A 72,089-nucleotide genomic window follows, 5' to 3' on the forward strand; every position below is an offset into this window, starting at 1 on the left:
ATGCTCTTAATCTTCTCGAGGATTGGTTACTACCCCAAAAGTCTGACGCAGCTTGGAAAGGAAAAGTTAGGACTTATTTACGTTTGGCCAGACTGTGCATGGATGAGAATTACTTCCAATTCCGTGGACAGTTCTACAAGCAGACCAAAGGTGCCCCCATGGGAAATCCCCTATCCCCATTTTTATGCGAGCTTTTCATGGCAAATTTAGCAACCAAGCTTAAGGAGCAAGGTTTACTTCCGGAGAAATGGTGGAGGTACGTGGACGATATTTTCAGTGTGATCAAACGGGAAGCTTTATCTAAGGTTCTAGAGGTCATCAACAATGTACATAAGGATATCAGGTTCACTCACGAGGAAGAAAAGGAGGGAAAACTTCCATTTTTGGATCTATTAGTTAAGAGGGAAGACAGTTCGTCGTTCGAATTCGAGATTTACAGGAAACCTACTAATACCATGCGTGTCATCCCCTATTCGTCGAACCACTCCTTCCAACATAAGATGGCAGCTTTTCACCACATGGTTCACCGAATGCAGACTCTACCTCTAAGCGATGACGGGAAGAATAAGGAACTCACTCACATATTCGAAACAGCGAAAATCAACGGATATAAGGAGAGGACAATTCAGGCCATCATTGACAAAAAGGAGAGGCTGCGATATCGAGGATCCCTAACAACTCTTACCCCTATTTCAGAATCTTTGAAGCGAGTATCAGTCCCCTTCGATCAACACATCACTAATAATTTACGTTCTAGGTTCAGAAATTTCGGGATCGATTTAGTATTTTCTAGCAGAAGCAATCAGTTGAAGACTTCATTAGGCTCTACAAAGGATCCGGTCAACACCCTAAACAAGGCTGGCGTTTACAAAATCAGTTGCTCCCATTGTGATAAGGTCTACGTTGGTCAAACAAAACGGTCTTTGGAGGTTAGATTCAGGGAACATATGGCGGAGGTGGGAAAGGCGCAGAGGACAGTGAATAGAGGTTTGGAATACGATTTCAGGTCGAAAGTTGCTGAACATGTCTTTGAGGAGGGCCACCCTGTAACTACAGAGGATATTCAAATTTTGCGAAATGTAACTTCACCTTGGAAATTGGACGTTGCTGAGAGTCTAGAGATATACAAACAGGTACCTAACACGCTGTTGAATAAGGATCAAGGCAATGGAAGTTCGTGGCTTTTCAAATTATTACCCCCTAAGCACTCTCGTATGGCGTGCGCCTCATAATGTACCTGTGATACATGAACTTTGTTTACCTATCCTGTGCTGGTGGGAAATGTACCTATTCGGTGGTGGAGGGAATTTTTTACCTATTCTATGGTGGAGGTTAATATAGATATAAGTTTTTGCATGCTTGGAAAAAAAAAAAAAAAAAAAACTACCTAGATTAAGCTACCTATTATTTTTACCTATGATGTATGAGACGTGTAGAATGCGATGGATCTCTTCAGTCGAGTCAAGTACAAGACACTGAAGACGACCTTACAGTTGAGGTCGAAATACGTATCTGTCAAAGGATGCAAATTCTTAGTGGAATTCAAAGGAACCGTACTTAACCCGATTTTCTTTTATTTAAAATTTATGTTTTTTTCTAACCGAAAAACGTCTGATCAATTTCGACCCGAAGATCATATTGACCCCGGTTTACGGTACTAGACAAAGCTTAAACAACAATTTGGGAGCTGTTTGTAGTCTTAAAAATGGCTAAATTTCACCGCGTGAAGAAATTTAGCTCAAACTTATTGTAAAACTGTCGATTTGGTAATTTTTTTAAGAAATAATCAAATTTTGGGTTGACATGAGCTGAACTACACAGTTTATATTATGGGTTAAGCCCTAACCCACTCTAAAATCTACTTTTCGGCTTTTTGTCGAAGTCAAAAGGGGTGTACACTAAAAATAATTCGCATCTAGTTTGTAAATGCCGCGAACATAGATTTTTGCAATCAAGCTTTGCACATAAATTTCACTGGCATTGCACCAGATTTCTAGCTCATCTTTGTTTCTACATGCAACGTACATAAATAATAAAGGTCCGTACATTTTGGTGTCGGGCCGCCACCAAACCGGACTTCGCACAATCAAGTCGCGACGCGACCCAACTCGCGACGTTTTTTTAATCATGTCAAAAGTAGTGCGTATCCTTCCCGTTGTTGTCAGCAACACAGCGCAGTAGATGCGAAACAGTTGCGACACCTGTGGACCAAGAAAATGGCAATTTCTGATTGAATGTCGGTCTTGATTCCAACCGGATAGACAATATTATGCCTCTCGAGAAAAATCAAAATATCGCGATAATCTGCCTTCGGAGTTTTCTCTTTCTGGCAGCAAAATGGCAAGACATTTCTGGAACTCGATTTGAATAGGTCGTATGTGCTTTTGTCGATATAATATTCCATCAGTTGGATTCGCTTGTTATAGCGGAAACTGTTGAAATTTAACAAAATCAATGCATACAACCGATTCCTTACAAAACAGGCTTTCCGTTTTATCATTAAAAGCCACCGAAATATCATCCATATTTCTACTATTACTAAAATAAACTAATAGGACAGATCGGTGAAGTACTAGATTTGTAGTAATGAGCTGAATTTTAGTATGGTGAGAAGGTCAATAGGAGGCAATCAGTGAAGTACTAGATTGAAAGTAGTGAGCTGGATTTTTGTATGGTGAGATGTTCAATTCTCTATTTCTGCAAAGAAATGGTTCAAACAGCGTGGGTATTATGATTTCTTGACTAATTTGATGCTGTTTGAGCAAAAGTTTGGGTAACTGTGTTGTTGAAGTTGCATGAAATAAATAATACAACAACAAAGTTACCCAAACTTTTGCTCAAACAGCATCAAATTAGCCAAGAAATCATATAACCCACGCTGTTTGCACCAATTCATTGCAAAAATAGAGAATTGAACATCTCACCATACAAAAATCCAGCTCATTACTTTCAATCTAGTACTTCACTGATTGCCTCCTATTCTCCATTTCTGCAGTGAAATGGTGCAAAAAGCGTGGGTATTATGATTCCTTGCCTAATTTGATGCTGTTTGAGCAAAACTTAGGGCAACTGTGTTGTTGTTTTCTCCATTTCTTGCAACATAAACAACATAGTCATCCAAAGTTTTGCTCAAACAGCATCAAATTAGGCAAGGAATCATAATACCCACGCTTTTTGCACCATTTCATTGCAGAAACGGAGAATTGATCTTCTCACCATACTAAAATTCAGCTCATTACTACAAATCTAGTACTACACCGAACGTGCCCCATTCGCAGCTTGAAAGGTGAACCAAATCTCTGCAAATGCAATAGGAAGCAATCAATGAAGTACTAGATTGAAAGTAGTGAGCTGGATTTTTGTATGGTGAGATGATCAATTCTCCGTTTCTGCAAAGAAATGCTGCAAACAGCGTGGGTTATATGATTTCTTGCCTAATTTGATGCTGTTTGAGCAAAACTTTGGGTAACTGTGTTGTTGAAGTTGCAAGAAATAAATAATACAACAACACAGTTACCCAAACTTTTGCTCAAACAGCATCAAATTAGGCAAGAAATCATATAACCCATGCTGTTTGCAGCATTTCTTTGCAGAAACGGAGAATTGATCATCTCACCATACAAAAATCCAGCTCACTACTTTCAATCTAGTACTTCACTGATTGCTTCCTATTGTATAATTGTACACTATTGTTTAAGTAGAAATCGAATAAATAAATTGAATTGAAATATAAACTGATCGAATTTTATATCGATGAAAGCACATATTCAAATCGAGCTCCAGATTTCTGTCTAGTGGAGACGTGGGGTAAGATGAGCATTATAGGGCACTGCACTGTTTTGATTTTGTATGGGAATTTGACGTTTCGTGGCCTTGTTGTTTACAAAATTTCTGTAAGAGTGAAAGAGAAGGAGCTAATTTCATGCACTGCCCTATAGGCCTGCCTTGCCGCGTGCGGATTCCCTGAAGTGAAAGTTCACTCGCCATGGGGCCTGCTCGTCCATTTAGACGCGCTCTCTATGAGCCTGTGCATCCATCTACCCTTGCTGGAGATTTCCCTCCCATTCCCTCTGCCATTTCTACATAGTCGATGTTCTTGGGATCTTTCTCGTGCCTTTTATGCCGCGTCCCTCGAAGCACTCTTCGTCCTCTGTGGGCCACAAGTGCTATGGGCATCATGCCTGCTAGCACACATACCGTGTTCTTTGACCATTGAGTTCCTTAAATTTAATCTCACGGAACCTACTGCAAGCCTATCCACAAACAATAGGAGCATACGAGATGAAAGCGCGAAAAAATCAAATAAGTAACGTTTGCTCGATATGAATCTCTGAACAAGTGTCACCGATCGATAGAATCGAAAGCAAAGCCGAATAACATTTAGCAAATCAAAACCACGATCTGTTTGCCTGTCTAGGGCTAGTAGTCATCATCAAACTACTAGTACCTAGCCGTTCAAAATCAGGACGTTAGGCAAAGGGGTCGTCGTTCTATTCAATTTCTCTCGTCGCACACTTGCGATTCTATCCACCGTTTCTTTCATTTACGTTACTCCCTCTTTGAGTAATATCAAGTTCACCGAGAAAAGCCAATGAAATTCAATTATCATTTATGATTTATTGCCTAATTTGATGCTGTTTGAACAAAACGGGTAATTGTGTACGTAGACACTACAAACAGCAGCATGTATAATGGGGCACGTTCGGTGTAGTACTAGATTTGTAGTAATGAGCTGAATTTTTATATGGTGAGAAGGTCAGTTCTCCGTTTCTGCAAAGAAATGGTGCAAAAAGTGTGGGTATTATGATTCCTTGCCTAATTTGATGCTGTTTGAGCAAAACTTTGGATAACTATGTTGTTCATGTTGCAAGAAATGGAGAAAACAACAATACTGTTGCCCAAAGTTTTGCTCAAACAGCATCAATTTAGGCAAGGAATCATAATACCCACGCTTTTTGCACCATTTCATTGCAGAAACGGAGAATTGACCTTCTCACCATACTAAAATTCAGCTCATTACTACAAATCTAGTACTTCACCGATCTGTCCTATTCAGTGTAAAGATTCAAGATTTCGATTGAACTCTTTATTTTTTCTCATAAGTGATACACTTTTGATAAGGGTGCAAAGCAATATGGCGTAAATATTCGTATTAAATGCAAGATAGATTGACTTTCGAGGACGAAACCTTGATATTCTTTAGTAGGCATGAGGCAGCATGATGCTTCCGTTAACCGTCTTCGTCAGCTCGCCGATTGTCTCCGTCCAATCCATCTCGGCAATCTTTGGAATGACCGCCGTAATCAGCGCGGTCACTTTGGTAACATTCTTCTTGAAGGTGGCCATTACATCGGCCACGTTTACGTTTTCCCCGCAATCTCTCCAGCAGTCGTAATCGGTTGCCATGGCAATAGCCGCATAGCAGAGACCAGCTTCCTTTGCCAGAACCACTTCCGGGACCAGAGTCATATTGACCAAGTCGGCACCCCACTGGCGGAATAGGTTGCTCTCGGCTTTGCTTGAAAAGCGTGGGCCCTCGATGGTCACAACGGTTCCCTTGTCGTGAACACCAGCCAGACCCAGTTCCTTGGCGGTTTCGATCAGTACGTCACGTGTTCGAGTGCAGAATGCCGGTTCCATCGGGACGTGACATACTCCCACCAGCATGTCGTTCCCATCGTAGAACGTTTGGGCTCGCTTCGTCGTGCGATCGATGAAGTTATCCGGAATAACCAGATCCCCTGGGTGGATTCTCTCCTGAAGGGATCCTGTGGCAGTCGAAACGATCACGTGGGTACATCCGACCGTTTTTAGAGCCCAGATGTTCGCACGATAATTGACATTCGATGGCATAATAGAATGATTCCTCCCATGGCGGGCCAAAAGGACGCAGTCCACTCCGGCGATTTTCCCCTCAATAAGCACATCGGACGGGTTGCCGAAATGAGTGCTCACCACCTTCTCCGAACGGGACTCCAAAATTTGACTGTCGTCCAGGCCGGAACCTCCGATGATGCCAATCTAAAAAAAATCCGTTTTGCTGCGATTATATTTATTCTATTGGATAACCATTTATTTCTAACCTTAATAGCTGGACGCATTGTGTCGACTGCACTCTAACGAATGATTAAATAAAGATTCTTGAAGGAATGTTCTGTTTTATTGATAACTAGGTATTTCTACTCAAATCGCCGCACTTTTATCAACAAAACACTATCTGAATTTGACTGCTTTCGGCTGCTCTACCAGTCACAGAGTCAGTCACGTCGAAATGGGATGGATGATTATTCTTGATTAATCCACTTTTTCTCGCTCGGCTCGGTGAATAAATCATCCAAATTTTGGATGATATGAGTGAACAACATTTCTACATGTAATTTAACATGAAAAATAAACTTATCTACCTTCATATAAATATGAGAAAAAAATACCTAGTAATTTTGAGCCTACACGCTAACCCCCAGCTACCCAGATTGATGTCAAAGCGACCCAGATCGAGCAAAACTGCAGTTACTCTAAAGTGGGTAAAGGTACCTTTACTCAAATCTGGGTTACCGGTATTGGTTGCAAAATCTGGGTAAAGGATACCCTGATTTAGACGTTTCTCATCAGGGTATTCTGTACCCATTTTCACATAAATGAGTAAGCATGCACAATGTCATCCCCCCTCAATTTTATTATTCGGCCGGAAAAGAAAATCTTAATAAAATAAAACTCAATGGCGATTTATTAGTGTCTTCAGTTTTCTATCACTAATATAAAGGAATTTATCGCAGAATGGCTTGTTCGACGATGGAGATGATTCATATTTGAATTGGGTAGCCTGCATACATCTTTGTGTGGATTTTCACGCCAAGCTGGCCAGATCCTAAATGTATGAGAAAACAGAATTAGCGAATAAATCAATTATTGGCTGGAGAAAAAACATACCTGTGACTATTGCAGAAGGTGTTCAATTCGTTTATCCAGCATCGGGCGACTTCCTCCCGCGACTACTCCTAACCTTGCCATTTTTTTCCACTCGGCAAGCGGCGCAGAATGCCTGAAAAAGTTTAGGATAGGTGAGAGCATGATTGAATGGACAAAATGAATTACTTACCACCAGTCAGCAGGTTGCTGTTTCCGCCATCCAAAGTTCCTTCGTGACCGCTCATTTTTCGGTTTGGACTCCGCCGCGAACCATGCGAAAAAAATTGTCCCAAGTCCCATTTACCCAGATTTTGACGTCTACTAACAACAAGAAAAAATGGGTATCGAGATTTCCGCGAAGACCCCTCTACCCACAATCAGAGTAAACCTTACTCTTCTGGTGTGAGATCCGTTACCCAGATTTTGACAGCTGCGAATAACATAAAAATCCGGGTAGAATTGACCCAATCGATGGGTAGTTTCAGGTTAGCGTGTAGAAATTTAAATTTGTAGCAAGGAGTGTGTATAATCAATATTAATTATTGCAAGTTTTCAATATTTGACCCTTAAAATCCGATAAGATACATAATGATTCGTGATTTTCGTCACGATGAGCAATGAGCAAGGCATTTCCATCTCACCGAGAATGTCTCACTTTGTTCTACCATCAGAATCGAGCAGTTCTCGCGATTAGTATAGGGCACTGCATTGTTTTGATTTTGTATGGGATTTTGACGTTTCTTGGCCTTGTTGTTTACAAAATTTCAATAAGAGACTTCCTGCAGAGCCCTATATCATACAGGTGTATCTGCAATGAGCCATTTTACGAGACGTTTCGGATCAGCTGATCGCTCATTAACGTTGAACAATTCGTCATTGAAATTATCGTCATCATCAAACATTTGAAAGCAGTTTTTTCGTTCAAAACAAAAGTCTTTGCTATGAAAATATATTCACTGTACTCCGCATGCGGAATAGAATGCAGTGAATATATTTTCATGGTCGATGTTTTGATTCACAGCGAGAAAACTGCTTTTCATTTTCCTAAAAATGATGACGGATGCTTGAGCCTTAAATGAGCGAATGAAAATTTGACAGGAGGTTGCGCCCAAGCCCGTGAGTGTTAATATCAATGAGCCATTTTACGAAGTGTCAACAATGTTGATGATGATATTGATTTTCACGGGTTATTGGACGCTACCTCCTGTCAAAATTCATTCATAAAATCGGCTCGTAAAATGGACTATATCAACACTGTTGTCGTATCATAAAATAGATTATTAGCCTGTGTATGCTGGCAAAATTCTTTTGATCTTCACTGAAAGGCGGCTTGCAGTAATGACAAGCATAACAATGTTTTTAAATTTACCATCATGGCAAAACATGATCATCGACCCACCAACGCTTCTTCTTCTTGTGTGCGTTTTGTTTCTTCTCACATCAACCTGTTCGATAGCCGAGTGGTAGCGTGCGAGCCTGGTGACAGCGGCGTCATGGTCGCGATTTTTTCCGCAAGTTCGCAGATTGTGAACAATCCCCGGAACCCACTTTACGTAATTTATGTTTAGTCCCTTGCTGTCAGAGCTGTCAGATCGGTGTAACACGCTAAATATAATTTACACAAAAGGCAATTTACACGGAAAAAAATACACGGTAATGAATATTTATCGCAGGCCACTGGCATCAATGAAATCTGGAGCTCGATTTGAATAGGTCGTATGTGCTTTTGTCGATTAAAAATTCGATCAGTTGGATTCGCTTATTATAGCGAAAACCGTTGAAATTGAGCAAAGTCGATACATACAGCAGAATCCTCACAAAACAGGCTTCCTGTTCCATCATTAAAAGTTTGCAAAATGTCTGCCATATTTCTACAATGACTAAAATAAACAGATCGAATTTTATATCGACAAAAGCACATACGACCTATTCAAATCGAGCTCCAGAAATATATCGTAGCCAACATCTAACTGCCTTATACTTATATTCGTGCAAATTGAAATGAGCGTGTAATCAACAAACGCAGCTTTTGTTTGATGTTGTGAGCCACACACGAAATCACATTCACAATGCGTGTTTGTTGGGTTGCTTTATTCAACTAATCGCATGCTCCTCTTACCGTACATTAATATTAAAGCGAGTTTGAAGTGATTTGTGACCATAACAGGTGGAAAAAATGATTCCAAAAACTGATCAACAAACCAAAATAAACGTTAAACAAAAAATTGTTGATGTTTTCGCATTTGACAGTGGGCGCTATTTATTAGCGCCCAGGACATCCTGTCTACCATGATTCCAATGCATTGATATAGGCCGTGTCAGGGGCCTGATTTATCGGGTACCGAACTGGACACCAAAAATTTAATGGTTTTATTTGGTACATCGAAATCTTGAAATTAGTCTATGCTGGTGATGTCAAGGTTCTTGGTTCGAATCTGGTTGCCAACAGAAACTTTTTTTAATTGAAAATCGAGTCCATGGTATTGTGCATCCCAGCTTAATCACTCAGATGCTGATGATCTCAACCAGCCGTCGTTTATCGCGAAAAGATTGCGCCCCGTTTGATTTGTATACGGCGGCTGATTATCCATGACAGCTCCCACCCGGCGGCTGCAAAAACAGTTTTAGCCAAGGTGCACACCGTGTGTAAATCATACGTGCGCGGTCTGGCGCGATCTGATGCTGCGCGTTTCGAACGCAACTTGTTGAGAATCTAAGATAAGCGCGACAATAAAATTGAAAACATAATTCTGTTGAATTGAAACGAAAATCAGTCTGCACAAATTTAGTGGCGTTAAGTATTTAATTTAAATTGACCCTCAGAATAGTAATTTTCACCGCAGCCGTCGTTCAGTGTATTCGCTTCTCTACCTAAATCAGTGGGGTGACACGGCTGTCAAACTCGGTACATCGCCGCTCCACCCAACATCATTTTTGGTACGGCGCGTTTTGGTACCCACTTTCTGGTCGGTTTGCCCTACCTTGCTCCAGATTTTCGGGTGTGTGTCTCGTGTGTTGCTAGTGCTTATTTCAGAAATTACACATTTTAAACGAAATCGTTGTTTTTGATGATTGTTTCTCTTTCTTTATCACTTTGCACGCAATCAAAACAAAACATTGGACGCCATGTTGAATTGAATGCTGGGTAGATGATTCTGGCCCTTCGTCATCCCCCTGCTTAATTCATGGAAAAAATGCGCTGGAAACATCGACGCTGCTTCGCTGCCTCATATAATATCGTGCAAAGTGATAAAGAAAGAGAAACAATCATCAAAAACAACGATTTCGTTTAAAATGTGTAATTTCTGAAATAAGCACTAGCAACACACGAGACACACACCCGAAAATCAGGAGCAAGGTAGCACAGACAAACAGACGTAACACCTTGAACGATTTTCATGGAAATCCATCGCCCAGTTCACACTACCATCACCTGGTGGAAAAGTTGCACGAATCACTGTGTTGTGCCATATCGTCAACAGAAGGCGCTAGTGTGAAACGTCAAACGCATAGAAAAACGATGCGCGCGCCTCTGGTTGTGAAAGCCACAACTACGAAAATTTAAAATGATCGTTAAAAGCGGGGTCGATGGAAATTTCGCAAGTGTTACGTCTGTTTGTCTGTGAAGGTAGGGTAAACCGACCAGAAAGTGGGTACCAAAACGCGCCGTACCAAAAATGATGTTGGGTGGAGCGGCGATGTATTGTGGGTTTAGCACTAAATTGATTTCCGAAAAAAGTTCACTGACTTCCACTGCCTTTCCTGTGCGTTAAAGATAACGTCGGAAGTATAGTGCGCTGTACAGTAAATTCTATACAGCGCACTACTTCCGACGTAATGTTTAACGTATAGGAAAGGCAGCGGAAGTCAATGAAGTCACGTCGAAATGGGATGGATGATTATTCTTGATTAATCCACTTTTTCTCGCTCGGCTCGGTGAATAAATCATCCAAATTTTGGATGATATGAGTGAACAACATTTCTACATGTAATTTAACATGAAAAATAAACTTATCTACCTTCATATAAATATGAGAAAAAAATACCTAGTAATTTTGAGCCTACACGCTAACCCCCAGCTACCCAGATTGATGTCAAAGCGACCCAGATCGAGCAAAACTGCAGTTACTCTAAAGTGGGTAAAGGTACCTTTACTCAAATCTGGGTTACCGGTATTGGTTGCAAAATCTGGGTAAAGGATACCCTGATTTAGACGTTTCTCATCAGGGTATTCTGTACCCATTTTCACATAAATGAGTAAGCATGCACAATGTCATCCCCCCTCAATTTTATTATTCGGCCGGAAAAGAAAATCTTAATAAAATAAAACTCAATGGCGATTTATTAGTGTCTTCAGTTTTCTATCACTAATATAAAGGAATTTATCGCAGAATGGCTTGTTCGACGATGGAGATGATTCATATTTGAATTGGGTAGCCTGCATACATCTTTGTGTGGATTTTCACGCCAAGCTGGCCAGATCCTAAATGTATGAGAAAACAGAATTAGCGAATAAATCAATTATTGGCTGGAGAAAAAACATACCTGTGACTATTGCAGAAGGTGTTCAATTCGTTTATCCAGCATCGGGCGACTTCCTCCCGCGACTACTCCTAACCTTGCCATTTTTTTCCACTCGGCAAGCGGCGCAGAATGCCTGAAAAAGTTTAGGATAGGTGAGAGCATGATTGAATGGACAAAATGAATTACTTACCACCAGTCAGCAGGTTGCTGTTTCCGCCATCCAAAGTTCCTTCGTGACCGCTCATTTTTCGGTTTGGACTCCGCCGCGAACCATGCGAAAAAAATTGTCCCAAGTCCCATTTACCCAGATTTTGACGTCTACTAACAACAAGAAAAAATGGGTATCGAGATTTCCGCGAAGACCCCTCTACCCACAATCAGAGTAAACCTTACTCTTCTGGTGTGAGATCCGTTACCCAGATTTTGACAGCTGCGAATAACATAAAAATCCGGGTAGAATTGACCCAATCGATGGGTAGTTTCAGGTTAGCGTGTAGAAATTTAAATTTGTAGCAAGGAGTGTGTATAATCAATATTAATTATTGCAAGTTTTCAATATTTGACCCTTAAAATCCGATAAGATACATAATGATTCGTGATTTTCGTCACGATGAGCAATGAGCAAGGCATTTCCATCTCACCGAGAATGTCTCACTTTGTTCTACCATCAGAATCGAGCAGTTCTCGCGATTAGTATAGGGCACTGCATTGTTTTGATTTTGTATGGGATTTTGACGTTTCTTGGCCTTGTTGTTTACAAAATTTCAATAAGAGACTTCCTGCAGAGCCCTATATCATACAGGTGTATCTGCAATGAGCCATTTTACGAGACGTTTCGGATCAGCTGATCGCTCATTAACGTTGAACAATTCGTCATTGAAATTATCGTCATCATCAAACATTTGAAAGCAGTTTTTTCGTTCAAAACAAAAGTCTTTGCTATGAAAATATATTCACTGTACTCCGCATGCGGAATAGAATGCAGTGAATATATTTTCATGGTCGATGTTTTGATTCACAGCGAGAAAACTGCTTTTCATTTTCCTAAAAATGATGACGGATGCTTGAGCCTTAAATGAGCGAATGAAAATTTGACAGGAGGTTGCGCCCAAGCCCGTGAGTGTTAATATCAATGAGCCATTTTACGAAGTGTCAACAATGTTGATGATGATATTGATTTTCACGGGTTATTGGACGCTACCTCCTGTCAAAATTCATTCATAAAATCGGCTCGTAAAATGGACTATATCAACACTGTTGTCGTATCATAAAATAGATTATTAGCCTGTGTATGCTGGCAAAATTCTTTTGATCTTCACTGAAAGGCGGCTTGCAGTAATGACAAGCATAACAATGTTTTTAAATTTACCATCATGGCAAAACATGATCATCGACCCACCAACGCTTCTTCTTCTTGTGTGCGTTTTGTTTCTTCTCACATCAACCTGTTCGATAGCCGAGTGGTAGCGTGCGAGCCTGGTGACAGCGGCGTCATGGTCGCGATTTTTTCCGCAAGTTCGCAGATTGTGAACAATCCCCGGAACCCACTTTACGTAATTTATGTTTAGTCCCTTGCTGTCAGAGCTGTCAGATCGGTGTAACACGCTAAATATAATTTACACAAAAGGCAATTTACACGGAAAAAAATACACGGTAATGAATATTTATCGCAGGCCACTGGCATCAATGAAATCTGGAGCTCGATTTGAATAGGTCGTATGTGCTTTTGTCGATTAAAAATTCGATCAGTTGGATTCGCTTATTATAGCGAAAACCGTTGAAATTGAGCAAAGTCGATACATACAGCAGAATCCTCACAAAACAGGCTTCCTGTTCCATCATTAAAAGTTTGCAAAATGTCTGCCATATTTCTACAATGACTAAAATAAACAGATCGAATTTTATATCGACAAAAGCACATACGACCTATTCAAATCGAGCTCCAGAAATATATCGTAGCCAACATCTAACTGCCTTATACTTATATTCGTGCAAATTGAAATGAGCGTGTAATCAACAAACGCAGCTTTTGTTTGATGTTGTGAGCCACACACGAAATCACATTCACAATGCGTGTTTGTTGGGTTGCTTTATTCAACTAATCGCATGCTCCTCTTACCGTACATTAATATTAAAGCGAGTTTGAAGTGATTTGTGACCATAACAGGTGGAAAAAATGATTCCAAAAACTGATCAACAAACCAAAATAAACGTTAAACAAAAAATTGTTGATGTTTTCGCATTTGACAGTGGGCGCTATTTATTAGCGCCCAGGACATCCTGTCTACCATGATTCCAATGCATTGATATAGGCCGTGTCAGGGGCCTGATTTATCGGGTACCGAACTGGACACCAAAAATTTAATGGTTTTATTTGGTACATCGAAATCTTGAAATTAGTCTATGCTGGTGATGTCAAGGTTCTTGGTTCGAATCTGGTTGCCAACAGAAACTTTTTTTAATTGAAAATCGAGTCCATGGTATTGTGCATCCCAGCTTAATCACTCAGATGCTGATGATCTCAACCAGCCGTCGTTTATCGCGAAAAGATTGCGCCCCGTTTGATTTGTATACGGCGGCTGATTATCCATGACAGCTCCCACCCGGCGGCTGCAAAAACAGTTTTAGCCAAGGTGCACACCGTGTGTAAATCATACGTGCGCGGTCTGGCGCGATCTGATGCTGCGCGTTTCGAACGCAACTTGTTGAGAATCTAAGATAAGCGCGACAATAAAATTGAAAACATAATTCTGTTGAATTGAAACGAAAATCAGTCTGCACAAATTTAGTGGCGTTAAGTATTTAATTTAAATTGACCCTCAGAATAGTAATTTTCACCGCAGCCGTCGTTCAGTGTATTCGCTTCTCTACCTAAATCAGTGGGGTGACACGGCTGTCAAACTCGGTACATCGCCGCTCCACCCAACATCATTTTTGGTACGGCGCGTTTTGGTACCCACTTTCTGGTCGGTTTGCCCTACCTTGCTCCAGATTTTCGGGTGTGTGTCTCGTGTGTTGCTAGTGCTTATTTCAGAAATTACACATTTTAAACGAAATCGTTGTTTTTGATGATTGTTTCTCTTTCTTTATCACTTTGCACGCAATCAAAACAAAACATTGGACGCCATGTTGAATTGAATGCTGGGTAGATGATTCTGGCCCTTCGTCATCCCCCTGCTTAATTCATGGAAAAAATGCGCTGGAAACATCGACGCTGCTTCGCTGCCTCATATAATATCGTGCAAAGTGATAAAGAAAGAGAAACAATCATCAAAAACAACGATTTCGTTTAAAATGTGTAATTTCTGAAATAAGCACTAGCAACACACGAGACACACACCCGAAAATCAGGAGCAAGGTAGCACAGACAAACAGACGTAACACCTTGAACGATTTTCATGGAAATCCATCGCCCAGTTCACACTACCATCACCTGGTGGAAAAGTTGCACGAATCACTGTGTTGTGCCATATCGTCAACAGAAGGCGCTAGTGTGAAACGTCAAACGCATAGAAAAACGATGCGCGCGCCTCTGGTTGTGAAAGCCACAACTACGAAAATTTAAAATGATCGTTAAAAGCGGGGTCGATGGAAATTTCGCAAGTGTTACGTCTGTTTGTCTGTGAAGGTAGGGTAAACCGACCAGAAAGTGGGTACCAAAACGCGCCGTACCAAAAATGATGTTGGGTGGAGCGGCGATGTATTGTGGGTTTAGCACTAAATTGATTTCCGAAAAAAGTTCACTGACTTCCACTGCCTTTCCTGTGCGTTAAAGATAACGTCGGAAGTATAGTGCGCTGTACAGTAAATTCTATACAGCGCACTACTTCCGACGTAATGTTTAACGTATAGGAAAGGCAGCGGAAGTCAATGAAGTCACGTCGAAATGGGATGGATGATTATTCTTGATTAATCCACTTTTTCTCGCTCGGCTCGGTGAATAAATCATCCAAATTTTGGATGATATGAGTGAACAACATTTCTACATGTAATTTAACATGAAAAATAAACTTATCTACCTTCATATAAATATGAGAAAAAAATACCTAGTAATTTTGAGCCTACACGCTAACCCCCAGCTACCCAGATTGATGTCAAAGCGACCCAGATCGAGCAAAACTGCAGTTACTCTAAAGTGGGTAAAGGTACCTTTACTCAAATCTGGGTTACCGGTATTGGTTGCAAAATCTGGGTAAAGGATACCCTGATTTAGACGTTTCTCATCAGGGTATTCTGTACCCATTTTCACATAAATGAGTAAGCATGCACAATGTCATCCCCCCTCAATTTTATTATTCGGCCGGAAAAGAAAATCTTAATAAAATAAAACTCAATGGCGATTTATTAGTGTCTTCAGTTTTCTATCACTAATATAAAGGAATTTATCGCAGAATGGCTTGTTCGACGATGGAGATGATTCATATTTGAATTGGGTAGCCTGCATACATCTTTGTGTGGATTTTCACGCCAAGCTGGCCAGATCCTAAATGTATGAGAAAACAGAATTAGCGAATAAATCAATTATTGGCTGGAGAAAAAACATACCTGTGACTATTGCAGAAGGTGTTCAATTCGTTTATCCAGCATCGGGCGACTTCCTCCCGCGACTACTCCTAACCTTGCCATTTTTTTCCACTCGGCAAGCGGCGCAGAATGCCTGAAAAAGTTTAGGATAGGTGAGAGCATGATTGAATGGACAAAATGAATTACTTACCACCAGTCAGCAGGTTGCTGTTTCCGCCATCCAAAGTTCCTTCGTGACCGCTCATTTTTCGGTTTGGACTCCGCCGCGAACCATGCGAAAAAAATTGTCCCAAGTCCCATTTACCCAGATTTTGACGTCTACTAACAACAAGAAAAAATGGGTATCGAGATTTCCGCGAAGACCCCTCTACCCACAATCAGAGTAAACCTTACTCTTCTGGTGTGAGATCCGTTACCCAGATTTTGACAGCTGCGAATAACATAAAAATCCGGGTAGAATTGACCCAATCGATGGGTAGTTTCAGGTTAGCGTGTAGAAATTTAAATTTGTAGCAAGGAGTGTGTATAATCAATATTAATTATTGCAAGTTTTCAATATTTGACCCTTAAAATCCGATAAGATACATAATGATTCGTGATTTTCGTCACGATGAGCAATGAGCAAGGCATTTCCATCTCACCGAGAATGTCTCACTTTGTTCTACCATCAGAATCGAGCAGTTCTCGCGATTAGTATAGGGCACTGCATTGTTTTGATTTTGTATGGGATTTTGACGTTTCTTGGCCTTGTTGTTTACAAAATTTCAATAAGAGACTTCCTGCAGAGCCCTATATCATACAGGTGTATCTGCAATGAGCCATTTTACGAGACGTTTCGGATCAGCTGATCGCTCATTAACGTTGAACAATTCGTCATTGAAATTATCGTCATCATCAAACATTTGAAAGCAGTTTTTTCGTTCAAAACAAAAGTCTTTGCTATGAAAATATATTCACTGTACTCCGCATGCGGAATAGAATGCAGTGAATATATTTTCATGGTCGATGTTTTGATTCACAGCGAGAAAACTGCTTTTCATTTTCCTAAAAATGATGACGGATGCTTGAGCCTTAAATGAGCGAATGAAAATTTGACAGGAGGTTGCGCCCAAGCCCGTGAGTGTTAATATCAATGAGCCATTTTACGAAGTGTCAACAATGTTGATGATGATATTGATTTTCACGGGTTATTGGACGCTACCTCCTGTCAAAATTCATTCATAAAATCGGCTCGTAAAATGGACTATATCAACACTGTTGTCGTATCATAAAATAGATTATTAGCCTGTGTATGCTGGCAAAATTCTTTTGATCTTCACTGAAAGGCGGCTTGCAGTAATGACAAGCATAACAATGTTTTTAAATTTACCATCATGGCAAAACATGATCATCGACCCACCAACGCTTCTTCTTCTTGTGTGCGTTTTGTTTCTTCTCACATCAACCTGTTCGATAGCCGAGTGGTAGCGTGCGAGCCTGGTGACAGCGGCGTCATGGTCGCGATTTTTTCCGCAAGTTCGCAGATTGTGAACAATCCCCGGAACCCACTTTACGTAATTTATGTTTAGTCCCTTGCTGTCAGAGCTGTCAGATCGGTGTAACACGCTAAATATAATTTACACAAAAGGCAATTTACACGGAAAAAAATACACGGTAATGAATATTTATCGCAGGCCACTGGCATCAATGAAATCTGGAGCTCGATTTGAATAGGTCGTATGTGCTTTTGTCGATTAAAAATTCGATCAGTTGGATTCGCTTATTATAGCGAAAACCGTTGAAATTGAGCAAAGTCGATACATACAGCAGAATCCTCACAAAACAGGCTTCCTGTTCCATCATTAAAAGTTTGCAAAATGTCTGCCATATTTCTACAATGACTAAAATAAACAGATCGAATTTTATATCGACAAAAGCACATACGACCTATTCAAATCGAGCTCCAGAAATATATCGTAGCCAACATCTAACTGCCTTATACTTATATTCGTGCAAATTGAAATGAGCGTGTAATCAACAAACGCAGCTTTTGTTTGATGTTGTGAGCCACACACGAAATCACATTCACAATGCGTGTTTGTTGGGTTGCTTTATTCAACTAATCGCATGCTCCTCTTACCGTACATTAATATTAAAGCGAGTTTGAAGTGATTTGTGACCATAACAGGTGGAAAAAATGATTCCAAAAACTGATCAACAAACCAAAATAAACGTTAAACAAAAAATTGTTGATGTTTTCGCATTTGACAGTGGGCGCTATTTATTAGCGCCCAGGACATCCTGTCTACCATGATTCCAATGCATTGATATAGGCCGTGTCAGGGGCCTGATTTATCGGGTACCGAACTGGACACCAAAAATTTAATGGTTTTATTTGGTACATCGAAATCTTGAAATTAGTCTATGCTGGTGATGTCAAGGTTCTTGGTTCGAATCTGGTTGCCAACAGAAACTTTTTTTAATTGAAAATCGAGTCCATGGTATTGTGCATCCCAGCTTAATCACTCAGATGCTGATGATCTCAACCAGCCGTCGTTTATCGCGAAAAGATTGCGCCCCGTTTGATTTGTATACGGCGGCTGATTATCCATGACAGCTCCCACCCGGCGGCTGCAAAAACAGTTTTAGCCAAGGTGCACACCGTGTGTAAATCATACGTGCGCGGTCTGGCGCGATCTGATGCTGCGCGTTTCGAACGCAACTTGTTGAGAATCTAAGATAAGCGCGACAATAAAATTGAAAACATAATTCTGTTGAATTGAAACGAAAATCAGTCTGCACAAATTTAGTGGCGTTAAGTATTTAATTTAAATTGACCCTCAGAATAGTAATTTTCACCGCAGCCGTCGTTCAGTGTATTCGCTTCTCTACCTAAATCAGTGGGGTGACACGGCTGTCAAACTCGGTACATCGCCGCTCCACCCAACATCATTTTTGGTACGGCGCGTTTTGGTACCCACTTTCTGGTCGGTTTGCCCTACCTTGCTCCAGATTTTCGGGTGTGTGTCTCGTGTGTTGCTAGTGCTTATTTCAGAAATTACACATTTTAAACGAAATCGTTGTTTTTGATGATTGTTTCTCTTTCTTTATCACTTTGCACGCAATCAAAACAAAACATTGGACGCCATGTTGAATTGAATGCTGGGTAGATGATTCTGGCCCTTCGTCATCCCCCTGCTTAATTCATGGAAAAAATGCGCTGGAAACATCGACGCTGCTTCGCTGCCTCATATAATATCGTGCAAAGTGATAAAGAAAGAGAAACAATCATCAAAAACAACGATTTCGTTTAAAATGTGTAATTTCTGAAATAAGCACTAGCAACACACGAGACACACACCCGAAAATCAGGAGCAAGGTAGCACAGACAAACAGACGTAACACCTTGAACGATTTTCATGGAAATCCATCGCCCAGTTCACACTACCATCACCTGGTGGAAAAGTTGCACGAATCACTGTGTTGTGCCATATCGTCAACAGAAGGCGCTAGTGTGAAACGTCAAACGCATAGAAAAACGATGCGCGCGCCTCTGGTTGTGAAAGCCACAACTACGAAAATTTAAAATGATCGTTAAAAGCGGGGTCGATGGAAATTTCGCAAGTGTTACGTCTGTTTGTCTGTGAAGGTAGGGTAAACCGACCAGAAAGTGGGTACCAAAACGCGCCGTACCAAAAATGATGTTGGGTGGAGCGGCGATGTATTGTGGGTTTAGCACTAAATTGATTTCCGAAAAAAGTTCACTGACTTCCACTGCCTTTCCTGTGCGTTAAAGATAACGTCGGAAGTATAGTGCGCTGTACAGTAAATTCTATACAGCGCACTACTTCCGACGTAATGTTTAACGTATAGGAAAGGCAGCGGAAGTCAATGAAGTTTTTTCGGAAACCAATTTAGTGCTAACGCCACAATACCGAGTTTTACAGCCGTGTCACCCCACTGGAATTAAGCAATCAAAACAAAACATTGGACGCCATGTTGAATTGAATGCTGGGTAGATGATTCTGGCTCTTCGTCATCCCCCTGACCTAAATAAATATTTCTGGAGCTCGATTTGAAAAAAGACACGGACACGTTTAATGCTTCCAGTGAGCTATTTGCTCTTTGAAGGAAGCACGACACTAGACAACGGACTAGCATGCAACGCCCAGTGGCACAGCCGAAAACTTTTCCTGACAGCTGCGGCGGGAATCGAACCCGCGCTCCTTAGCACGATGCGACTAAAGGCTTTGTGACCTTAGCCGCACGACCACGAAGCCACAAAGGTCGTATGTGCTTTTGTCGATTAAAATTTCGATCAGTTGGATTCGCTTATTATAGCAAAAACCGTTGAAATTGAACAAAGTTGATACATACAGCAGAATCATCACAAAACAGGCTTTCCGTTCCATCATTAAAAGTCTTCAAAATATATATCTTCCATATTGCTACAACAACTTAAATAAACTGATCGAATTTTATATCGAAAAATGTACATACGACCTATTCAAATCGAGCTCCAGATTTTCTCTGCATCGAGCGAATCAAACTGCTCGATTTAAGAATTTTGTAATGCGCCGATGTCGGCTCAGGGATCTACTCGCAGAAAGCTGTCAAATCGATGCGTCTCCGACGGACGACTCCGTTCAATGTTCTAAATTTCACCAGGTTAGGCCCATCGGGCAAAGTGGTGTTTGTGATATGAAAATTTTGAAGTAGTAGTCGTGTCATGTCAACTTCGGCAAGCCGAAATCGCACGAAGTTGCCGAAGGTGACGTCACGTTCCAGAAGCTGCGAACAAATTTTCTGGCGAACGTGACGTCGCGATCAGCTGATCGGTTTGTTTACATATTTTTATCGACAAATACAGGCAAACATATACGTTCACCCGGACCTGTAAATAATTGACATCGGACTCCGTTCCATCGGTTTCATCGCACCATCATCTGGTAGACAGAGACAGGTCTCCCCCGTACGTAAACAGAAAGTTCACCAAAAACGTAAAGATCTTTTTGTTGTAAAAATAAACTAACTTAATTAATGATAAACTTAATTGTTTAGATATAAGTGAAATCAATTGCCTCTCGTAGTCAATGTGATAATATAGAGTCAATAAGTTTGCAATCCAAAATAGTGTGATTCTCTAGTGTTCTAAATTTAGGAATTCAAAATGATCGATCCGAATTTCATCGAAATAAATGAAATCAAAGGATTTGTTACATTTTTGCAAAGCGTAAGTATTTTATACGATAAAGCAACAGTGCATTCGCTGCATCAAACCAGTTTCACCAAAACTAAAGCAACACGATTGCAGAAACAAACCTACAAGCAAGGTCAAGGGAAAAGTTTAATGAGCCTCCCTCCCTATGTTTTGCAAGCAAAATGTTCCGATGCGGCATTCTCGCTACAGGGAAAGCGAGAAAAGCTGAATCGTTAATCTATATTTTGTTCTCCCGTGTGTTCACACAATTCCCAGATTGACTGGTATGATCCCTGGCTGATCGGGTTGATCGCGTTCCATGTCTGCATTACATCGACCGCACTGCTGACCCGGAATTGTGGCAACTTTCAAGTCTTCCTGTTTTTTGTGTTATGTGAGTGATTTTTTCGTACAAGTAGAATATTTTTTTTTTTACAAACAACTTACTTTTGCCTCCATTTTCAGTATTGATGGTGTACTTCTCCGAAAGTATAAATGAATACGCTGCCGTGAATTGGAGAATTTTCTCAAAGCAACAATATTTCGACGACAAAGGCCTATTTGTATCGATAGTATTTTCCGTGCCGATATTGCTGAACTGCATGCTTATGGTGGTAAGTTTGTTGAACCTTTTTTAAGTAGTTTCACCAGGGTTAAATTTATCAGATCTAATGTGTAATACACGGGATAACATATTTTGACTAAGTGCAAACATCTGTTTTGAGTGGGTTATTGATGGGCCTAGTTCGTGATGAATTAAAGGCGACCAGGATGGCAGATGCGAAAACATCTTAACGCAGTTAAATATTGGGCATTTCCCACCCCACTAGACCCAGCAGTTAGTTTAAGTGCGGGATCGTGAATAAATCTACGCTTTCGCATCGAATCGTGTCGGTGCTCTACATGTCGGTCCTTTTCTTATCTCGATATCCCCATCTCCATTTCCTAAATTTTGATTTAACGCTGTTGAGGGTGTTAGGTTCCTGAGTGCAAACTTTTTAAAGGGTGATAGAGGACCATAAATGGCGAAAAAAATTGTTCTAAGCATATGGTCAAATCTCAACCGTTACGTACAGTGTCGGACAAAACAATAAGACCACCATCCATTTTTCATACAAAATGGTCAAGTTTGACGATGTGATACTAGGTTTCTAGTGAACCGATTTGGCTGAAATTTTGACAGCCGCAATGAAGTTACGTGAATTTAGATTTGTATTTAATTGATTAAGTTCTGTTCACTACATCAAAAGTTATGGATATACGAAACGACAAAATAATAGGACCACTTTCAGATTGTCATTACCAAAGGATGTATGAGAGTAAGGGTAGTCTATAGATAGTAGAGTAAACATAGATCCGCGGACATCGCTGAGTGAAATGGTTCAAGCACAGAGAACAGACATTTAAGCTCGAACAAAAATACGTCAAAATCGTGTGTAAAGGATTTAAGTGTACCTCAACGCCACCAACGGAGACTGCCCCACATAAAAAGTCGATTTGACACCACGATGGCAGTGTTCATCGTTAAAATACACTAGCCCACAAAGCGACACGAGCGCTAAACGGCCAAAAACGGCGAGCACTGGAAACAAATTTGACAACACAACAATGTAAGTGATGGGACGCTAGCGCCGCATAACGGGGGCATAACCACATACTCTGAAATGACCGTTACAAAGTTTTACACAAGGCAGAAAGCGAAGATAGACGTCTGTTCTCTGTGGTTCAAGCGTGTGAATAGTATTTTTCAAGAGTGCGACGGATGAATATGACGTCATGCGCTCCATTGGTGTTGTTGGAATCATGACGTCATGCTCGTTTGGATACAGGTTTTGACAGTTCGTTTGGATACAACGGATTCATCATCACGGATCTATGTTTACTCTACTATCTATAGGGTAGTCGGGATAATTTGGCCAATGGGGCAATTTGATCACTGTGGTGATAGGTCTGTAACCAATCTATGGTAAAGCTCTGTAAGCATACGAAGAAGAATAATAAAAGTAGCTAATTAGTGAAGCGGTCTCGTGTTTGATCTAGCGTGCTTTCCCTATCACAAATTGGCGACAGGATTGGATTTTTTTTAACGTTTTTCGGTGATTATTTGTGCGTTAGTACCCAAGGAATAACTACGGTAAGTAATCACATCAATAAAAGTGATTATTGAAAAGAAAAGGCAAAATAAACATTCGGCATCAAACCGCAATGGGAGTGGAAAAAAGCTCACATCTCGATTCTTACCACGATTCATTTACAGGAGTGTGTGTGAGAGGTGGCCTGCGTCTAGAAAGCAGAGAGGAAAGCTCGATGAGAAAACCGCACCTCAGACCTCACCAGTGAGTTGCGCGTTGGTCTGTGTCTAGTAAACAGAAGAGTCCAAGTGATAAAGCTCTGTGTCTTGTAAACAGAAAGGTCCGCGTCACGATAGCGGTAGAAAAAAAACAAGTGGTGGATACGGACACGGCGTCCGTCTAGAATTGGCTCTGTGTCAAGAGAACAGAAAGAACGTATAGTTGAAGCGGAATTTTTCGAGTCATATACGCTGCGGCTGGTAAGCAAAAAAAAAAGAGATTTGTTTTGTTGGGTGAACTAATTTGAAGGAGGGTAATTTCAGATCGGTGAGACAGGCTCGTGAGTCGACAGAATACTCACCCACGAGAGAAATACTGCTGTTTGCGATGGACGAAAACCGGTTGCTTTCTAAGCTACCTCCGTTTTCAGTCGTGGGAGTCCCCTTGACGGACCGCAGGAATAAATGGATTACGTGGAAGCGAGGGTTTGAAATCTGTCTGCGTGCTGCCAAAATAGAAGATGGAACCGAAAAGAAAGATATGCTTCTGGCGTGCGGGTCGTTTGAGCTCCAAGAGATATTTTTCAGCATACCGGGAGCAGACGTGGCTGTGGATGCTGAGAACGAGATTGATCCCTACATGGTGGCAATGAAAAAGTTGGACGACTATTTCGCCCCCCAACGTCACGAAGCCCACGAACGTTTCCTGTTTTGGTCGATGAAACCGGAGCCGGAAGAAACATTGGAAAAGTTCCTTATGCGGGTACAGGCTCATGGAACAAAATGCAACTTTGGAAGAACGGCGTCGGAGAGCTCTGGTATTGCGATTGTTGACAAGATGCTCCAATTCGTACCAAATCAATTGCGTGCGAAATTGCTTCAGGAGAAAGATCTTACCCTGGAGGAGCTTGTTAAGCAAGTAAATGCGTATGAAACGTCACGAGTAGCCAGTGATCAGATGAGCGGAAGAGGTGTTCAGATGCAACCAAGTAGGCCAATGATGGACAACGTGCAGTTTGTAGCGGCATCCTGCAAATTCTGTGCCCGATCGCACGGGCATCAGCCTTGCCCAGCTCGTGATAAGACATGTGCGAAATGCGGCAAGCGGGGTCACTTTGCCGTGGCTTGCTATTCTTCCCCAGTGTACGCATCATCAAGCAGACAAATGCACAGCAATAAACCAAGCAGAAACCCTTCTCTAAAACGACCATATGAAGCAACAGTTCCCGCTGGTTCTGGTCCAGTGGCGAAAAAGAAAGCCATGCAATTCGCTCGGAAGATACACGCCATCGAGGGCGAGAACGAAGAGGAGAGTTTCGAACTTGTTGGGATGGTGACTTCCGGTAACGATTCAGATGAACTGATTTGGGCAAAAGTCGGCGGTGTGCTGATAGAAATGCAGATTGACTCGGGCGTCCAGTCTAACATCATTGACGACCGTACGTGGGAATCGATGACGAAGAACGGAGTCGGCATTATTGGAGATGTTCGGGAGTCGGATCGAAGGTATGAATTTAATTTTTATTTTGATTGGTTAGCAGATTTTCAGCCAGAAAAGGCTGATTAATCTCCAGTTTTGTAGGTATTGGAACTTGTAAATAAGTAGGTTAATTTTCTATATAGGTTCAAAGCTTATGCTCAAGCAGATTGCCTGAAAGTAATCGCTATGTTTGATGCAGAAATAATCATCCCGGACGGGGACAAACAACTAAAAGCAATCTCACGGTTTTATGTCGTGGAAAACGGACCACAGCCACTTCTAGGTAAGACAACAGCGAAGCAATTAGGTGTTTTGCTTGTCGGATTACCCAGCCAGCGAGAATCGGTTCATCACGTAGAAGCTTGCCGGGCATTCCCTTGCATCCGTGGAGTGAAAATTCGTATCCCCATAGATAAGTCGGTAGAACCCGTTGCCCAGCGTCTCCGACGGTTGCCTTTACCGATGTTGGACAAGGTAGACGAGAAGTTAAATGAATTGCTTTCCAAGGACATCATCGAAAAGGTGTCTGAACCAAGCCGCTGGGTGTCACCGATGGTCATAGTGGTCAAAGACAGTGGAGATATCCGGCTCTGTATTGACATGCGTCAGTTGAACAGGGCAATACTCCGTGAGACACACCCGTTGCCAACGATCGAGGACATACGATGGAGGTTGAATGGGGCAAAGTATTTCTCCCGACTCGATATTAAGGATGCCTTTCATCAACTCCAGCTCGACGATGAGAGTAAGCATCTGACGACTTTCATAACCCACCGCGGACTTTTTCGATACAAGCGTCTAGTCTTCGGCATTTCGTGTGCACCGGAGATGTTCCAGAAGATTCTCGAACAGATTCTGGCAGATTGTGAGGACACGGTGAACTTTATCGATGATATTATTGTCACAGGTAGGTCTGAAGCAGAACATGACGCGGCTCTTCAGAAAGTTCTCAAGAAACTCGGTGAATACGGGATTCTTCAATTTCAATTTTTCAATTTCAATTTATTTATTCGATTTCAACTTAAACAATAGTGTACACTTATACAATTACATTTGCAGAGATTTGGTTCTCCTTTCAAGCTGCGAATTATCAGTTCTAATTTAATAGGAATGCAATGTTTGTGAATAGTATTTGGGCAATGTAGGGAAAACTAACTAACAAAAAAACCCTAGATCTGAAAGTCTTAATCTAATATCACAGCGGCTATGTTAGAAGGTCTTCAATTAGAGGATTCAAGGACAACTGGCACGAATTAGAAAATTTACTAGTGCTTCTTCTGATGCACTCCTCAACAGTTTCCACTTTCGTGACATGGTGAAGTTGCTCCGTTGGGTACCATGGGTTCAAGTTATGTATCATCTTAAGGAGTTTGTTCTGCTTAACTTGAACGCGCCTACGATGAGACTTTGCACAGTCCCCCCATACTGGAGAACCGTAGAGCATAATCGGACGCAATATGCACTTGAAAACTAACATTTTGTTTCTCACGTGCAACTTGGATCGACGATTTATAAGCGAGTACAAGGACCGAGTCGCTCTGTCCACTTTGCTTATCGCGTTATTTATGTGTTTTCCGAAAGTAAGTTTGGAATCGAATAGCACTCCAAGATAATTGGCATCGTCCACCCAAGTAGATGGAATTCCATTGGTTGAAACCACTGATCTGGGCAGATTTCGTGCTGCTCTTTTCTTCGTGAAGAATATAGTTTGGGTCTTGGCGGGGTTGATTTTAATTCTCCACTTCCGCTGGAACTCCTCCAGACTGTTTTGGGCATGCTGAAGTTTCGTCACCACGATTGCAGGGTCCTTATCGGCTGCTAGGAAGGCCGTGTCATCCGCGAAGAAGGCATACACCACTCCGTCAACCTTAAGAATATCAGCCGTGAATATATTATACAAGGTAGGACTAAGAACCGAGCCTTGAGGAAGCCCAAAAGGAATGCGATAGGTGCTGGACTTCGAGCCATTGATTACAACTTCAAACGATCGAGCGGACAGGAACGATTGGATTATTTTTGTTATGTACATAGGGCAGTTTACTTGATTCAGTTTGAAGACTACAGCTTGCTGCCAGACTGAATCGTAGGCTTTCTCGACGTCTAACAGGACCATACCGGTAGACTTACCAGCAGAGAAATTACGCTTGATCTCCTGTTTGATGCGTACCAGTTGATGAATTGGCGAGTGTCCTTTCTTGAAACCAAATTGTTCGTGAGGGATGATGACTTCGGTTTCCAGATGACGGTTCAATCTGGACAGGATAACCCTCTCGAGAATCTTGCTGATACTGCTTAACAAGCTGATCGGACGGTAGTTTCCAGGACAGGTGATGTTCTTATTTGCTTTTGGGATAGCTATTACGGATGCGTGCTTCCATTTGGCTGGAAAGTATGACAGTTTCAGGCATGCGTTGAATATTTTAGTAAGGAAAACAATTCCCTTATTCGGAAGATGTTTCAGAAGCACATTTCTGATGCCATCAAGGCCCGGGGACTTTTTGGATTTCATTGCACTGATAATTGTTTTTACTTCTTTAGGTTTAACGAATGCAGTAGGCTGAACTACGCAATCCGCTTCGGCTACCCTTAGAGCTGCTTCATTTACTGCTGTAGTCGTTGCGACATCGCCAGCGAGAGGATTGTTGTGTGCTGCAGCGAAGGACCTTGCAAAAGTTTCGGCTTTTTCCGTGGAAGTGACAATTAGCCTGCCATCCACCCTAAGAGGGGGACTCTGCTTCACTTTGTTGCGGAGATTTTTGCTAAGTCTCCAGAATTGATTGCACCCCTTATCCAGGTTTTTCAGCATATCACCAAAGTTTTTAAACCGGTGCTCGGAACACTTTTCCCGAATGGTGACATTGAGTTCAGACACTATTGTGCCTAACATAGGATCCCGTGTGCGCAGATACTGACGCCTTCGTAGGTTCCTCAGACGGATGAGCAGCTTGATGGATTCGGGAAATGCAGCTTTTTTATGGTCAACAGCAACCAATGGAACACAAACTTCTTCAGCACGTACCACGATGTCTTCAAAGAGAGAGATGGCTTCGTCAACTTTCTCGCGATCAGACAAATTGGTAACTAACGGAGAGTTGAGGTCGATGCGTTCGTTGATTGTTCTGACAAAGAGATTCCAGTTAGCACGGTTGTAACAGCGGAAGGTATGGCCTCTTGCTGTGGCAGGGACGGTGATGTTGATACTAAATGTAATCGGAAGATGGTCAGACGAGAGATCGGTGTGGACTTCCGGGACTGACATTTGGATCACGTTGTTTGACAGGGTAAGATCTAAGGTGGACGACCTTCCTCTTCCAGGTGGGTAGCGGGTCGGTGCATCAGGGTGGTGGATGTAGAAGTTTGACGACTCCTACTCCTGGACGAGAATTTTTCCCGCTTTGTTCGAGGTTGCACAGTTCCACATGGTGTGACGAGAATTGAAATCCCCCACAGTGAAGAATGGTACTGCAAAGCTGGTCAACGTTCGGATATCGCGTCGAAAATGTTGCAGATCAGCTCTTTTATTGGACCCAGGATAGTATGCTGCTACGATGTTGACTGGTGTTGAGGCGGATACAACGGAGATTCCGACAGCCTCAACAATCGATGTGGAGAGCTCGAGCTGGCTAAACGCGATGTTCCTCCTTACAAAGATAGCAACTCCACCACCACGGTCTGCGTCAGTGTGCTGGCGATCTAACCGAACTGTCGTGTAGTTTGGGCTATAAATAGAGTTGTGGCTGCGTAGCCATGTTTCAGTAACCACAGCGACATCGATGTCATGGGACTCGGCAAAGTGAAAGAACTCTTCCGCTTTGTTATTTAAGGAACGACTGTTCCAATTCATCAGCTTGAGGATGTTACGGTTGGACATTGTAGACATATTTCAAAACGAGTTCAGATAAAGCTGAAAATTGCGCGGCCTTAGATTGGCAAGTTGAAAGCTTTGCAAAAAGTTCCTGGGCGAGCGACAGAAACTCCTGCACAGAAAACAAATCGGGTTCACCAGGCTGGTCTGCTGTCCTTACAGGTTGACTCCTGGTAACGCTTGCATACGACTGGACTTGGTTAGTGATTGCTGACAGAACTTCAGCAGGCCGTTCATGACAATTGAGATACTTCCGCTGGGGCGACTGCTGCTGCGGTTGTTGCACGCGGCCTGTGGGGCGGGCTGCCGGTTGGCGATTCTTCCTTTCCTCCAGTTTCTTCAGATACTGCATACGGGTGGGACACCCTTTAAAGTTGGCAGTATGGTTTTGACTGCAGTTAGCACACTTTATCTTCTCTTTCGTCATCGGGTTGTTGTCAGCTTTCGCAGGGAGATTACAGTCAATCGTGCGATGGAGTTCACCACATTTTACGCATTTTGCTTGCAAATTGCAGTGCCGCATACCGTGCCCGTACTGTTGGCATCTGAAGCATTGTACCGCATCATTCTTCTTCCGAGTGTAGAAGCGCCAGAAAACGATAACGTTGAACAGCGATTTGGTTTTCTGGAGCGCTTGTAATTTAACGGCACCCTTCGGAAATTGCAGCAAGTACGCAGCATAATCACCGGATCTGGATGATGATAGTAGTTTGATATCTGTTGGGGCGATATCGTTGATACTCAGTTCCGCTTCCACGTCCTGGATGTCGTACTTTGGGAGGCCAGAGAGGACAAATTTATCTGGCGATTCATCGCTCGTGCCGTGGGTGTAGAAGTAAACATTGCTCGCACGTAACTTTTCCACAGCAGCAGAAAAGTGAGGTTTTGATTTGATGGTGATCTGTATGCTTCCTCTACCTACGCGGAGAAGGTAGTCTTGTTTGTTTACGGTTGCGGTGGACAGGAGTTGATTTATTTCGGATACCGATTTGTCGTAGACATAAATCGGAGGACAGCGAATCTTCCGAGGAACGTCGCGGTTCGTTTGACCATTCGCTGGACCGGCATGGTCGCCGGGGGCGTTTGTGTCATCCATGATTTCGGTCAGAGACTCGAAGGAGTTACGGGTAGGCACGTTGAACAACATTGGTTGGGTCGTTGTAGATGTCTTCATGGTGGACGAATTTGTGGGGAGGGACGATTGCGATAAGGAATCGACCGGATGATCGAGATTACCGGAGATTTTCCGGTTCCGCTGCGGATCTTCAGGCACTACTAGTGAGCTCCCTAGCATATCATCAATTTGTTGTGATGAGGTTAGGCGCACTTTGGATTTTTCGTAATTTTTGCGGATCAAGATATTGGCTTTTCCGGACGGCCCAGCCTCCGAGGCCGAGCCGACCTCTGACTTCGCGAGGGATGTTTTTCCCAGTTTGAACGTATGAACCACAGTTTTCTGAAATTCAGATTACTATAGCGCTGCAGTTTGAGATACGTGTTTACTGTCTGGACACTGACAGCTAACTGATACGGGATTCTTCTGAATCAAGCGAAGTGTGCTTTCAAGCCCGACGAAATTGAATTTATTGGCCAGCGGTTTAACCAAAGTGGGATGATACCTTCTAAAACGAAAATTGAAGCAATTCAAACGTTTCGTCCACCCATAAGCTGTGAAGAAGTTCGTAGTTTCCTAGGACTCGTAAACTACGTGGGATCCTTTATTCCGAACTTAGCGACGATTTCCTTTCCGCTCCGTGAACTAATCAAGAGTAACTCGACCTTCATCTGGGAACGGGATCAGGAACTTGCATTCAACGAACTCATTCGGCTGGTTGGCAATATTGAGACACTTGCTCACTTCGATCCCCGACTTAAAACCAGGGTAGTGGCGGACGCGTCACCAGTGGGATTAGGGGCGGTGCTGCTTCAATTTCATGAAGGTCATCCCAAAGTCGTCGCTTATGCTAGCAAAAGCCTAACTAGTACGGAATGTAGATACGCGCAAACGGAAAAGGAATCCTTGGCTTTAGTTTGGGCTGTGGAGCGATTCCAGATTTATCTTTTCGGGATACGGTTTGAGCTTGAAACCGATCACAAACCCCTCGAATCGATCTTCACTCCGACTTCGTCTCCTTGTTTGCGTATTGAGCGCTGGGTCCTGCGGCTTCAAGCATTCAGCTATGACATCATCTATCGTAAGGGAAAGTTTAATATTGCAGACCCTCTATCGCGTCTGTCTCGTCCTGCAGAGATCGAAGAGTTCGATCCGGATTCCGATGTGTACATAAGAAATGTCGTGGAACATACAGCCGTCGACGTTCATGAAGTTGAGGTTGCTTCTTCGCACGATCCTGAAATACAAGCATTGAGGGAATGTTTAGAAAAGGGAATTTGGAACTACGCTAATGACCTGTTGAAACCTTATCAGGCGTTTCGATTGGAATTCGGCACAGTTGGAGATATGGTTGTTCGGGGTAGTAAGCTCGTTATACCTCGAAGCCTTAGGCAGAGACTGCTTGAACTGGGTCATGAAGGGCATCCCGGGCGAACAAAAATGCAACAACGTCTAAGAAGTACATGCTGGTGGCCAGGAATGGATGATTCAATTGTCCGGATGATCGATAAGTGCTCGGGATGTAGGTTGGTTAGCCAGCCGGACCGACCAGAACCCATGATGAGAAGAGCTCTTCCGGAGAAGCCGTGGGTGGACGTTGCGATCGACTTCCTTGGGCCACTTCCGTCGGGAGAATACTTGTTGGTGATTATCGACTATTTTAGTCGATATAAGGAGGTTGAGATCCTTCGGAAAATCACGGCAAGTGAGACAGCTGAGCGACTGGAAAAAATATTTGTGAGGCTTGGATATCCGAGAACCATTACTCTCGACAACGGTAGACAGTTTGTGAGTACATATTTCGACCAGTACTGCAAGCAACGTAGAATAATACTGAATAAGACGACCCCATACTGGCCACAAGAAAACGGCCTCGTGGAGCGCCAAAACCGGTCACTAGTAAAAAGGCTTAAAATTAGCCAAGCTTTAAATAGTGATTGGAAGGCCGATTTGAACACGTATCTTTCTATGTACTACGCTACGCCTCACAGCACAACGGGCAAAACCCCAAGCGAGCTGATGTTCGGCCGGACTATCCGGACTAAAATACCATCGCTTCAAGACGTCAGCACCGATGCTACACAGTGTTCTACGGACTACAATGATAGAGACCCACAGATGAAGGAGAAGGGAAGGATAACTGAGGACCAACAGCGGAAAGCGAAGCCTTCGGACATTGTTACGGGAGACAAGGTTCTGATGAAAAATGTCATTCCCGGTAACAAGCTTACCCCTACATTCAACCCCACTGTTATGACAGTTGTTGATAAACATGGGCCACGTGTAACGGTCCTGGATCAGGAATCCGGAAGGTCCTTTGACAGGAATTCAAGCCACTTGAAAAAGATAAATGATAGCAGAAACGGAACATCATCCAACGAGGCTACATCGGATATGCTGCAACAGGAAGACACGGGGCTTCAGGATCCGATTAATGAGCAGGACGGAAAACGGGTTGCTAGTCCGGAGCCCATAGTCGAGGCAGAGATAACAGGACGCAGCCGACCACAACGTGTAATCAAACGACCAAGCCGATTCATGCAGTGATTGATTGATGGAATATTTTGATTAACATTAAGTACTTGATGAATATATCCTTTTGTAATCTTTGAATACTATTATCTAAAACAGGGGGAGATGTGGTGATAGGTCTGTAACCAATCTATGGTAAAGCTCTGTAAGCATACGAAGAAGAATAATAAATGTAGCTAATTAGTGAAGCGGTCTCGTGTTTGATCTAGCGTGCTTTCCCTATCACAATCACCACTGGAAAATCGCCTGAAATCTAGTACCGTCGTGCGGGGCTACTTTTGAAACACGGGGCTACTTTGGACACTTTTGAATATGGATTTTTTGAATTTGAAATATGGTTCAAATCTGTTTGATGTCTTTGGGACTATTATGACGCAATATTTTCCCCTTCATTTGGTTGAAATTGTTTTTCAAACAAACTCTTTATTGCTTGTCAGGAGGCGAAAAAACATCGAATGAATCATAAAAATATACATAACGTATCAGAACATTTGCTCTGTTTGCATTGTTTCTGCAGTTCATAAATTTCAAAGGGTTGCTCAATTCGTGCAAGAAGTATCGACGTAGCATGTACAATCGAATATTTGTATGGATACACATTATAAATGACCGTTTCACCCAAATAAAGGATTGATGGCCCCCAGACAGCCTTTAAGTCTATATTAAAATATCACGCTGCTCATAATACCAAAGGTAGCACAGAACCACCTAAAAACGCATATATTTATTGAAATCATGTATGATATAGTATACAACAGTATTGGTACAAAGTAGTATTCTAAATAAACCCGGAATTTTAACTGCAGCTTTGTTTTAATTATGAATGTCCAAAGTAGCCCCCCTCTGGTTCTATATTATATGTCTCCGATTGATGTATGGACAACTTTTTTGTTTATTGATGGATTTAGTTCAAATTTTGCATGCATCCTACATACATACTCACAATTATTATGTGTAAAAATTGTGGAAATACATTCACTACTCTGGGAGTTATAATGTCATAAAGTTGAAAACCCGTTAAAAAGTGTATAAAGAAGCCCCGCACGACGGTAATTTTTGGAAATTCACCTAGGAGCTCTAATACTGGCCTGATATTGGAGCGATTGAAACATTAGAACGAAGCAATTTAGTCTTATAGTAAATTAGAAAAATAAAATTTAAAATTGTTGGCCAATTACCCCGACGAGGGTTGAACAAAAACACCTCATAAGACTTCTCTTGTTGAAATACCTTAGATAACTTTCAAATTAGTTTGTTTTATGTATACTTCAAGTTGATAATATATGATTCAATATCAAGCGAAGCATATTAAGTTTGTATTGTATTAGACGATATAAATTCTTCATTTAAAATAGGGTGCTCATATTGTGCATCCCAGCTTAATCACTCAGATGCTGATGATCTCAACCAGCCGTCGTTTATCGCGAAAAGATTGCGCCCCGTTTGATTTGTATACGGCGGCTGATTATCCATGACAGCTCCCACCCGGCGGCTGCAAAAACAGTTTTAGCCAAGGTGCACACCGTGTGTAAATCATACGTGCGCGGTCTGGCGCGATCTGATGCTGCGCGTTTCGAACGCAACTTGTTGAGAATCTAAGATAAGCGCGACAATATTACCCCGACGGTTCAAAATCGACGCAAAAACAACACTTTTTTCAAAAATAATTTTTTGGCATTTAAACACGATTAGACCACAGACAAACAGACGTAACACCTTGAAGAATTTTCATGGAAATTCATCGCCCAGTTCACACTACCATCACCTGGTGGCAAAGTTGCACGAATTACTGTGTTGTGCAATATCGTCAACAGAAAGCGCTAGTGAGAAACGTCAAACGCATAGAGAAACGATGCGCGCGCCTCTGGTTGTGAAAGCCATAACTATGAAAATTTGAAATGATCGTTAAAAGCGTGGTCGATGGAAATTTTACAAGTGTTACGTCTGTTTGTCTGTGATTAGACTATGATATTTTTATGCAACTAGTATAGTATTATCAGAAACATTCTGTCCATATGATGTGCGAGAGATTCAACGTTGTTTTCTGCATCTACAATCGACTTTTGCTTAAGGTGGCCAAATTACCCCGATGTACCCTATCTAATACTTGATGATTGATAAACAAGTACTAAAATTAAGGACGCTATTCAAACTTGGGGTCATTTTTGTTGAATTGACCATAAATAACCATCATAAAAATTTGGTGTTAGAATTTTGTCGCACCATATATCTGTAACTTTGAAAGTAGTGAACAGAATTCAATCAATTTAATACAAATCGGAATTCAAGGCTTCAAGTTCGCTGATCACCCCCTTAGACTTAATCGATTTCGCTCAAATTTTGCGTTGCGATATTCGCGGGTGTCATTTTGTAAATTTTGTAAACAGCCCTGTGCAACATTCCCTACGTAGAATCTCTCAATGTCATGAATCCTTTTTTATTTTCAGGGAAGCTGGCTATATCAATCAACCCAACTTATGGCTCGCCTCAAAACAGCTCAACTGCGACAACAAATTCGGCAATCTAACAGTCGTCAAAGGATAAAATCAGAAAAGGAACAATGAAAAACAACTGTAGCGATTCACTTGAATAAGGCAAAAGGAACCCTGTAGTAGATTAGGCTGTTTTACCACTTAAACAATAAGTGTAATATGAATAGTGTACAGAAAATCCTCGTTATTGGATCATATACCTATCGGATGTCGTATTATTTTTAATGTCATAGGGCAAAGTACTACCCAATACATCACTATTCAGAGATTGACTGTGAAGTGTTTAAATATTTGTCTCAGATTCAAACTTCTTTCTACCTTGATTTAGACGTAGTATTCATGTGTGTCATAGAGAAAGTTGAAATTATGCTGCAAAAGTATAGCAAATTATTTGACATATAAAATAACCGCACAGTTTATAAACCCTTAATAATTAGGCCGTTCCTTATTTTACAAAAAATGGAAATGTTATAAGTTCTTTGTTGGAAAATGATCGTTTGTTGTTCGTCAGAAATGATCGTGTCAAAATTTGAAGTCATCATCTCAAGGCAAAGTGGTCCCTCAAAGGGCCTAAAGTTGTCAAAAATTGTATGGGACTAATAAACAAGACATTTTTTTCGACGAAAAAAAATACGTTATTCTACTAAAACCGATGATTTTAGGACCCTGAAGGGCCAAAAAATGTGCTTAGAATGGCGATATCGAATAACATAAAATTATAGTGTTTTGAAAATTTTCTATGGATGTGTTTTTATGTTTTGAACAATTATTTTTTCATTAAAAAGCTGCGGAAAAGAGGTTTTTTAACATTAAGGCTCAACTCACAATTGGGTTTTTATGATTATGATTTTTTCAGATTTTTAGAGCTTTGTTTTGATACCTTAAACCGAGCCTAAAACCAATTTATAAAAAAATGTTTTTCAAATCACCTTTTGACAGCTGGGAAACTGTTTGACAGCTCCGCCCAGTACAACATCCGACGAGGGGTGATTCATCAAATCACTCCCGTACAAACCACAAATTGATTTTTAAATAGGTTCCCGGGCATGAAAATTTGGATTTCGGCTCAGTTTGGCATGCAGATTCAGAATATAAATAGAATTATCTCAACACCGCTAAAAAGCCAATTTATATGTATTGGTATATAAAAGCACCAACTGACTCAACAGAGAGTAAACAAATACTCCAGCACGCGGATGTGCAGATGAGGCAGGTTCGTTAATGCATTTCATTTGTCTCTTTCCCACCTTCAACTTGTTTATCACGCTGTGCATATGACACAAGAATTATGCACGCATACCTAGGCAATAATAAAGCCTTCAGTACACGCTTTGCCAAATGGCGACAAACATATCTGAATGTCCAATGTCCAATCTACAAAAGAGATGCTCTCTTTGTTCCGATTCTCTTTAAATTATTACGATGTTACAGTGGACAATTTGACAATTTGTGATGTGTAGATCTAAAAATGATTGTTTAGTCTACCTTCCGACGCAAGAAGTAAATCAAAATTTATAAATACCAGCACATTATGATCGAAAGAGAGGAGACTTAAAAAGAGCCTCTCATCTGCACTTAGGGTCTGTGTCAATTGGCGAATTAAAATTAATTTTTACTTAAACTTGACAGTTCTCCTAAGGAAATAATTATCGAACTGTCAAGTTTAAGTGAAAATTAATTTTATTTCGCCAATTGACACAGACCCTTAAGCTGCTAGTAGGGTCAAATATTTGTCCGAAAAGAAACCAATGCTCAAACATCTTGTTTGACTCGATCAAATTTTCATTAGTGTCAAACTGATGTTGTTTCTTGAGTTCTTTCCTTGTCAAATATTTGACCCTGTGTGCTACTAGCCTTAGGACCTATAGAAGTGTTCGGTCTGAAATGTGCAAATATTTGGCAAAAATCCTGGAGAGAGCTATTCCAGACACAAATGCATAAATGTTGAAAGTTAAATGGTTAAATCATTTTCTCAATTTATTGTTACATGATGTAACATGATGTTGAATAAACGTTTAAGAATCGTTTTTGTAGCAATTATAAAATCATATCTATAAATAGAAATATTGTCTATCCGGTTGGAATCAAGACCGACATTCAATCAAAAATTGCCATTTTCTTGGTCCACAAGTGTCGCAACTGTTTCGCATCTAGTGCGCTGTGTTGCTGACAACAACGGGAAGGATGCCCTGATAAAAAGTATCATAAAAATACGATAAATTGTATTGTTACAACACCATTTTTTCGAAAAATATTCACCATTAAACATATTGTAATTTACACAACACACTCACCATCACCCCTATTGTTCTATACCATTCGGCGAATGGTAAATGGCACTTTTACAATAAAAAATGGTGGTCGTTATGTATCTTAACCATAAAATTTTGAGAAAATTTTCATACACTTTTTCGCGAAAAACAATAGAATGTATTGTGTTTTTATGAGACATTTTTAGGGCAATTTTCAAAAGATAACAATATATCTTAATGTTTTTTCATTGTTCTTACAATACAAATACAATTAATTGAATGGCGTCAAATGAATCGTTGTTACAATAAAAATACAATAATATTTGTTGTTATTTGTAAGCAGTTTTCGCTTTTGAAAATCCATAGAATTTATATTTCCCGCTAACATTTATATCCAGCATTTACGAGCACTAACGTCCGCCAGAATGATATGCACATTTTATGATAAGAATCAAACACTCTGATGTCTGTCTGGTATGTATTGCTTGGCAGCTGTTGATAAGATCTATCTTCAATCTTTTCAAATAACTGCCAAATATCACAAGTCAGACCTCAGGTCGTATGATCCATACCATAAATCGTTCACAATTCATGTGGCCATTAGTATCTGTAAATGCTGGAGAAAAATGTTACCGAGAAATATGAATTCTTTGGTTTTTCAAAGGCGAAATCTGTTTACATAACAACAAATATTATTGCATGTTTATTTTAACATCGGTTCAATTGACCCCATTAAACTAATTGTATTTGTATTGTTATCAATGGTAGTTTACTATTTACTAGATTCCTTTAATTTATTGGAAAACATTAGAAAAATCATTGTTCATTTTTTTCTTGTCTTAACATCCTAACTTGGCTAAACCTGCTTCTCCGCTAGTTTTCTATAAGTACTTCCTCAGTTATTCATTGAGAACTTCCTCTGCCAACACGGCTTGACGTCTGTCAGTTTTAGCGAATAACATTCGATAACCGAAACATCTACTGTACTCAAATTTAAAACGAAAACTATAAAAAATATGTCAAGTGATTTTGTATTTGATTATACAAACATGATCCAAGCAACAATAATACTTCCCTGGGCTTGGTTTATATCTTCCAGGAAACATTGATTTTCGTCATATTACCATTGTGCTTTGCAGTGTTGATTGGTTGAACTGAATGTAGATTCAATGGTAAATTTTAAAATCAGATAATTCAATCCTCTGATATAGTGATTCCAATTATACTACGGCATATATATATAGTGTAACGGTATGTTGTCGAAATCACTTATGTACCGGGAAAATATAATTCCAAGCTGGTGAGAATATTACCACTGAGGGGGGTTATGAGCCCAGTCAGACCCTTGATGGGACAATAATGAGGGATAGTATATGGGAATACCATTGAAGGTGGTAATAATCTCCGAGGCTTATGAAATCCGACAGGGCGCGTGCATTAGGCTGCGGATCTATGCTAAGGGAGATCAGTAGCATCTGTTCGTTATTAGTAGAACAAAATGCCGTTCTATGAAAACGCAGTGTGAGTGATCTCCTATGGTGCTGTAGTACTATAAATGATCTCATTCTCTGTGAATTCTAACTTTGGCTATCTAGTCAGTAAATAGTAAAATTATTAAGATAGCTTAAGAGCTAAGCCTTAAAAGCATACATTTTCTAAATATGACAAGGTTTTGAAGACAAACATGAGATGAATATCAGATTTTAATCTTTTAATGAGTCATTAGCATAATCGTATGTGAGACATAGGGTCATGTCGAGCAATTGATTCAGTACTACAAATCCACGCGGACAATTTCATTACAAACTATTGGTTTTCGTCAGTCTTATGACGGAAAGGCTCAGCTATGCTGCAAACAGGGATTGGCGGCATGCACCGTGCGGTGCGAAAAAAGCGTGTGCTTCACACAATCGCAAGTGCTCGTCTCCCGTTTTGCCGAGAGACAAGAGACGTATGAGTGAGAGCTTTCGTAATTGTGCGAAAGACAATCGCAGCACTAGCTCTACGGCGCAGGGAGTAATGCACGGTGCTTGGGACTGCGCTTGTCTCCAAACAGGAAAAATCAATTAATAAATTAATTGAAGAGTTTGTGTTTTCGGCAAAGTTGTTAAGCTTGTTTGATTCGAAATTTTTCCAATTGTGCGTAGTATCAAGCCAAGTGCCAAGCACGGAGACAAGCACCGAGAGAGTGCATACGACAGAGCGTGAGAGACAGGAGAGCTCCAGCGCGCGGCAAAGTAAGCGAGCAACACACAACCGATTGCGCGTACTCGTCTCCTTCTAGTTTGTTGTGCTGTCTCGTAGCAGAGTGTGCGGCACGCAAAGAGTTTTGAGTCGCACCCTATCCCTGGCTGCAAATCCATATATTAGAGTTCGTTCATAAACATATAGACCGATCCCTCATAAAATTTTGTCCATGTAAAACCGAAATTGCATGAAGTTACAACTTTGCCTCTCCTCATGAAGTAAATGTGATTTATGAACGAACTCTTAGTTGAATCAAATTAATGGATTTATATTTCTGGGGCACCCATTGGGTATATCACTTCAATAATACAAATACCGCTAACTCTTCTGTAGTTACACTATCCATTTGAAGATGTATAGTAATTAGTAGTATTTCGCGAGATGAACTAGCCTAGGGCTAAATATCTCGTTAAAACAGATAAAAAAAAGTAGTATTTCATATAACCAATATCTATATAACTTCCTCAATCCTCTTTGTAAGATTTGGTAGATAGTATGACAGCATTGATTGAAACACGAGAGCTCTTATATCATGTTATTATTCGCATGGTTAATTATTTTATGAACAATAATTTTATTGACGAATCCGATTTAAAATATTTGAATAGTAATTTTGTTAAGCCATATTAAAATAAACACTATCATTATCATAACACTATCATTATCAATGATAGATGATAGATGATCAAGATCTTCGCTACATTAAATTTTGAATTACTGGAGGCTTCACTTATTAACAAATTTACAACAAACACGCTATAACAGTATCTAGAGAATCGTGGAGGGTGAAAAACCTGAGCTAGTAGCAGTATCCATATAGATTAACAATTATACCACAGACAAACAGACGTAACACTTCGAACAATTTTTGAATCAAATCATAGTCACGAAAACATGTTCGCCCAATGCTGGAAGGACTGAGTTTGGCCGACCATCAACTAGGTGGCGGTAGTGGGCAAACGTCAAACTCGAGCAAAAACGATGCGAGCGGCACGGGTGGTTAGTTGGCCAACTATCCAATTTTTAAAAAGACTGTTTAATCAGTATACGATGCGAATTATCGGAGTGTTACGTCTGTTTGTCTGTGATTATACTCTATTATGTTCAATCATTGCAACATTATACTAATATGTGCGGGCCGCCCATTTGCGGAGTTGTGCAGCCAATTATTCTCTTTCCATTCCAGAAACGACCGTTTTGAAGCAAGAAGTGTCCTAATGGCCAACACAAACGGGACTGGTCCGAAACACACAAGATAAGTACAACAATTTTATAATCTGGCACCCAACTCTTTCTACTACTTTGCTAATAGATAATGCAATATGCATACTTCAATATCAATTATTTGTTTGTTTGCGCTTTTATTTATGACACTATTGAAGCATTCGTGTCGCCGCGAAATAGTTTACAATTTATCTTATTCACATTTTTCAATTCACTTTAAAGTATCTAACACTGCTTTCACAATTGTTTATGTAAACTTGTATCTTAATTATGTTCATTATTAATAGTAGTCTGGTAATCCAAGTTTAGTGATTTTTTTTCCCAAGGAATAGAAAGAGTTGGTGTCATAATCAATACAATACTTGAAACTGGAAACTCCTTATTTCCCCCTATGGGTTATAGGGAGGGGCGGGACATTCGAGCCTACTCATCAGTAGAAAGGACTTGATATGCTAATCGGTTTAGCATAGGGCAGATACAAGTCTACTGGTAGACGTATCGCCCAGCGAAACAACGCAGATTGGCCACGGCCAGGGGGTGCGTTGATTATAACAGAATAACAGAATAACAGATTATACAAACATGATCCAAGCAACAATAATACTTATTGTTATTTATTTGTTACAAATTGTTTTTAAGTGTAATTGAGAAATAAACTCTTTTTTAATAAAATGTCCATGAGAACTTTGCAGGCACTTTTGCAACTATTTAAAAACAACTTAAATTAATTTTTACTGATAGTAACTTTAAATTATTATAGAGCTATTGAAAAACAATCGAATCAATCAGTCACTAATAAAGCTAATGTTCACCTATTGTACGAACTATATGGGCTTGATTTCTATTGTAAAAAGTAACAATATATCTACTATGTGTTTTATTGTGAACAATAAAACCAGTCATTTGTTAATAATATTTACCATGTGATGAATGGTAATTTTTTATCCGGGTGCGCACTACATTTGACAAGATTATTGTGGATTTGGAAGAAAATCGAATAATGAGCATCGCTCGAACTTCACTGCATTACTAGCGAACTTAAGGTGAGATGAGACGGACTCACCATGGTAATCAGAAACATGTTTCCGTTGTGCTAACAAAAACCAATTTCACAAAAAAATCCGAACTAGCTAACTTATTGTACCCGTGCGCTTACTGTTTTTAGTAAATAAACACTTTCAAGTTTGCGTTTTCGCAAAAAGAAAAGCAAAAAAAATATCGAAATAATTTGTCCTATTAACACCTTAACCACCAACACCACATGCTCTCACGCAAAATTTGGCGCGCTCGCACTGACAGGCTCCCAGGTAGGATAAAGTCGTGATTGTCGACACCGCGTCGGACTGAAAACGAAAACATCAGGGATGCATGTCGGGTCGGATGAGGAATGACAGAAAGTTCGCTGAAAACTTCGCTTCGCTAGTCCAACTGGCGAACTCCGATTTGGTGCTGCGAGGTCAATAAAAAACGTCGCGAGTTGGGTCGCGTCGCGACTTGATTGTGCGAAGTCCGGTTTGGTGGCGGCCCGACAATAAATTTCGTAAGTTGTATCACGGCTCCAGCGGGCTCCAGCATGCAGGGATGGCATTCACCATTTACATTCACGGCGTGGAGAGTTGCTTTCACAGCTCGCTCACGAGTTAAGCATGTGTGTGCGACCCTTATGATATTCGGCCCTTATGATATTCGGATAAAACTACAAGGTAAAAGTCATCCATACATTGTTTTTTGATAGCATGCTTATGAACTGAGATAGTAGCAAATGAATGTGAGTCTTTGCAAATGGTGAATGCCATCCCTGCCAGCATGTTTTGATTGTATAATGGTGGAATAAATATCGAAGAAAGCTTGTTATTATGCGCTATGCTGCTAGTGCACAATAACGGTTTCTAAAACCATTCTTAAATGATTAAACAAATAGCGTCATATAACATTGTTTAATAAACGTTGAAGTAAAGTTTATGATGTTTGTGTAAATTGCTGATGGTTCTAACGTTGAACAAGAGATTCACATCCGATGTACGATCATTGGATAAACAATCATTTCATCGTGCTTATAGAACGGTTGATGTTGAATAGATTCTCATTTTTGGGCAAACAAGAGTTGAAGAACAGTTTTATTTCAAAATTATTCAAATATAATACGACTTCCAGTTTAATAACGTTGCTTTGAGAAACATTTCTTAAATCAAAAATTGTTTCTTGGGAATTTATTTTTAAACTATATTAGGTGTAGTTTCAGCATTTTTGTATGCAGCTGAACGCCAATAAACATAATTTAAATTTTCGACAATTTATTTTTATTGCAAGGTAGTGTGCATTGTGCATACTTTTTAAAGTGTGCAGCAGTTTGACGTTTGCGGAATAGGCAAGACACGATCAGAGAAAATAGGTAGAGAAGCGAAGAGTGAACAGCCGTCTGAACGGCAACACTTTTTCTGTTTTGATTTCGTAACTCGGATGTTGGCAACTGCCGAAAAACAGATTAATCCACCTATCGAGGGAAGTGTCTTTCTCATGTACTGCATATTAGAAAATGATTAATGCTGTTGATTTATTAACAAGAAATCATCTAAATTGTATACCAAAAAGGATCAATTTTCGTCAATTTAAGGAATCAATGTTATTTACAGTAATATCCTTGATATTTAAAAATATTGGTAAAAAATGTTTCGAATGATCGCAATGCTTATCATGAATTATGCGGCAATCGTCAAGGTTTGTTGATTTTGTTCGATAGGATACCAGTTTGAGGGTTCGATAAGGTTTTTTGGCTTCACACTCTTCGCTTCTCTACCTATTTTCTCTGTACACGATGACAACACTATCGCCGCCAAACACCGCCACAGTCAGTGGTGAATTGAAACATAAGTCACAGACAAACAGACGTAACACCTTGAACGATTTTTGGATGTCTGTTCTCTGTGCCTAAAATCGAAACTTTTTGCTGATACATCTTCAGCAGCGTTGCAGTTTTTACCGACTCAAAGTTACCGCTCGAAAATCACAAAGCAAGGCTTAAAAATCTCTAAACTCGATCTTTGTCCTATAGTCTATTTTACGAAACGACAACAGTGTTGAGTGTTGATCTTGATGTTAACACTCACGGGCTTGGGCGCAAATTCATTCATGAAATGAGCGATCAGCTGATCCGAAACGTCTCGTAAAATGACTCATTCTGTTCAAGTTGGGACAAACGTGTGTCGCATTGGGTAGAATGTCGCAACAAATTTAGGTTGCAACATTGTCGTTATTGTTGCGCGATGGTTGAATTTTGATTCACTGCTGCACGAATATACACTGAAATAAATTTTATAGTAATCTAAACCATCCAACCATGTTCAATTTTACAATATCCAAAAATAGTAATTACAACCATGGTTTTAATGATAATTACAATGTTTCTGTTCAAATTTACCATGATTTGACAGCCAACCGAATAGTAATTGGTACTATCAAACATAGTTCCCATAATCAAACCTTTCGTTTTTATCAGAACCATTTTTGTGTTTACCAGTTATTATTTCCATAGTAAGTTTGAACATACACCATTGTTTTTCATGCTCCACCGGCCATTTTTTCATAAATGTGTCCAAGCGTAAAACGCAATTTCTCTAACAATTTTCTTTGAGGAATTGTGCAGCAGCTGCAGGTGAAATTGGTGAATTGTGTTCATGGTAAGCAAGTCTTTTATCGATCTCCGGTTAAATAGCCAGCAAAATCTTATTGAAATCATAAATAAAACTTTCAGAGCTTTGCCATTAACCGAGCCACCTCCAACGAAGCCGTACCGCTGTACCTCATCCCTCCGGTACAAAAAACTATCTTGTCAACAAATCGCAGTTTTCAAATCGTTTCGCTCGATCAATAGTGATTTTGGGCCGGAGACAAACAACAGGAGCGGTAAAGAACTTGGCATTCGGCATCCGAAATGCACCGTCAAAAATGTTTCCAACGTTTGAAATCCACTGTACATCTTCAAATCGGAATGGAAGTAAGTATGAGCTGTAATGAGTGGGTGATTTTCCTGGATTTTTCATTCGATACTTTTTCCAGTTAACGCACGCCCGGATAAAAACTAACCATAGGGTGTTTGGTGAAAACCATTCCTGCACCATACAGTGTACCAGCTACAATAAAGTGTATTGTGATGAAATGGTTCGCTTAAAGCTTTGTACATTGTAGCTACTATACATTTACATTCGATTTTTATGTAACAATATATTATACTAATTTTCTTACGTTTGAACCATTCACTTTTCCGAAACATTATTTTTCCGTGCATTTTTAATTATTTATTCAGTTTTAGATTTTTTCCGTGCTTTATTTTGTTGATGTTTGTTACTTTTTTTATGCAAAGGAAAGGAAAAAGAAAAAAAAGTGATGAAGTTGAAACATCAATTTAAAGTCTAGATTGAGTTTTAATAACGGCGAAAGCAACATGAGCGAATTCTCTTTATCGACTCTCTCTTCTTCTAATTAAAGTGACAAGATGCAAGTATGGTTGCACTTTTTGGTCGTAAATCGCTAGGTTGCAATGCAATCTAGCGTCTAAGTGTAAAAAAGTTCGATTGGCCAAAGTCTACGCTTCATACAAATTTCGAAAGTTTTGTATGAACAAAAGTCTACGAGGGGGGAGGGGGGGTCTGAAATGGCCGAAAAAAAGTCTACGTAGTTTATGGACAGCGCCTAATATAGATTCGACTGAGGATTCGCTTTTTCACCTAACTTATGTTTGAATCGAACTTGACAGTTTTCTCAAGAGTTAGGCTGACCAGATTTGTCCCGTTTAAATACGGGACACATTTCGGAAACTCAACAAAAAGCAAATCAATGTCTAAAAATAGAACTGCATGCTGAAAATAATGCTATTTCAGCTAGAAAGAACGAATAATTGAGTCAAAAACGTTAACTATGCTCCAGTGACGAGTGTTTGAAAATTGTGTTGTCCCGTTAAATACGGGACGGATGGTCAGCCTATCAAGAGTTGTTATGTATTTCTAACTTAAGTCAAACTGGAGCCTCAATATTGCAATAACGATTAAGCACGCTGTAATTGTACTTATGTACCTCGTCACCCACTTCATGCAACTACATTAGTGGTCTAATAACACTTAGCGCGCTCGGCATAGTTCCATCATGCCGCTCAAAGTGTTGCCACAAATAATGTTTAGTTTGCAAAACCCGGTTATCTGGCTGGTGGGGCATGGGAGCCTAGTTAATGCAATCAGAGACTACTCAGACTTAGACGTGGGCGATCCTATATATGAAGGGTTATCCAAAACGCTCTGGAGAATTCCCAAAGCGCATTCTAATAAATCTAGTAAGCCTAAGATGCCATTAAAAGGAGGAAAATGACTAGATAATATAACAATATATGGCTTATGTAATGTAAAACGATACAACATAACAAAAGAGAACCATTCCAAAACCATTTGATTAAATGTATAACCAGTAATGAAATTACAATTAAAAACAATTTATTTACGGTACATTTTATTGTTTGAAACCATTCATGTACCATACAATGTACGGTATATTTAAACCCACGTATCAGTATTTTGAATAATTCAATAACAATAAAATGTATGGTTTTGCAAAAAAATATATATGGAGAAAAATATTTTTTTATATTGTTACGATACTTAACAACCCGTATAGTATATTGTAAAAATCTTATTTACAATTCACGGTATGGTGTCTTACATTACATCTTATTGTTTTTGTATTTTTATTTTTACAGTGGTGTCTATTGTAAAAATATGGTTCCAAATAGTACTGTTACAATACAACGTTCGGTTTTTCTACTGTATTTTTTATTCGGGCGTTTCACTCAGAGATCTCCGGATGCATCTTCTGACACCAAGGAGCAGAACACCATCAGCAGAACACCGCAAGAGCTGGTGGCTATCATTCGAGACAGTGGACCTTCCGCATAGACTACCATTTCTCCAACTTGCCAAATCATCAATCCGGAACTTTCTCAATAAGACATACGGGATATTATCGCGGAACGAATATAGAAAAAAACGACGAAGTTCAATGCCATAGGTAAAGCTAGTTGGATCGAGAGTTGGATTACATTATTATTTATTGTGAATTCATGATTTATATTGAATAAATTTCATAAAACATATTTTCATTATTTTTTTGAAATTTTAAACATAAACAAACAAGGTGACAATCCGTACTACCATGAAATCACACGCATAGTAATCACAACCATGTTGCCATGGTTTAACTTACTATGCTGTTTGTCATGCGCATAGTAAAATGGACTCTAAAATCAGATTTAAAATTACCATGAAATGTAAACATTGGTCGACATAGTAATTTTGACCCTGCACATAGTAGTTTCAAAAATAAAGTATGGTCTACAAAAATCAAGTAGTAAAGGTGTTTTATTTTAACCCTATGAAATGGTACCGGTTACTATGTTCCTTTTTTCAGTGTATACTGGCCTGCTTAGGGGCCGTCCATATACCACGTGGACAGAAAAATCGTGATTTTTTACCCCCTCCCCCCTCCCCGTGGACAAGCGTGGACATTTCACTGACCCCTACCCCCCTCCCCTAATGTCCACGTGGACTTCTGAAAAAAAAATATGAAACACTTTTTTTTTATAAAAACTTTTTTTTTATAAAAAATAACACCGCTAGCCATGATGGTCTCCCATAGCGGAAGGTCCGAAAGAGCTTGAAACTATTGAGAAATCATCATGTCTACAGGTCGTAAGCCCTGATAAAGTGTGGAACGTTTTGATGGCTGTGATCCCTGACCATCATGTCAAAAACCCAGGGATACCCAAGTGACCATACTGTTAGGGTGTAGGGGTCGCATGTGTGAGGCGCATATATTGACAGGCATTACTATGGACCGTTAGGGCTGAGTAGGGTCGGGGAATGGATCTACGATTGCTGAATTATACTGAAAAAGTCGTGATTCAGCAGTGGTGGCACCGCTTTCCGCTTTTGTTCGGCCTTGGTGGTTTGTGTGGGGTGGTGCGTGTCGGTGTGTGTGTGCTTTCTGTGTGCGGTGTATACGGCTTCAGCAGGGTGGTTACTTGGGTAGTGTGGGATAATTGGGTTTGGGACTGAGGGGGTCGTCGTTGATAAGGCCGACATCTTTGAGTGCTCATTGTTGGCGGTTGTGTTGGTGACGATTTCTTCAACTTTATAAACTCATTTATACCACGCACAAATTTTGGGAAGAGGGACTGCTTTGTAATGCAAGAGAGGGATTTAAACTCTGCGTTACGGGTTGGATGAGGTCATGCAGATAGAAGCAACCCAGGTGACCGTGCGGCTCGGGTCGTGATGGATGCATGAGTGCAGTGTGTGTGGCGTACGCTACCCTGTGGGTGCAGTTGAGTCTGGGTTGGAGTGGAAAGAGACCCTTCTCTACCCTAGATCAGTTTCGGTTGTACGAGCGGGGTAGTGTTAGTCTTATTTGTGACGTGTTGTGCGTGATTTGCGGCCCGAGCTGCGTGGTTACTTGGGAAGTATTGTACTCTGCAATCTAGATTTTAGGTTTTAAGGTGAAGCTATGGCCGGGCTGTGCCTCGGATTTGTTGGGCGCAGGTCGGGAGAGCTGGTGGCGGTTTGTGCTGGAGGGTTTGCTCGATTGGTTATTCACTGGTGGTGGCCAGTCGATCGACTGTTCGCGCAGCCTGTCATTTGGTTCTTAGGGTTTGTGCTCTCGAGGTTCGGGGCGTTGCTTCATTGTATCTTCGCTTTAATACTAATATTCCTTGTTTGATTAATTGACTATTATGTACAGGCGCTTAACTCATTCTATTTCATAGATTGCCAGATTTAAGGGTAATGGTTCAATAGGGTGTTAGCAATCACAATGGATTAGAACGAGTTGGCGCCTACAATACACCAACACTAACACACATACACCAATACTTACACGCACACATGCACCTACAACTAGCTGTAAAAGACCAGTGGGCGGGACAATGGTGCCTACCCAACAGTTGTAGGTGGGGTGTTTGGCTTAGCTACATGACTTGGTCCGGCAAGCCCATAAACATCAATTGGTAGACGTATTGCCTAGTGAAAAGACAACGCAGATGGGCGAAAGCCAGGGGATGCGTTGATAATAGCAGAATAGCAGAATAGCAGAAAAAAAACTGTGATGTTTACATTTTTTAAAGTTTCTTTTCAGGGAATGATGCATTACATTAAATATACATATTTCTTAATTTTATATATCACAAATATTTTTGTATAACAAGTTATCTAGATCAGTATTGACGGTTTTCCCCCTTATCGAACGCGACGATTTGAATCCGTCGCGGATGAAACCGTCGCCAGAGTCGTCGCAGCCAATCAGCAGGCAGGATTCTGACGTTTCTCCGATCTCACTAACACAAACAGCAGCAGAGGGGGTGCTTGATTCGTTGCGATGACTCAGAAATGCTGACTGGAAGTTAGCAGCGCGTTTTGTTATGAAAGCAACATACAATAACCGCAGACAGACGTTCAAGTTTGACTCAGCAGCTTGTGTAAAAAACATGGCCGCCACAAATTGCCAAGTGGCAATCAGCGAACAGATGGCGTTAGCGGCGTTCATATACAATCGCTGCCTCACATGTGCGTTGCGACCAACAACTGTCACCACGGTCGTCTTCCAGCCGGATGGCGGGAAAAGACCGCACATGTTGCACGCTAATAATGTTTCCACATAATTTGTGCAGAGTAAATGACTTTCATTTAATGTCTAAAATCTTTTGCACAAATTAGCGCAGGACTCTTGTAAAATATTTTACACATTATTACTTTTATGTTACATAAATTTGCTTGAATAAAACTGCATTTGGATGAACTTCACTCGCATTGGCAAATCTTTGTGAATTTGACGCAAATGTAGGAATGATTTTAGCAGTGTTTGTTTTGATTTTATTTTTCGGTGGGTGTTGAATTGGGTGGTAAGTAAGCGGCTGGAAGCACGTGGTTTCTCAAACTGTCAACTGCTCGCGACTGCACTGTGGCAATCGGTTGCCTAGGTGTCGCTAGTGAAAATTTACATAGAAAATTTGGATAAATTTGTTCGAGCTAGAACGTCTGTCTGCGCAATAACCATGACTTCACATAACATAAGTGGAACTACTAAGGAGAACGACGACGAAAAGTTGGTTCTTTTTGCTTCGAAAAGAATAGGTATAACTGGTATACAGCACACCGTTCTGTCATCGATACTCGTAAACAAAAACTGGCATGACAGCTCTCAATTATTTGCAGCTGGTATAAAACTGTGAAGTCTGGCTAATCCGATATTGAACGCTTATGAGACAAAATTTAAAAAAAAATCTCTTGAATTTATCAACAGATTTCTGAAGAATACAGAGTCAGTAGTGTGCGGTAGTTCGGCAGCAGCAAAGTTTCGCACGCTGGCTTTGCTAGATTTTTGCGATTTTTTTCTCTTCTCTCTGCGGGGCTCCGACGACGGGACGAGTGTGCGCGCGCCGTGGTTCGAGTCGGTTCCGAATTTTTCGCTTCCCATCGGCGCTAGTTTCCAATACACTTTTAGTTGATAATAAATATTTTCTTTCATTTTTTTTGCATTTACACAAAAGAGTGTGTGGTGTACTGGCACCACTGCATGCAGCATGTCAAAAACCACTGTTTGGCATGACGACGGTTGCGATTCAATAAAACTTCAATCACAGCAATCGGTGATCATAAACTAAAAATGTAAAAGTTAGTTATTAAGTGACTGTCGAATAAAATAGAAGCAAGTTCTAATTATCTTTTAATTATTCAAGACATCACAGTTTGGCGGCGAGAAGAAAAAAATCTAGAAGATTCGAAGATGAATGTGAAGCCCCCGGAGTTCAACGTCGGAGATTCCTGGCCACTTTATCAAGAACGTTTGGAACGCTTTTTCGTGGCCTACGACCTTAACGACGAAGACGACGACGAGAGGAGAGCTGCGTTCCTGCTCACTTCCGTTTCCCTGGAGGTCTACCAGATCATCAAAAATCTGTGTTTCCCGGACAAGCCGGAATGCAAGAGCTTTTCCCAGCTCTGCGAAGTGATGCGCCAGCGGTTTACCCCGACGGTGGTGGTTTTTCGAGAGCGTTCGAGATTTTTCGAAGCACGTCAAGGCGACAGCGAATCAGTGGTGGAGTGGGCCACCCGGCTGAAAAAGTTGGCGATCGACTGCGATTTCGGCGTCAATTTAAATGAATTCATTAAGAACATGTTCGTCGTGGGATTGCGGCGTGGCCCCATTTTCGAGCGTGTTTGCGAGGAAGACGCTACGGTGAGTTACGACGATTTGGTGAAACTGGCGATGAAAAAGGAATCAACCCTGCATCAACGAGGCCTGATGGAGGTACACCGGATCCAACCAGGATCTACCAAGAAGAAGAACGATTCTGCACGGTGTTTCGCTTGCGGCAAAGGAGACCATGACTTCCGAAAGTGTCAGTATAAAAGTTACGTGTGCAAAATCTGCGACAAAAAAGGGCATCTAGCGAAGGTTTGCCCCACGAAGGAGAAGGACTCTACATCAGTGATTTCAAGTAGCAAGAAAAGGATTCCAAAGGTGAACCATTTGCGTCTACACAAGATAGATTTCCTTCCACCCGTTCTGCTGCGGATCGGCGTCAACGGCAAGCTGGTCGATTTCGAAATGGACACCGGAAGCCCAGTGAACGCCATCTCGAAGGGAATGTTTCTGAAGCTGTTCCCGAATGCGAAGCTCAACACGGATGTACGGGAGGAGTTCGTCTGCTATAACGGTAGCGGTTTCCAGGCAGTTGGAAAATTCCAAGCTCGGATGAAGTTCAAGGATCACGATTCCAAGGAAGAAATTTTTGTTTTCGACGGCGACCGGCACCCCCTGCTGGGACGACAGACCATGACCAGTTGGGGACTGAAAATTGATTTTTGTGCAATATCGGCCACAGAAGATCACTCCAAGAAGCTGGAGGAAATTTTGGATAAGCATGAAGCTGTTTTCACCGGCGAGCTCGGACGTTTGAAGGATGTCAAGGTTTGCCTGCCGTTGAAGGAAGAAGCAGTTCCGAAGTTTTGCAAACCGAGGAAGGTTCCGTTAGCTTTCAAGGAGAAAGTTGAAGACGAGTTGGATCGTTTAGAGCGCACCGGCATTATCACCGCAGCATCCACGGCGGATGTAGAATGGGGAACGCCATTAGTACCCGTTCTTAAGAAGGACTCTTCGATTCGACTTTGTGCGGATTATCGTGTGACAGTCAACCCGCACTTGAAGGACGACCATCATCCTTTACCCATTATCGATGAGATTTTTGCGGCTTTGCAAGGAGGTAAGCATTTTTCCAAGTTGGACCTCAAGAATGCCTACTACCAGCTGGAGGTCGACGAAGAGACCAAGAGGCTTTTGGCGTGGAGCACGCACCGAGGCGTGTTTCTTATGAATCGTTTGCCCTTTGGAACGAAACCCGCTTGCTCTGTTTTTCAAGCCACCCTGGAGAGAGTACTGCAAGGCTGCCGCGGTACGGTCAACTACCTCGATGACGTGATGGTGACCGGTCGTACCATGGAAGAACACCTGCAGAATTTGGAGCACGTCCTGCAGCGACTAGAAGAGGCTGGGCTACTGCTGAACAAGGAGAAGTGTGAATTTTTCAAGGAAGCCGTGGATTTTCTTGGACATCGCATCGACAAAGACGGTTTGCACAAGGATCCAGGTAAAGTGAAGGCCATTTTGGAGGTCGAACCGCCGACGGACACCAAGGAGGTCCGTTCTTTCGTCGGGCTCGTCAACTATTACGCCAAGTTTTGTCCCAATTTGGCACACCATTTGCAGCCGCTGTACGAACTTCTGAAGGATGGTGTCGATTTTTCCTGGAACAAGAAGCGGCAACAAGCTTTCGAAAAAGCTAAGAAACTGATCGCAGGGGACACTGTGCTGGCACATTACGATCGCAATCTACCTGTGAAGCTCTACTGCGATGCGTCGAATGCTGGTATCGGTGCTGTCATTACACACGTTTTTCCGGACAAGAGCGAGCGACCGATTTCGTTTGCGTCAAGAGTCTACAAGAAGCACGAAGGTAACTATTCAACGATCGATCGGGAGGCGTTGGCTATTTTCTACGGGGTCAACAAGTTCTATAGCTACCTGGCGGGTCGACATTTCACCCTGGTTACCGACCACAAGCCCCTGGTTGGATTATTCAGCACGAAAGGCGTTCCGGAGACAGCAGCTAGACGGCTCCAACGTTGGGCCGTATTTTTGACAAGCTTCGACTACGAAATACAACATGTGAAAGGCGTAGACAACACTCCGGCTGATTTTCTTTCTCGTTTTCCATTGGCCGGTGCTGAAGATGAAGCTGGAGACGATAGCGATTTTGCTGAGGACGGCGCAGCATGCTTTCTGAACTTTCTGGAGATGGAGACACGTTCGCTAGTAGAACGAAAGCAGCTGGTGGTCGAGAGCCGCCGTGACAAGGTGGTGAGCCATGTGGTTGAATATTTGAAATCTGGTTGGCCAACAAACATTCCTGACGAAGAGATCAAAAAGTATTATTCCAAGCGTGAAGAACTCAGTGTTGAAGAAGGTGTTTTGCTATGGGGATACCGCATCATTGTACCAACCAAACTACGGAAGAGCATCCTGATGGAATTGCATTCGGCCCACTTAGGAATCGTCAAGATGAAGTGCCTAGCTCGGTCCTATTTCTGGTGGCCATCTATGGACAAGGAGATTGAGGACATCGGGAAGCGGTGCGAGATGTGCATGCAGCTGCGGCCGGAGCGAAACGATCCTATTTCGCCCTGGAAGTTGACGAATTTTCCTGGCGATCGAGTCCACACCGACCATTTCCAGTTCAGAGGCGCGGAGTTCCTAGTCATAGTAGACAGCTACAGCAAGTGGATAGAAGTGTTCCCCGTCCGCACCCTGACCTCAAAGGAGACCATTGAAAAACTTTGTGAGTATCAATCTCGTTTTGGTTCCATTTCTACTCTGGTTTCCGACAACGGCACAGCGTTTTCCTCGGACGAGTTTGAGAAGTTCTGTTTGGACCGGGGAATCCGACATCTGCGTACGGCACCGTACAGTCCGTGCTCCAATGGGGCAGCTGAGAATGCGGTGAAGACTGTTAAGGCGGCCCTAACGAAGCTTTCCTCGGATCCAACCTCAAAAGGGAAGTCGACTGCTGTTCTTCTGTGGTCGTTTCTCGAGATGTACCGTGCCACGAAACATACCACTACCAACGAAAGTCCGTTCAAGCTCATGTTCGGTAGGGAGATGCGGCTGAGGTTCGATGCTCTGAAGAAAAATCCTAGCAAGCAGCAACACGAAGACAACTCCAACCGAAGCCAAACCAAGGCTGTAACTTTCGAAGTAGGTGAAATAGTCTACGCTAGAGATTACCGTGACCCGAAGAAGCCTGCTTGGGTTCGAGCCACTGTGGTGAAGAAGCTTGGAGCTGTTTTGTACGAATGCGATGCTGTGGGTCTGAAACGCATCAAGCGACGAAGCCATCAACTGCTGAAGTATCCTTACGACGATTTTGAAGACGAGCACTACCGTGCTGCCATCAATAATGATGTAGATGAGTCAAGCGATAACTCGGTCTACGGGGAGGATTTCGTCGATCAAGATGAAGAGTTTGAAGTGCCTCGGATTGGTCATCATCAACCGGACGGAACATATGTGACCAGATCTAATCGAGTAGTGCGCCCGCCGCGCTATTTTGAGGGGGAGTAGTTGTGGTGTACTGGCACCACTGCATGCAGCATGTCAAAAACCACTGTTTGGCATGACGACGGTTGCGATTCAATAAAACTTCAATCACAGCAATCGGTGATCATAAACTAAAAATGTAAAAGTTAGTTATTAAGTGACTGTCGAATAAAATAGAAGCAAGTTCTAATTATCTTTTAATTATTCAAGACATCACAGAGTGAAAAATGTTAGTTCGGGTTCGCCGGTCGAGAAAAAATCCGGGCGCCGACAAATGAGTCGCGTTCAGTGTATTTCTGTGTCGAATAGACTAAAGGTTTCTGCTCCCTAGTGGAGTGGAGACGCGCGATAGAATTTTTTTTTGGCTAGTTCTTGCGTCGAAAAGTGGTTGGTTGTTAACGGCGGTTTGTGTACATTGATCCATTGTCAAATTATATCACCAACCATAGGAGACTCCCGGACTGACAATGTACCTTACCCTACTAACAAAAAATTCCTTCCTGAGACAAACGTGGGGATGCAGCGATTCGCGGTCTTTATAACAACGTTTGTCTTACTAACATTCCCTTCCATCCTTGATGACCGTAAGGACGTGGCCGGCGCCGTTATTGACCTTATTAAAGTTGAGAGCTCTCGACCTGTGTACATTGAGAATAGTAAGCTAGTCCCAAGCCCTATTCATTGGTTCCTTGTGCAATTTCGATTGCTCTGGTCAATCACGGAGTAGCAACTACGAATTGTGCGGTCATCTATGCTCATGCCCAGATTTCTGACAAATACAGTTTTTTTTATTAAGCGGTGCTATATCGCTCGTCAAGGTGAAAATGGCAAAAGTAAAACTTAATTAGACAGGTCACCCAATCAGTGTAATTTATCCCTTTTGTAAATTATTTATGTAACAAACTGAGGCTAGCTTGAGATTCTAGTTTTGTAACGAGCTTTTTCTTATTGGTCTTGTTTCTGTGAAAACTGTCAGGTTTTTCAATTCTAATAAATCTAATGCACCGTGTGTAAGTTTCTTCGGTGACCAGTAGAAAACATGATTTTAAAAGCACTTACAGCGACAGGTCGAACAAGACAATGTCGACGGGACAAATGCCAAAATGAAAAAAAATTACCTTATTTTCAAAGATCGATAATATTTCCAGGAATGAAAAAAGTCTACGAGCTCCATCCCGCTTTTAATCTACACACTAAGATCTCGATCTTGAGCTCGGATTTTTTTTTTGCCGAGTTATAACTTAAACTTTACTACCGGGCTCGACTGCCGATTATCAAGAATTCAACAGCTGAGCTGGCTCGACAATTTAGCTCTTTACAATAACTTAGTAAATGAAGTCATCGAGCGAACCAAGCTTATTTTGCTGTTATTTTCACACTACGCGCGTTCGTGGCTGTCGAGGTTGATATGCCCAAAAAACCGGATTAGTTCGGCGATACTGTGCGTTATACTAGTTTGACGTCTGTGACAACGGCGACAACAAAGCACGCACGAGGTGGCTACTCAGCAGTCGTGCGAGGGGCGACTGAAGGCAAAAAAAAGCTTGAAGCGGTGATAATATTTTGACATAAATAAAAAATCGTATATTTTAATCATTTTTAGATTGAGTTTTGCCACCGCTAACAAAAATAACATTGAACGCACTCTTTCTGTTGGTGCAATGAATACATGGTTCGTTCAGCTGCTAAATGCTATGCAATCTGACGTTTGAGTATTAATTTTATCTCTTCGAAGATTTACTCGAAAGTCTACCAACGAATGAAAAATGCAATACATACTTTGTTTTCATTTCATTGCGGATAAGAGGCGGAAAGTGTTACACTTGTAAAGAAGATCGTTTAGTACAACATGAAAAAAAAAGGTCAATGTGCGTTATAATCGATTTTTTTGACATCCCGATAAATCTATTGTGTAGATGATGCAACATAAACGAAAATGTTTATGTAGCACGATGCTTGTATATAAATACCCAAAGTAAAAAATGTTAACATATTTAATAATTTTGTTGGACATGTTCAGATTGTGGGACCCCTCGTATATAACTGCTCAAGGCGTACATTTAAAAATATCCTAAACTACTAAAGGATGAACGTGAAATTATAACTGACAGAAAATCGATGTGAATTTTATATTTAACGGATTCCTTATATGAAATGTATTATTACAGATACACAGACTTGCAGTTGCAGAAATCCGGAAGATTGCTCGCCGGAGGCATAGCAAGACCTCTTCAAATTAATCACTTAAATTGTTCGGAAGTACCCACCGGATCTAAGTGTATCTTAAAAAGAATTAAATGTTTTTTTTTTCAAAAAGTGATTGTTCGGTTCTCTACGATGCGGAATTCGATGAGAAAAAGTGAAAAAAGTGCAGTTTGCCTATGCTGCGCCATGGCACTTTTTGGCAGCGTCACTCTTTTCATAGGGTTCACACTCCTCACTCCAGATGCGGAGGGATCGTTAGCTTCCGTCAAATTTGCCTATTTGTAACACTATCCTGCTGAGCCAATTTTCTCTACCTTTTCCTCTACCTTTTAATACCATATACCTCTACGGTTTACTTACATCACGCGAAGCAGTTGTAGCATCATGGGTTCTATAGAGATGGGTGACATTTCAACACACACTCAGAAATAAAAGAATACACGGAATTACTATAATTTATGCATTTTGTATCCGCATCTCTCTCACTCTCTTTCTGTTTTCATGCTATCTGGTGCTTCAACTGGGTTGACGAAATACTTCTCTTCAACCCAGGCTAAACGGCAGATAGCATATGAAAACAAAAAGAGAGTGAGAGAGATGCGGATACAAAATGCATAAATAATAATAATAATTCCGTGTATACTTTTATTTCTGAGTGAACGATCAGTGTGATACTTTGTTTACAATTCACCTGCTCGAGCGGGAGACTCAAGCTTGACAGCCTATCTTATGCCGTTTTTTTTTTTTTGATTCAGTTCCAACCTGGTTTGGAATTGGATGAGTTCACGGTTGCCACCCTAACACAACTTAGGTTCGATTGTGTTGCACATTTGTTTGACTTTATTAGTTTCAGTATTTTCCGACAGTCCAGTTCTAATCCAGGTTAAAGAATAAATAAAACGGCATTAATTAATGCGCACCACGAAAGGAAGAAAAAAAAACCTGTCAGTAGTGAACATGCATAATTAAACATGATACATATTGAATCCTTAGATTCTTTTTAAATGTTAAGCTCGTAACTAGTATAATGGTTTTGACATTTCGATGTTCCTTATACCATACTCAAATCCCACACTGGGTACAACTTTCTGAGCCCAAGTTCCACTTATGTTATGTGATGACTTTCTAAATGTTTTTCAACCAATGATTGTCTCAATTTTAAGATGACTTTTATGCTGAGATATTATGAAAACTAACAAAGATTGTATTTTTTAGAACATTCTCATTGCCGAAAACAATTTTTACAGAAACATTTCGAAAGTGCATAGTGCAGCTTCAAAACTCACTTATAGTGATATGATTTTGACTTCAATATGCTATAGAATATATATTATTTCAGCATAAATTATCTACAAAATTGTTTATTTCAAAACTTTGAAGTTTACATAAAACTTATAGAAATTTGTACAGAATTTTAACGAAAGTTCCGAACGAAACTTCATCACTGTTACGATCTACGTTTTATTTTGAAACCTCAGGATTTTGTTTAGTATTATTTACCTCGTTCTTTACTAGACACTTCGAAACACTGATTTTTCAAAAAAAATGGCATAAGAATTTCAGAATTGGTATATGCAATGCTATGATTTTATACTTTGAGTAGCCGTCCCCAACTAATATCAAATGATTTATTAAAAATAAAACAACAGAGAACTGTCATGAAGGAGAATCACATCAATAATACGACATAATTTGTATCGTTGATGAATCTTTTTTTTTTTTTCTTAAGTCAATATTGTCCACGTGGACATTTGACAGACCCCCACCCCCCTCTCCGTGGACAAGCATGGACTTTTCTCAGACCCCCTCCCCCCTCTAATTTGTCCACGTGGTATATGGACGGCCCCTTACTCTCACGCGAAATTTGACGTTTGAGAAGTGCCGGCACCGCTCAAACGTCAAATCTCGCGTGAGAGTAAGCAGGTCAGCATAAATTCGTGCAGTGGACCATACAGGCATGTGTACAAAATTGTATAGTGGATTTCACATGAATTTTTGTCCATAAAAAATTTGCCACTGTTATACGGTTATACCCAGGACAGACATGTGATACGAGTGTGATTCCTGTACAACGGTACGCAGTGTCAAGAAAATTCTAAAGAGTCCATTAGACATAGACAAATATTTGCCATTGTAGTCCGACCACAGAGAACAGACACAGACAAACAGACGTAACACTTGCGAAATTTCCATAGACCACGCTTTTAACGATCATTTCAAATTTTCATAGTTGTGGCTTTCACAACCAGAGGCGCGCGCATCGTTTTTCTATGTGGTTGACGTTTCGCACTAACGCCTTCTGTTGACGATATTGCACAACACAGTGATTCGTGCAACTTTTCCACCAGGTGATGGTATTGTCTATCCGGTTGGAATCAAGATCGACATTCAATCAAAAATTGCCATTTTCTTGGTCCACAAGTGTTGCAACTGTTTCGCATCTAGTGCGCTGTGTTGCTGACAACAACGGGAAGGATGCGCACTACTTTTGACATGATTAAAAAACGTCGCGAGTTGGGTCGCGTCGCGACTTGATTGTGCGAAGTCCGGTTTGGTGGCGGCCCGACAATAGTGTGAACTGGGCGATAGATTTCCATGAAAATCGTTCAAGGTGTTACGTCTGTTTGTCTGTGGAACAGACGTCTATCTTCGCTTTCTGCCTTGTGTAAAACTTTGTAACGGTCATTTCGGAGTATGTGGTTATGCTCCTGTTGTGTGGCGCTAGCGTCCCATCACTTACTTTGTTGTGTTGTCATTTTTGTTTCCAGTGCTCGCCGTTTTTGGACGTTTGGCGCTCGTGTCGCTTTGTGGGCTAGTGCATTTTAACGATGAACACTGCCATCGTGGGGTCAAATCGACTTTATAAGTGGGGCAGTCTCCGTTGGTGGCGTTGAGGTATACATAAATCCTTTACACACGATTTCGACGTATTTTTGTTCGAGCTTAAATCACAGAGAACAGACGTCTATCTTCGCTTTCTGCCTTGTGTAAAACTTTGTAACGGTCATTTCGGAGTATGTGGTTATGCTCCTGTTGTGTGGCGCTAGCGTCCCATCACTTACTTTGTTGTGTTGTCATTTTTGTTTCCAGTGCTCGCCGTTTTTGGACGTTTGGCGCTCGTGTCGCTTTGTGGGCTAGTGCATTTTAACGATGAACACTGCCATCGTGGGGTCAAATCGACTTTATAAGTGGGGCAGTCTCCGTTGGTGGCGTTGAGGTATACATAAATCCTTTACACACGATTTCGACGTATTTTTGTTCGAGCTTAAATGTCTGTTCTCTGTGCTTAAATGTCTGTTCTCTGTGGTCCGACATTCATCAAAGGTTGTCATGATTCACGTTGTGTTGGTCATTTGTTGGGCTTGTTTGGCCAAATATTTGTCATCATAGCAAACAGTCGTCTAATAGGGCAGTGCATGAAATTATCTCCTTCTCTTTCACTCTTACAGACATTTTGTAAACAACAAGGCCACGAAACGTCAAAATCCCATACAAAATCAAAACAGTGCGGTGCCCTATGGCACCTTAACAATGGTCCACTGCACGAATTTATTCTGGCCTGCTTACTCTCACACGAAATTTGACGTTTGAGAGGTGTCGGCACCGCTCAAACGTCAAATTTTCTGTGAGGGTAAGCAGGCCAGCATAAATTCGTGCAATGGACCATACTGACTTGAACTGAGAGAATTTTCAGTATGGCACTCATTTCAAGCGCAATAATTGGGTTTTTAAATTTTGAAAAATATATTGATTTTTTGATTTTATACGAAAGAGCACCTTTTTCTGAGCCACTATGATTTTTTTCAGATTTTTAGAACCTTATTTTGGTACCTAAAAGCTATTCCAAAGAAATTTTTTGAAATCACCTTTTGACAGCTGGGCAACTGTTTGACAGCTCCGCCCAGTACAAACTGCGACGAGGGGTGATTCGACAAATCGCTCCCATACAAACTTCAAATTGATTTTTAAATAGGTTCCCGGGCTCCAAAATTCATGAAAATTTGGATTTCGGCTCAGTTTGACATGCAGATTCAGAATATCGAATTATCTCAACACCGTTAAAGAAGCCAATTGTACAGTGATTCTTGTATTGTCGGGCCGCCACCAAACCGGACTTCGCACAATCAAGTCGCGACGCGACCCAACTCGCGACGTTTTTTAATCATGTCAAAAGTAGTGCGCATCCTTCCCGTTGTTGTCAGCAACACAGCGCACTAGATGCGAAACAGTTGCAACACTTGTGGACCAAGAAAATGGCAATTTTTGATTGAATGTCGATCTTGATTCCAACCGGATAGACAATATCACATGTGTGTCATAAGTATTGTATGTTGCTCTCATAACAAAACGCGCTGCCAACTTCCAGTCGCATTTCTGCATCATCGCAACCGAGATCGCAACGAATCAAGCATCACCTCTGCTGCTGATTTGTATTAGTGAGATCGGAGAAACGTCAGACTCCTGCCTGCTGATTGGCTGCGACGATTCTGGCGACGGTTTCATCCGCGACGGATTCAAATCGTCGCGTTCGATAAGGGGGGGAAACCGGGGAAACCGTCAATGTTGACACCGCGCCATCTATGAGTCACAGATTCTTCACTTTTTTTACTGCTCGAAGTGTGCCGAAGTTGAGCTTTTTTCTGCTCGAATGGACTCGGATGGAAGAAGATGTCAACAATGGAAAAAAACGCAGTAGGCAGCACTGCTTGTTAGTGACCTTTTTGTGACGGACGCAGACCAGTCGACGAGAGCATTTGGTGGAGTGGATTTGTTTGGGATGGAAAATTATTAAAAAAAATCATCTAAATTGCACCCGTATAGCTAATAGATCAGGCTGATAAATATTCTAAATTGTTAGTTAACGTTATGGGCTCAAAAACTGAAACACTCCAAAAGGGGCTGCAGTCGGCTCTGCGTGAGAACGTCATTCCTACTGTGGTGTGCGAGGAGGAGGAACAACAGAAACGTCGCGAATCTGTGCTGGAACTGAACGGCTACATTGTCCAAGAAACCATCGGTAACGGGGCATTTTCAAACGTTAAGGTAAGATTATTGTATTTGGTGCTGTTTTCCTTTGCCCGGTTAAATGAAAATTGCCTTTCATTCGATCAACAAATACATTTATTATTACCCTTGCAGAGGGCTTTTTCCAAGAGCCTGAATCATCCGGTTGCCATCAAAATAATTTCTAAGCAGAAAGCGACCAAGGACGTCCTGGAAAAGTTTCTCCCCAGAGAGATCGAGTTGGTGAGGAATTTAAAACATGCCAATTTGATCAGGTTCCACGAGTGCATTGAAACTACCTTAAGGTGAGCTATACTTGCATTGTCTTAATTTAAATGATTTCGACCCTAAAAAGAAAACATGTATGTATGCCTCTTGTTATGGTTGCCGGCAGTGCTGAAAATGTCATTTCGACATATCTAAATTCAACCAAATTCAGCTCATTTTACAAGCTTAACCTGAAAATGTAGTATATGAAAAACTTGTGCGGCTAGACGAGTTCTACAAGAAAATCACGAAAAACTAATCTTTTTTGAATATTTAAGGTAAATGTCCTTCCTTCGAAAAATTCCAAGTGATATTCACCTTGAATATCATTGGCATTTTTCGAAGGTAGCCCGTGACATTTATCTTAAAGGGCCATCTCATTACGCCGGGCCGGGACCGTGTTCCGGTCATCGATTTCTTACATGCGATTACTATGGCGTGTTTCACATCACACCGTGCCGGGGCTCGGTCGGGCCCCGGCCGGGCTAGTGAGAAGCACGCCATAGATATCGTTAGGACGAAATCGATGACCGGGGCCCGGCACGGTCCCGGCCCGGTAAAGTGAGAAGACCGCTTAAATATTCGATAAAGATTGGTTTTTCCATGACTTTCTTGTAGAACTCGTCTAGCTGCACAAGTTTTTTCTCAGGTTGAGCTTCTAAAATCTCTAAAATGAGCTGGATGTGGTTGAATTGAGATATGTAGGGTAGGGCGGGGCAAGATGAGCACCCTAAGGATCACGTTGAGTTTATTGAAAGTTAACACAATTTTTCAAAGTTCCTCTCAGTAGTTCTTTTCTATATCATGTTTTCTATCACCCATATGTATCACGTTCTAAAATCATCATTTTTCTTTCGATTATTGAAAAAAAGTGCGGTTTTATAATACTTTATACAAAATGACCCGAAAAACAATAAACGATTATTAAGTTGCTTATTTTGAGGAAATTACGCAATTAAATAGTTGCAGAGGTTACGGAAACCTATGTTCGGCACTATTGAGTGGATTACAATAATTTCAAAATATTTTCTATAGGGTAAGAAATCAAACTTAGAACTAGTCAAATTGTAATCTTAATTTGAACCATTTCGAAATTCATTAAAACGACGTACTTTTTAGGCAAATATTGTCCCTAAAAAGATGTTAAACAGCTTTCTGTAATATAACCTGATAACATGGGCTTTAAAAGCATTGAAAAAAGCGTTTTTGTAATGGAAAACAGGCAATTGAAAAACTACTGTGATTCCACCCATTTCCCCCCAGAGAAAGCACATTTTCGGTGCACTCGTACAGCTCATGCATTGTATCACACGCAATATGTGAACACGTCAAATGAAAGCTTATTTATCGTAGAATCGACCAACCGAAAAATATTCCGCATTATTTGTCATAAAATTATCAAATTTAAGTAATTCTTGCTTGGAGAATGTTATCTTAAGTTGAACCATTTGTAATCTAAATTTGAACTAGTAAACGGGGGCGAGCTTCTAGTGTTGGCCGGCAGACTGCGTTTTGTTTACGCTTCGATCAACGATCAAACGATCAAATCTGACTATACATGTCAATGGTTGCTACTCCGTGATTGATCTGAGCTGGTACCAATTGCACTGAGATCCAAATGAATAAGGGCTGGGACACTCCACTTATTCTCAAAGTGCAATTTTAGCAGCTCATACATTTTTGGATCAATAACGGCGCCGGCCACGTCCTTATAGTCAGTTGGGAAGGGAAAGGAATGTTAGAGTGTGCTGGTTGTTGCTACTAAAGACCGAGATCACCTCTGCATCCCCACAATCAGCACGGACTGGGGTATTTGTTAGATGGAAAGGATGGGAGATCTGGGAGTCACCGTTGGGTCGGTGATACGATCCATGGATAGGGGGTTATTTATAGTGTTCGTAAGGTGATACATTGTGTGGTGAATAAGGTGAATAAGGTCAAGCGGCACAGCACGCTTTGGTTGCATAACTTGTAGGCGTTATAGACACTGTGCTGTGAGTAGAAGTTGGCAGGGAGGGAAACGACTTTTTTCCAATTCGTTTCTGGTTCTAGCGATAGCTATGAACATATGAATATACATGAGTTGTATATGTAGAGAAGAGAGAGAGAGAGAAAGAGAAAGTGGATAGAAAGATGCAAAGTAGGATGAAAGGGACGGGCCAGGGATTGAACCCATGACCTTCTGCATACGAATCAGAAGCGGTAGCCACTAGACCACCAAGCCCGTCTACTGCGTTTTGTTTACGCTTGGGGGATGAAAAATTCCAAATTTTGTTTCCAAGTTCCTGAAGAGTTTAGAACATTCTTAGTTGAAATTCCACTGCCTAATGAACAATAGTTATGGGAATAAGCAGATCCATGTGTTTTTGTTTGTTCAACACAAAATTGGCTGTTGTGGGAGATGCTCGAGCTGCTGCCGCCAGTAGTTCAAATTAAGATTAATATTGGTTCAAATTATGATTACGATGGTTCAAATTAAGATTAAAATCATTGTTGACGAATAATCGAATTTTTCAATGAAATTCGGTGCAAATACAAACTTTTTACCTCTTAACAGAAAGCTTATACCCGTGGCTTTCATGTACATACGATTTTGCCATAGTAAATTATTTACATGTGGGAGAAAAAAAACACTCAAAATTTGCGCTACTTCGGAAAGCCGCAATTTGGTTCATCTTTTGATTACATACCCTATTCCCCTGATGGGGAAAAATGGGTGCTCATCTTGCCCCACTATAGGTAAATAATTAAAATTGAATAAATTTTAATGTTTGTTTTTAGAAAATATTTTCTAATGTAAATTAAAATGCTTTGCTGTAGCTAGTAATGTTGGCTGATAACCAGAATTATGGTAAAAATTTGATTCTGACATAAAAACTTTATTTTATTCTGATGATTTCTTATAAGAAAATGCTAAAAATCCATGTTATTGACTAATTTGACGATAATTTTTAATTTGTTTATTATGAAGTACTTTTTATCAGGTTTACAAGTAGGATGAACATTATTCTAACGGATTATGAAGTTGTTTGGGCAAAATTCATCATAAAAGTAGTAAAACGGAGGGGTGCTCATCTTGCCCCGGGTGGCCATCTTGCCCCGTTCTACCCTATGTGGAAAAGACATTTTCAGCATTGGTTGCCGGAGCCGAAGGGGATTGAAACCCGCTTATTTTCGCAAAATGAATGATGACGCAGACAGGCCACAATAATCAATGGGGCGGTTTTGTAACACTAGCCCGAATGACACTAGCCCGAAAGACACTAGCCCGAATGTAACACTAGCCCGAATACCACTAGCCCGATTGGTAGCATAAGGTTTTTTGGGGAAAACTGATTAACAATTTCATCAGGGATTTTTCCTTCTTTAAGTTATCGGCTATTCTTCCAAGATTTATTGACGCAAATCGTATTATCACCATCATTGGCGTCATAATCAATTTACAAATCCGGCAGAGGTTTTTCCTTCTTTGGAACATACGCTGTTCTTCCGTATTCTATTATTACCAAGATACTGATAGATGAATTTCGATTCGGGCTTAAGGTATTCGGGCTAGTGACATTCGGGCTAACGGTGCATTCGGGCTAGTGTCTTCTCGGGTTAGTGTCATTCGGGCTAGTGACATTCGGGCTAGTGTTATAGAATCCCCATTGTAGTACTAGATGTGTAGTAATGAGCTCAATTTTTGTATGGTGAGAAGGTCAATTCTCCGTTTCCAGTGGATAACTGACACTGAGGAAGATTACAAGTGGTAGTCGAAATACGCGTATCTGTCAAAGGATAAGCAACATAGGGCAGAATTAAAAGGTACGAAACTAATAACACTCATTCGAAGAGGGTATTCTGCTTAGAGGGTTTGAAAAGTCGGTAAAAGAATAAGGAGCTGTCAAATAGGACGCAATCAGTGAAGTACTAGATTGAAAGTAGTGAGCTGGATTTTTGTATGGTGAGATGACCAAATCTCAATTTCGGCAATGGAATGGTGCAAACAGTGTGGGTTATATGATTTCTTGGCTAATTTGATGCTGTTTGAGAAAAAGTTTGGATAACTGTGTTGTTGAAGTTGCAAGAAATAAATAATACAACATCACAGTTACCCAAACTTTAGCTCAAACAGCATAAAATTAGTCAAGAAATCATGTAACCCACACTGATTGCACCATTCCATTGCAGAAATGGAGATTTGATCATCTCACCATACAAAAATCCAACTCACTACTTTCAATCTAGTACTTCACTCATTGCGTCCTATTGTATGGGAAATCCACGTCGCGTCGCGTGACGCGTCCGCTCTGGCCGTACCCTAAGGCACAGAGAAACAGACGTAACACTTAGAACAAATTTCATTGAAAAACATCGTCACGAAAACGTAATCGCCCAATGCTAAACGTACTGTATTTGGCCGGTCCACCACTAGGTGGCAGTAGTGAGTAAACGTTAAACAGGAGTAAAAACGATGCCACCGCAGCGAGTGGTCAATCGACCAACTACTGAATATTTGAATCAACCGTTAAAAAAATCTGTTTCTCTGTGGTTAAGGCACGTAAGGGTATCAATGAAGTTCTGAAAATCTAAAAAAAAAAAACAATAGTGGCTTAGAAAAAAAAGCGGTTTCGAATAAAAATTAAATATCAATTAGAGGTTACACTAAACAGATTAAATAACTGCGTAGGCCATGATTCTCTGATTATTGAAATGTTTCATGAAATTTCGAATAAAATAATCCTGGATTGCCTTGGGGGTCGCGACGTTTAATCAGGATAATTATTAATCAGTGGTTTACACTGTTAATGGTCCAGACAACATGGGTTTTATTATTCCTTGTCTAATTTGATGCTGTTTGAAAACTTTGGGTAACCGTGTACCCGGTTGTTTTATTTATTTCTTGCAACTTAAATAACACAGTTACCCAGAGTTTTGCTCAAACAGCATCAAAATAGGCAAGAATCATAATATTCACTCATGCCTTTTCCACTATGACATTGCAGATCTTGTTGATCCTGTTTGAGCAAAACTTTCGATGACTGTGTTGTTTAAGTTGGAAGAAATGGAGAAAGCAACACGGTTATCCAAAATTTTGCTCAAACAGCATCAAATTAGGCAAGAAATCATAATACCCACGCTTTTTGTACCATTTAATTGCAGAAACGGAGAATTAAACTTCTCCCTGGGCTTGGATTATATCTTCCAGGAAGCTTTGATTTTATGCATGTGGCCGATGTGCTTTGCAGTAGTGATTGGAATAGCTGAATGTATAATCAATGGCAAACAATTCTGTGAAAATCAGATCTTCAAGTCATCTGATATAGTTATACTGATCATGATGCTGCATAGTATGTTGAACATTTGTCGAAGTCATTTATGTGCCGGGAAAATATAATTCCAAGTTGGTGAGAATATTACAAACTGAGGGAGGGTAATAGGCCCAGTCAGACCCCTGAATGGGCAATGTGGGTTAGTGTATGGGAATGCCATTGAAGGTTTGTAATATTCTCCGAGGCTTTCGAAATCCAACAGGGCGCGTCCCCGGGTTGCGGATAGGGGAAAAGGGAGATTTTCGCATTTGTACTGTAATCAGCCAATGTGATATTATCTCCTATGGTGTTGTAGTGCGAATGAATGATCTCATTCTATGGGAATTCGAACCTTTTGTAATGTTTTGTTTATTAACTTCAATTTTCTAAGCTTGACAAGGTTTTGAAGACAAACATGAGATGAGAGAATTGCCTAATAGGTAAGTCACATCAACAAAGCTTTTACATATGCAAATGCTATCCATGGGGTCATGTCTAGCATTTAATATGTATGGCAATGACTGGTTCTTACCTAGTAGGGGTACTACAAGACCACGCGGACAATTCGATTACAGGCTGAAAAGGAGGCAATCAGTGAAGTACTAGATTGAAAGTAGTGAGCTGGATTTTTGTATGGTGAGATGATCAATTCTCCATTTCTGCAATGAAATGGTGCAAACAGCGTGGGTTATATGATTTCAAGTCCAATTTTATGCTGTTTGAGCAAAAGTTTGGGTAACTGTGTTGTTGAAGTTGCAAGAAATAAGTAATACAACATCACAGTTACCCAAACTTTTGCTCAAATAGCATCAAATTAGTCAAGAAATCATATAACCCACGTTGTTTGCTCCATTTCATTGCAGAAATGGAGAATTGATCATCTCACCATACAAAAATCCAGCTCACTACTTTCAATCTAGTACTTCACTGATTGCCTCCTATTGGGGATAATATATTTTCCAGAACTGAAGAGACATTTTTTCCGGGGTGTCTGGCGAATCGGAGAGAGTAGAAGATTCCGTTTGTTATTTGACAAAATAAACAATCGGGCGCTTTTTCTTTCAATGACTTGCTTGGCATTTTGTGGATTATTGTTTTTTTGGTTTTGGAAGGTATGCGATTCACTATAGAGCCTTAAAATTATTTTGCATCTGAATAGCATTGATATTGTCAAGTCTGAATCAACACCCTAATCCCACACCAAAATACCCTTTTCCTATCCCATGGCGTTTATGTGGTCAGCAAAGACTATTCAGCCATTATCCCTCCTTATCATCGGCTTTGGACTGACTTGCGCTCTCATTGCCCCACCAAATGCTGCAAAATGAAATGAAAATGAAAAAGAAACGGAGAATTAAACTTCTCATCATACTAAAATTCAGCTCATTACTTCAATTTTAGTATTTCACCGATTGTGCCCCATTCAAAAACCTAATTTGTAACACTGAAAGCCGAAATTTCCAGATAATCAACAATCCATCGAAATCTATAATCAGAAAAAAATATTCATTTTAGGTTCTACATCATAATGCAGTACGCTGAAAATGGGTCCTTGCTGCAGCTCATAAGGAAGGAGAAGTATCTTCCAGAAGAGCGGGCCAAATCGTTTTTCAGCCAGTTGATCAGTGCTGTGGAATATATCCATGGTATGGGAGTGGTCCATCGGGATATCAAGTGCGAAAACATCGTTTTCGACAAAAGTTTCACGCTTAAGCTGATTGATTTCGGGTTCGCCAGAGGGAACATGCAACCGGTTTTGGCTGGTGGTAAGATCAAGCCTGTACTATCAAAGACCTTTTGTGGAAGCCATGCTTACGCCAGTCCGGAAATACTGAAATCGGTTCCATACCAGCCACAGTTGTCTGACATTTGGGCAGTTGGCGTGGTGCTGTACACGATGGTGATTGGCCGCCTCCCCTTTTCCAATGAAGCGAATGTTAATGTTCTCATTAAGGTATGTATCAGTCCTATTACCACAGACAATCCGATGTATCACTTAGAACAAATTGCTATTTAAACCATTCTCACGAAAACATAGTCTCCCAATGCTTATCACGCTTGGTTTCGCAAAGTCCTATCTAGGTGGCGGTATGCTAGCGCCGTGAGTGAGCGATTTACGAACTACGTAATAATCAGACTATAACCTTTATAAAAATAAACGATTGAAACTGAATTGAGTGATACGAAAGTTTGTCTGTGTTAATACTTTGATGTTTTATTGCAAAACTTGTCTACAAACTATTTTTTTTTCCAAAAAGCAGCAAGTTTCAGCCGGGCCGAAATTTCCCAAGGATCGCAGCATAAGCGATGAATGCAAAAACTTGATTCAAAAAATTTTGCGGCCCGTTAATGTGAGGATCACGATCGAGGAGATGCGGCGCCAACCATGGCTGACCGAGAACGATTCCGGATACGATGATATGGGCATTGAGAAGAGGTATGACAAGAAAATGAAACTTGACAACAGCTCCAGCGACAGCAGCGATGGAAGCACCAGAGTGACCATTAATAACCCAGGCTGCAGTGCTTCCCCTGGTAATCGTGATGACAATCATAATCTCAGCCCTAACGGACACAATGGTACAATCTCGCAGAATGTCCTAAATCGGAAGAGATCTGTGCCACAATGAATTTGATTGTTAACATTTTGACAGCGTCAAAATTTGTTGTATTTTTTTTGTTTTATTATACTAAACGAGACATTCGTTTTTTGACCAATAGCGAAACATAACGAAGAGAACTCACTTTTCGTAACATTCAATCGAGGCTTTTATACCAACATGCAATTACTTGGTGTATATTGTATTCAAAATTTGTTGTGAAATTTGATGACATTTTATTCCAGATCAACCATATATGTACCCATTAGAGTGATATTGGGTACAGTGGATTAACTAAAAATGGTGGACTTCCAATTTTCTTCAAATGTAACATATTGACTTAAAATTGGAATCCTGGCGTGTCTACCAATTAGAGAGAATAAAATATATTGTATTATGTTTCATTTTAAATCAGCCAATGTGGCATGTTTTATTGTCTGCCACGTTTACTACCATTATCATTTAATAGGAGGCAATCAGTGAAGTACTAGATTGAAAGTAGTGAGCTGGATTTTTGTATGGTGAGATGATCAATTCTCCATTTCTGCAATGAAATGGTGCAAACAGCGTGGGTTATATGATTTATTGACTAATTTGATTCTGTTTGAGCAAAAGTTTGGATAACTGTGTTGTTGAAGTTGCAAAAAAAAATAATACAACAACACAGTTACCCAAACTTTTGCTCAAACAGCATAAAATTAGCCAATAAATCATATAACCCACGCTGTTTGCACCATTTTATTGCAGAAATGGAGAATTGATCATCTCACCATACAAAAATCCAGCTCACTACTTTCAATCTAGTACTTCACTGATTGCCTCCCATTAGTATGTCAGATTTAGCATATTCAAGGCGGAGTTCGTGCTATAACAGGTTCAAACACTACCGGTTTGGCGTATGTTCTCAGCAGGTTAGTGGGATTCAAATTAAACGCATTTAGTTTTGTATTGTGAAGTGAATGAAAAAGTAAAGCATTTCGGTTCCATAGGGTAGGACGGGGCAAGATGAGCTCTCCTCTTATTATTATTATTATTTATTAAAGACCTTTTAACCTAACGGTCATTCAGGTCTGATTTTATCAACTCCCCTTTGTTTTACTACTTTTGTTTATAAAACTTCATAATCCGTTAGAATAAAGTTCATCCAATTTTTTTTATTCATAATGGGGCACGTTCGTGTAGTACTAGATTGGTAGTAATGAGCTGAATTTTAGTATGGTGAGAAGGTCAATTCTCGGTTTCTGCAATGAAATGGTGCAAAAAGCGTGGGTATTATGATTCCTTGCCTAATTTGATGCAGATTGAGCAAAACTTTGGGCAACAATGTTGTTGTTTTCTCCATTTTTTGGAACATAAACAACATAGTTATCCAAAGTTTTGGTCAAACAGCATCAAATTAGACAAGGAATCATAATGGGGCACGTTCGGTGTAGTACTAGAATTGAAGTAATGAGCTGAATTTTTGTATGGTGAGAAGGTCAATTCTCTGTTTCTGCAAAGAAATTGTTCAAAAAGCGTGGGTATTGTGATTCTTTGTCTAATTTAATGCTGTTTGAGCAAAACTTTGGATAACTATGTTGTTTATGTTGCAAGAAATGGAGAAAACAACAACACGGTTACTCAAAGTTTTGCTCAAACAGCATTAAATTAGGCAAGGAATCATAATACCCACGCTTTTTGAACCATTTCATTGCAGAAACGGAGAATTGGCCTTCTCACCATACTAAAATTCAGCTCATTACTACAAATCTAGTACTTCACCAATCTGTCCTATACCCACGCTTTTTGCACGATTTCATTGCAGAAACGGAGAACTGACCTTCTCACCATACTAAAATTCAGCTCATTACTACAAATCTAGTACTACACTGAACGTGCCCCATTGACCTTCTCACCATACTAAAATTCAGCTCATTACTACAAATCTAGTACTTCATCGATCTGTCATATAGGACACAATCGGTGATGTACTAGAATTGAAGTAATGAGCTGATTTTTTTGTATGGTGAGAAGGTCAATAGGACAGATTGGTGAAGTACTAGATTTGTAGTAATGAGCTAAATTTTAGTATGGTGAGAAGGTCAATAGGAGGCAATCAGTGAAGTACTAGATTGAAAGTAGTGAGCTGGATTTTTGTATGGTGAGATGTTCAATTCTGCATTTCTGCAATGAAATGGTGCAAACAGCGTGGGTTATATGATTTCTTGGCTAATTTGATGCTGTTTGAGCAAAAGTTTGGATAACTTTGTTGTTGTATTATTTATTTCATGCAACTTCAACAACACAGTTACCCAAACTTTTGCTCAAACAGCATCAAATTAGTCAAGAAATCATGTAACCCACGCTGTTTGCACCATTTCATTGCAGAAATGGAGAATTGAACATCTCACCATACAAA

The 72,089-nt window shown here is 40.7% G+C and overlaps 3 protein-coding genes across 3 annotated transcripts; 2 read left to right on the forward strand and 1 right to left on the reverse strand.

The window, feature by feature from the left end:
- Positions 1 to 5,071: 5,071 nt before the first annotated feature.
- On the reverse strand, positions 5,072 to 6,352 carry LOC109430608 (S-methyl-5'-thioadenosine phosphorylase). Its single transcript, XM_019706672.3, has 2 exons — positions 6,084 to 6,352; positions 5,072 to 6,021 (listed from the first exon to the last, which is right to left on the reverse strand). Exons 1-2 carry the CDS (start codon positions 6,099 to 6,101, stop codon positions 5,200 to 5,202), a joined length of 840 nt encoding a protein of 279 aa, XP_019562217.1. The 5' UTR covers positions 6,102 to 6,352; the 3' UTR covers positions 5,072 to 5,199.
- Positions 6,353 to 20,865: 14,513 nt separating this feature from the next.
- LOC109423804 (transmembrane protein 18) lies at positions 20,866 to 35,181 on the forward strand. The gene is made up of 4 exons (XM_019698836.3): positions 20,866 to 21,169; positions 21,413 to 21,530; positions 21,602 to 21,750; positions 34,865 to 35,181. Exons 1-4 carry the CDS (start codon positions 21,107 to 21,109, stop codon positions 34,979 to 34,981), a joined length of 447 nt encoding a protein of 148 aa, XP_019554381.1. The 5' UTR covers positions 20,866 to 21,106; the 3' UTR covers positions 34,982 to 35,181.
- A 25,971-nt stretch (positions 35,182 to 61,152) lies between these two features.
- On the forward strand, positions 61,153 to 69,852 carry LOC109423806 (testis-specific serine/threonine-protein kinase 3). Its single transcript, XM_019698838.3, has 4 exons — positions 61,153 to 61,569; positions 61,666 to 61,835; positions 68,607 to 69,045; positions 69,353 to 69,852. Exons 1-4 carry the CDS (start codon positions 61,393 to 61,395, stop codon positions 69,719 to 69,721), a joined length of 1,155 nt encoding a protein of 384 aa, XP_019554383.2. The 5' UTR covers positions 61,153 to 61,392; the 3' UTR covers positions 69,722 to 69,852.
- Positions 69,853 to 72,089: the final 2,237 nt, after the last annotated feature.

Source organism: Aedes albopictus, chromosome 2 (genome assembly GCF_035046485.1).
Source record: "Aedes albopictus strain Foshan chromosome 2, AalbF5, whole genome shotgun sequence".
NCBI lineage: Eukaryota > Metazoa > Arthropoda > Insecta > Diptera > Culicidae > Aedes > Aedes albopictus.

What these genes read in the sequence shown, in the direction of transcription:
- LOC109423804 (XM_019698836.3), top strand. Translation starts at nt 21,107, where the DNA reads ATGATCGATCCGAATTTCATCGAAATAAATGAAATCAAAGGATTTGTT. An exon ending in TTGTTACATTTTTGCAAAGC is followed by an intron (nt 21,170 to 21,412) that starts GTAAGTATTTTA and finishes CACAATTCCCAG; the next exon opens with ATTGACTGGTATGATCCCTG. An exon ending in CTTCCTGTTTTTTGTGTTAT is followed by an intron (nt 21,531 to 21,601) that starts GTGAGTGATTTT and finishes CTCCATTTTCAG; the next exon opens with TATTGATGGTGTACTTCTCC.
- LOC109423806 (XM_019698838.3), top strand. Translation starts at nt 61,393, where the DNA reads ATGGGCTCAAAAACTGAAACACTCCAAAAGGGGCTGCAGTCGGCTCTG. An exon ending in GGGCATTTTCAAACGTTAAG is followed by an intron (nt 61,570 to 61,665) that starts GTAAGATTATTG and finishes TTACCCTTGCAG; the next exon opens with AGGGCTTTTTCCAAGAGCCT. An exon ending in ATGTTAATGTTCTCATTAAG is followed by an intron (nt 69,046 to 69,352) that starts GTATGTATCAGT and finishes TCCAAAAAGCAG; the next exon opens with CAAGTTTCAGCCGGGCCGAA.